The sequence below is a fragment of the Rhinopithecus roxellana genome, chromosome 20 (assembly GCF_007565055.1).
Source record: "Rhinopithecus roxellana isolate Shanxi Qingling chromosome 20, ASM756505v1, whole genome shotgun sequence".
Lineage (NCBI taxonomy): Eukaryota > Metazoa > Chordata > Mammalia > Primates > Cercopithecidae > Rhinopithecus > Rhinopithecus roxellana.
The window spans coordinates 67,956,175-68,021,115 of record NC_044568.1 but is presented as its reverse complement, the minus strand read 5'-3'; the positions used below and the strand labels follow the sequence as shown (position 1 = coordinate 68,021,115).

Here is a 64,941-nt window from a genome sequence, read left to right as displayed (position 1 = left end):
AAAACGTGGGGCGAGAATGAAGCTGTGGGCTTGTTGCGTGCTTGCATTGCCTGGCAATGGGGCTGAGAGTTCAGCTGCTGAGGGGTGAAGGGGTCTGAATAAACTCCAGCATAGAGGGGACAGGGCCAGCTTGCTGTTTCCTCCCGTTTCATGTGAACCAGCAGAGACAAAGGCAAACTGCCGCTGCTGTGTACCTGGGCTATGGCTTTGAGAACAAATGACTAAAGAGATGGAAACTCACCTAGCCAAACCCACTTCATGGGTTCTGAACAGGGTCTGTGTGATCTTCCTAGGTCACCCAGGCCAGGGTCCCAAACTGCCATTCGCAGATCAGACCCTCAAAGTGTGGGTGCCCAGACGGACAGGAACAGGTAGCCGCAGAAGCATTAGGCAGGGAAGAGCGTGGGAGCCCAGGAGAGCCGGCGAAGGAGCAGCTCCCTAGTCAACATCTTTGCCTCCTCCATGGAAGACACCACAGGAGTGGTTCTCTCACCTGCTGGCCTTTGCTGGAAAGGGATTGGGTGGCAAGTGGGCCTTTTCACTGAGGCCCCAGATGTTACTGTTCGGGGCTGTCTATTCCAGGGTGGCTGGTTTCTCTAGAGATGACTCCTCCGGTCTCCTGCCTGGGGAGGAGGACGTGCCTGAGACAGAGTGCACCTGTGTGTAGATTTCCTGGGAACAGACAGCAGGAAGGAACCGAGCTTTCAGAGCCCAGGCCCCCAGCCTTACCTTTTCTCCTGCTTTCCTCCCCTGCTCCTTCTCCCAGCCTGCAACTTTGACTCAGGTCTTCAGTCCTGGAGCTTGACTCCATCTCTCGTCTCCTGCAGCTGGGAGTGGGCAGGTAGCCAGGCTGTGTGGGGCTTGGAGAGGACCTGGGTGTCCCACCCTTTTGTAGAGAAACTTGTGGCTACCTCAGTTTTCAGCTCTCTACCTCACTCCTGCTTCCTGCTGCCCCCAAGTTCTCAGCCTCTTGCGAGCTCTGCAGGGCTTATCTCCCTCCCTCCCTCCCTCCCTTCCTCCCTCCCTCCCTCCCTTCCTTCCTTCTTTCTTTTCTTTTCTTTTCTTTTTTTTTTTTTTTTTTTTGAGACAGGGTATCACTCTGTCATCCAGGCTGGAGTGCAGTGGCACGATCATGGCTCACTGCAGCCTTGACATCCCGGGCTCAGGTGATCCTCCCATCTCAACCTACTGAGTGGTTGGGACTACCCAGCTAATTTTTAAATGTTTTGTAGAGACGGTTTTTTGCCATGTTGCCCAGGCTGGTCTCAAACTCCTGAGCTCAAGCAATCCTCCTGAGTTGGCTTCCCAAAGTTCTGGGATTACAGGTGCGAGACACCACACCTTGCCTTTTTTTTTGAGACAGGGTCTCCCTTATTTGCCCAGGCTGAGTGCAGTGGTGGTGCCATCACAGCTCACTGCAGCCTTGACCTTCTGGGCTCAAGCGACCTTCCTGCCTCAGCCTCCTGAGTAGCTGGGACCACAGGCACACCCCACCGTGCCTGGCTATTTTTTAAATTTTTTATAGAGACGAGGTCTCACTATGTTGCCCAGGCTGCTCTCAAACTCCTGGTCTCAAGTGATCTTCCTGCCTCAGCCTCCCAAAGTACTGGGATTGCAGGCATGAGCCACTGCACCTGGCCTGTTTGGTTGTTTTATTTATTTATTTATTTATTTTTAAAATTTTTAAATTATACTTTAAGTTCTAGGGTACAAAATAATTTTGGGCGGGATGCAGTGGCTCAAGCCTATAATCCCAGCACTTTGGGAGGCTGCCAGGCAGATCACGAGGTCAGGAGTTCAAGACTGGCCTGGCCAACATGGTGAAACCCCGTCCCTACTAAAAATACAAAAAATAGCCAGGTGTGGTGGCAGGCGCCTATAATCCCAGCTACTCAGGAGGCTGAGGCAGGATAATTGCTTGAACCCAGGAGGCGGAGGTTGCAGTGAGCCAAGATTATGCCACTGTACTCCAGCCTGGGTGACAGAGCAAGATTCTGTCTCAAAAATAAATAAATACACACTTTTGGGGCTCTAGTCAGAAGAGATGCTTGATCTGCTCTCTGGAAGCTTCCTCTCCTTTGATAGATGCGCCTGGGGACAGAAGAGGGACAGCTTGCAGATGGCAGCCTGTGCATAGAGGCCCTGAAGGGGCTTGTCTGCGTTTATTATACTGACTTTCAACTAACCTTGCTGCTGCTGCCTCTGCCTTTCTCAGTCCTGAGCCTTCCCGGGTTCTGCAGGGCTCACCAGAGCCCTCCTTGGCTAAGTGCTTTCTGCCTGAATTCTTGGCGAGGGCTCCCTCTGCCTGGCCACTCCTCCTGCCTGACACCTCCTAGAAATGTGTTGAACTCTCTGGTCCACCTCTCAGATGCTACTCCTCAGATTGGGTGCACTGGGTAGAGCAAAATGGGAAAATTTTAATGTTCCTTCACTGCCATTCTGAGGGGGTCTTGGGAGGAAGAAAACAGAAACACATTTTGGAATGCAGTTCTTGCTCATTAGCTGAGATGTTTATGTTTTTGTTTTTTTGAGACAGGGTCTCACTCTGTCACCCAGGCTGGAGTGCAGTGGCGTAATCTCAGCTCACTGCAATCTCCACCTCCCAGGTTCAAGCGATTCTCCTGCCTCCGCCTCCCGAGTAGCAGGGACTACAGACGCCCGCCACCATGCCCGGCTAATTTTTGTATTTTTAGTAGAGATGGGGTTTCACCTTTGTGTCCAGGCTGGTCTTGAACTCCTGACCTCAGGTGACCCGCCCATCTCGGCCTCCCAAAGTGCTGGGATGACAGGCTGACAGGCGTGAAACACCACACCCAGATCATCAGCCAAGATGAACCTCATTGCGCCCACTTCCCCAAGAGCACTGACTGGTTTCCTTATGCTGGGAGAGGTGGAAGGTGAAGGGCAGGGGATGGAGGTAGGTGGATGAAGTGGGGTGGGGGAAGGGGAGTAGGTGGGATGGTTTTGCTTTGCTTTCTTATCTCCAAAGCCAGTGGTGGCAATAGGTAGTCCTGTTTATAAACAAGAGGGTGGCCAGGCATGGGGGCTCATGCCTGTAATCCCAGCACTTTGGGAGGCAGAGGCAGGTGGATCACCTGAGGTCAGGAGTTTGAGACCAGCCTGGCCAACATGGTGAAACCCCGTCTCTACTAAAAATACAAAAAAATTGCCAGGCATGGTGGTGGACACCTGTAGTCCCAGCTACTCAGGAGGCTGAGGCAGGAGGATCACTTGAACCTAGGAGGCAGAGGTTGCAGTGAGCCGAGATTGTGCCACTGCACTACAGCCTGGGTGGCAGAGTGAGACCCTGTCAAAAAAAAAAAAAAAAAAAAAAAAAAGATATTTTACTTCTGCATTTTCCACTAACAGTATTCTCATTCTAAGACATTAATTAGGCACCAAATTCAGAAAACCCCACTGTATTCTATTCTTGATTACCCTAGTGAATTCTTGTTCCTATCTGTGTTAGTGTTTACCAGAAAGGGGGTTCTGATCCAGACTGCAAGAAAGGGTTCTCAGATCTCATGCAAGAAAGAATTCGAGGCGAGTCCACAGAGTAAAGTGAAAGCAAGTTTAGGAGAGAAGTAAAGAAACAAAAGAATGGTTTTCCACAGAGCAGTGCTGAGCGTTGCTGGTTGGCTATTTTTAGGGTCATTTCTTGATTAAATGCTAAATATGGGGTGGATTATTCATGAGTTTTCCAGGAAAGGGGTGGAAATTTCCCTTTTCTACCGTGTACGGTCACTTTTGGACATGGTTATGGCCTTTATAAGCTGTCACATGCTGGTAGAAGTGTCTTTTAGTATGCAAATGTAATACAGTTTGCGTATTATGAGCAGTGTGGATGACCAGAGGTTGCTTTGGTTGCCATCTTGGTTTTGGTGGGCTTGGGCTGGCTTCTTTACCGCACGCTGTTTTATCAGCTGGGTCTTTATGACCTGTATTTTGTGATACCAGTTTTGCTAACCTCTGTCCTGTGACTGAGAATGCCTAACCTCCTGGGAATGCAGCTCAGCAGATCTCATCCTCATTTTATCCAGCCCCTGTTCAAGATAGAGTCACTCTGGTTCGCACACCTTCTGACAGTAGGTGAACTTTTTTTTCTTTTTTTTTGAGACAGAGTTTTGCTCTTGTTACCCAGGCTAGAGTGCAATGGTGCAATCTCGGCTCACTGTAACTTTCACCTCCTGGGTTCAAGCGTGTCTCCTGCCTCAGTCTCCCAGGTAGCTGGGATTACAGGCACCCACCACCACGCCCAGCTGATTTTTGTATTTTTAGTAGAGACGGGGTTTCACCATGTTGGCCAGGCTGGTGTCAAACTCCTGACCTCTGGTGACCCACCTGCCTCGGCCTCCCAAAGTGCTGGGATTACAGCTGTGAGCTACCGCGCCTGGCCTAGTAGGTGGACTTCTTTTTTGTTGTTGTTCTTTTTTTTGAGACGGAGTCTCGCTCTGTCGCCCAGGCTGGAGTGCAGTGGCGCGATCTCCACTCACTGCAAGCTCTGCCTCCCGGGTTCACACCATTCTCCTGCCTCAGCCTCCCGTGTAGCTGGGGCTACAGGCGCCCACCACCATGCCCGACTAATTTTTGTATTTTTAGTAGAGACAGGGTTTCACCGTGTTAGGATGGTTTCGATCTCCTGACCTCGTGATCCGCCCATCTCGGCCTCCCAAAGTGCTGAGATTACAGGCGTGAGCCACCGTGCCCGGCCTGGACTTCTTAGGTGGCCTCCAGTGCTCCCCTCCTGGTATTCCCACCTTCATGGTGAAAACCCCTCCCCTTGAGAGTGGACTGCCCTAGTGACTTGCTTCTACCCAGTGGAACATGGCCCAGGTGATAGGATGTCACTTCTGTGATTCAGCTGCAGTCTGTCTCACTGACTGTCCCCTTGCCTGCTGACATGTGTGCTCTGATGGAGCAAGCTGCCGTGCTGGAGAGGCCCACGTGGCAAGGGACTGAAGGCAGCCTTATGTCAACAGCTAGAAAGGAACTGAGGCCCTTAGGCCCACAGCCCACGAGGAACTGAATCCTGCCAACAGCCATGTGAGCTTGAAGCCGGATCCTTCTGTTGCTGAGCTGGAGGTGACTACAGCCCAGCGGACACCCCGACTGCAGCCGGTGAGCAACTCAAAGCAGAGACCCAGGTGAGCCATGCCTGGAACCCTGAGCCACAGAAACTGTGAGATAACCAATGCGTGTTGTAAGCAGCTAACTGTTAGGGTAATTTTCTAGGCAGCCATAGGTAACCAGTACACCATCCTAGGTCAGATTAAATGTCCTCAGGTTAGCATCCCTTCCATTCCCTGGTTCCTGAATGTGGCCATGATTTTTAATACATGAAAGAGCCATGGCAGGGAGATTATCTGTAAATCAACAAAATCATACCAGGAACACAGGCCGATTGCCCGTCTTCCTCTTCTCGGGGAAAGAGAATACTGGGAAGTGGGAGTAATTTTAATCCCTCCCCGAGACCCCAGTTTCCAGCCTGACAACATTTGCCCGGCAGTGCCAGTGGTCCCGGGGCCCTCAGGTCTGGCCCAGTCTGTGACTGCGGCTCTCTGCCTTGAGATGTCGTTAGTTCTTGTCTGGGCCTCCAGCCAAACATAGTTGGCAAGAGTCATGTCCAGTCTCTCAAGGACAATTTTGGGGCCGTTTCCTGTGTAATTATAGGGTGAGCAGCAGGGTAGATGGTGCTATTACAGCAGCAAATTAGCCTGAAGGGCGGCCTCTGCAGCTCTAGGACTCCCACGGAGGCTGGCTCAAGGCAAAGCTCTTGCCTCCATGACGGCCTCCCATGAGTATCTGGGGCCTGGTGGGCTGTGCGTGCCGAAGCAGTGCTTCTTCTGGGAGGATATGGTTACATTTCACCCCCAAACCTTTGGATTTTATTTTGTGTTATTTATTTTTGAGACAGGGTCTTGCTCTATTGCCCAGGCTGGAGTGCAGTGGTGCGATCTAGGCTCACTGTAGCCTCAAACTCCTGGGCTCAAGCGATCCTCCCACCTCAGCCTCCCGAGTAGCTGGGACTAGAGGCACATGCCACCATGCCTGGCTCATTTTGTCTTGTTTTTTTGAGACAGTGTCTCACTTTGTCACCCAGGCTGCAGTGCACCTGGCTAATTACAAAAATTTTTTTTTGTGAAGACAGGGTCTCACTATGTTGCCCAGGTTGGTCTCAAACTCCTGGCCTCAAGGGATCCTCCTGCCTTGGCCTTCCAAAATGCTGGGATTACAGGTGTGAGCCACTGCGCCTGATCTAAATGTCTGGATTTTATAGTCAAGGTCTGCCAACTCTCTGTAATTGGTCCACACTGGTTAAAATCTGGAATGTCTGTGTGTGGGGTACATGAGAAGTAGCCTGAGTGGTAAATGTTGACTGTTATCCTGTCCCTGCACTCCATACGTGGTACTCACCCCTAAACATCAGCTTTCTGCCAAGGGGCACAGGATGCCTCTTGATAAATATTATATGGCAGAGAAGAGTGCAAGAGAAAGAGTCTACTTAGGTAGGATTTTAGGGAAAGCATCTCAAAAGAGGTGTTTCAGCCTAATGACCTGAAAGGTAAGAAGGAACCAGAAGGCCGGACACGGGGGCTCACGCCTGTCATCCCAGCACTTTGGGAGGCTAAGGCGGGTGGATCACCTGTGGTCAGGAGTTTGAGACCAGCCTGGCCAACGTGATGACACCTTGTCTCTACTAAAAATACAAAAATTAGCCAGGCACGGTGGTGGGTGCCTGTTATCCTAGCTGCTCGGGAGGCTGAGGCAGGAGAATCGCTTGAACCTGGGAGGTGGAGGTTGCAGTGAGCCAAGGTCGCGCCACTGCACTCTAGCCTGAGTGACAGAGTGAGACTGTCTCAAAAAATAAAATAAAATAATAATAATAAGGAGCCAGTCAAGTAAAGAGCTGGAGGAGGAATGTCCAGAGTTAGAAGCATCCAGTGCAGCCATCTGAGTGGGAAGGAGGCTAACCTGTTCTGAGAGGGGGCTGAGGCTGGGGTGACTGAGCAGGGGCAGCACAAGAGGAGACCCATAGGTTGGCACAGGTCCAGGTCATGCAGGGACCCATGAACCCTGATGAAGAGCTTTGGTTTTCATTCTAAGAGCAGTGGGAAGCCACTGGAGGCTCAGGCACAGGACAGGTGTGCCCCGAGGTACACCTGAGAAAGATCACCCCAAAGGCAGCATGGAGCATGGGTCCCCTGGAGCTGGAGGGGATGCAGGGAGGATGGTTAGGAAGTACCGTGGATATCCAGGAGAGGCAATGGCTGTGGGTTAGGTGTTGACTTCATATGGAGTAGAAAATGGAAAGACTCATGCTGTCTTTGGGGTGCAATTGACATGATTTTGCCAGTGGACTGGAAATGGTGCATGAGAGAAAGAGCGAAGTCAAGGATGACGTCTTCATTTTTGGCTTGAGAAACTGGGAAGAGGATGATACCATTTAATCTGATGCAAAAGACTAGAGCAGGGGAGCTGCAGGGGCCGGGGATGAATACTCTCTGGAGGAAACAAAGTTGAATTCCTATTTGCTACCATAAACAAGGTGAAAGTTTTATAAAAGTCTTAACCTACAAGGGCAAAGAGAACATAAGAGGACTTGGTGGCAGACGAGGACGGCTAACATAGTTTTACAAGGCAGACAGCAGGTGGAGGATTGTAATTGATCAAGCGGAGCAGGAAGTTGCACTGCAGGGGAGGCTGATGAGAAATGAGCCGCTCTGTCTAGTAGACCACTTGAGAGACTTACGGTTTGGGGGCTGCAAGAAGGCAAGGGTGATACTAGGGCCTAAAAACAACTGGAGTAGGCCGGGCGCAGTGGCTCATGCCTGTAATCCCAGCACTTTGGGAGGCTGAGGTGGGTGGATCATGAAGTCAGGAGTTTGAGACCAGCCTGGCCAACATGGTGAAACCCCATCTCTACTACAAATAATTAGCCGGGCATGGCGGTGTGCACCTGTAGTCCAAGCTACTCAGGAGGCTGAGGCAGGAGAATCACTTGAACCTGGGAGGGGGAGGTTGCAATGAGCAGAGATTGTGCCACTGTACCCCAGCCTGGGCAACAGAGCAAGACTCCATCTCAAAACAAAAACAAGTGGAGTAGTTAAGCATCCGTATACAGAGGAGTTGGACACCCACCTCCCCTCCCAGACCCCATGCAACTCAGCTACTGCCCGTTCCCCAACTGCTACAGACCAGAAGTGTATTCAGGCTCAAGGCTTGGGTGCTTGAGGGACAACAGAAGGCTGGGGAGGTGCAGAGCTGAAAATTGTCAGATAAATAGAAGTCTTGAAACTTGAAGTGGAGGCTGGGTGCGGTGGCTCACACCTGTAATCCTAGCACTTGGGAGTCTAAGGTGGGGAGACCAGCCCGGGCAACAGAGCAAGACACTCGTCTCTACAGAAAACTAGCTGGGTATGGTAGTGCACGCCTGTAGTTCCATCGACTTGGGAGTCTGAGGTGGGAGCGTCGCTTGAGCCCGGGAGGTCGAGCTGCAGGGAGCTATGATTGTACCACCACACCCTCAGCCTGGGTAACAGAGTGAGACCCTGTCAAAAAGTAAAAACAAAAAAGAAACTTGAAGTGAATGAAAAGATGTAATGTGAAAGGTGAAAATATAAAGCTAATGATGTGTAAGTATGAGAATAGATTTGGGACTTGAAGCTGGGGAAGGGCTTCTTAAGTGTAATTCACAAAGCACTAACCATAGGGGAGAATGGATTGATTTGTCTACATCAAAATAGAGGATTTCTGTTCCACAAAGCTCCCCAAAGATAAAGTAACAGACAGATGGGACTGACTGAAAAGAGCTGTCACAAAAAACCGAAACAGGAGTTGTTTCCTGAATATTCAAAGGATGTCTGAAAATCAACAAGAAAAAGAAAAGAAACTCAATAGAAAAAAAGATGAGCAAAAGACAGAAGTAGCAATTCACAGAAGGGACAACAGACATGACCATGGGGAGAAAGCTCTATCAGAATAACTTCAGAATACCATTGCACTCCTAAGATCTATAAAAATCGGGAAGTTGGATCATGTGCAGTTAGGTTGGCAAGCATATTAATAAGGACCGTCACAATCACACTGACACGGGATATACCGTGTGCAGGCTCTGCTCCAAGCCCCTTATAAGTAATATTTTTGTGTAATGTAATATTTTGTGTAAAAATTATTGTGTAATTTTCCTAACAAATCTATGAAGCAGGTAGTAATAAAACTATTCCCATTTTGCAGAGGAGAAAATGGAGATAGAGATTTGTCTTTTTTGCTCTGTCACCCAGGCTGGTGTGCTATGGTGCGATCTAGGCTCACTGCAACCTCTGCCTCCTGGGTTCAAGCGATTCTCCTGCCTCAGCCTTCCAAGTAGCTGGGACTACAAGCACGCATCCTGGCTAATTTTTTGTATTTTTAGTAGAGACGGGGTTTCACCATGTTGGCCAGTCTGGTCTCGAACTCCTAACCTCAGGTGATACCCCCGCCTCGGCCTCCTCCAGTGCTGGGATTACAGGTGTGAGCCACCACGCCCAGCCAAATAGCCTTAACAGCTAGTAGTTTATACATCTTGGATTCCAAGTCAAGCAATCTGACTTGAGCCCATACTTTAAGCTGCTAAAATACACTGTGGTTTCAGACATGGTAACCTCATGAACTGTGAATAGGAGCATAAAGGACTGCAGCCACTCTAGCGTGCAATCTGGCTGTACTTAGAGACATGAACTATGTTCCTGCAAACTCCTGGACATGGACTCCATAGAAATTCTTGCTCAGGTCCTTATGAGGACATGTAGTAGCTTTGTTTGTGGTGGCGGAGAGCTGGAAGTAATCCAGGTATCCATCACTAGGAGGTAGGTGAGTAAACCACAGTGGCTGATTACAATGGAGCCCCACCTTAGTGGACTAGCAGGGTAGGCAAAGTTACATCGCGATGACAAACAGCCCTCCAATCTCAGTGGCTGAACGCAAGTTTTATTTCCAGCTTACATCAAATCAAATGCAAGGCGCGTGTTTCTCTAGGACATCTCTTCTCTGTAAAGCGACTCAGCAGTCAGGCTGCACCCTATGTGACTTGCCATCTCAACATGTCCCTCCTCTATCGCCCAGGCAGGGGGTGAGAGAGACAGAAGGGACTTTTCACTTTCTCAGTCTCATTCTCTCATCAGGCTGGCGTGCGGTGGCATGATCTCGGCTCACTGCAACCTCCGACTCCCTGGTTCAAGTGATTCTCCTGCCTTAGCCTCCCAAGTAGCTGGGATTACAGGCACGCACCACCACTCCCAGATAATTTTTGTATTTTTAGTAGAGACGAGGTTTCACCATGTTGGCCTGGATGGTCTCGATCTCCTGGGTGGTGATCCGCCCCCAAGGGTTGGGGTGATCCACCCACCCTTGCCTCTCAGAGCGCTGGGATTATAGGCGTGAGGCACCACGCCCAGCCTGCTTATATTTTTTCATTGTCCAGGACTCATCTCATGGCCTTCTCTGGAGCAAAAGGGGTGGCAAGTGTAGTCTGCAGTATGTCCAGGAAAGAGGAATGTGGAACACGATTTGGGAACACATAGTATTGTTGCTGCCACAAGCAGTTACAAGCTATGAACTGAATGAATCTATACATACAGCCATAAAGACAGGTCTTTAAAACATAGTTTTAAGTTTTATAAAAAGGTAGGAAAGAATGCAATTAAAGGGAAACTTATAGAAATTAAAACACATGCACATAGTAAGTTACGGTGCACGGGCTAGGTGTGGTGGCTCATACCTGTAATCCCAGCACTTTGGGAGGCTGAGGTGGGCGGATCACATGAGGTCAGGAGTTCGAGAACATTACGCTGCATGTTCTTTGTGGATCCATCCATATCTAAGGACGTTTATTAAACACACTGAAGTGGCTATAGCTTATGTGTGTGGGAAGGATGGGTGGTTAGAATGATAGAGGAAATCAGGTAAAAAATATCAAAGAAAGGATACGTTTGATGATGATGTTGATGATGGCAGTCATGAACTGAGGATTAAGAGTCTTGCCACTCTCTACATTTGAGGTTCTTCCTCCAGCCATTTAACTCTGGCACTGGAATAGAATGAGGAAGAGGGGGAAGGTGAGAAAGTAGGCAGAAAGAGCTGTTGGGCAACTGTAGCAACAGAACAGAAAGGAGATGAACGTTTGCACATAGGCAGGGGCAGCAGGAATGCAGAGGGGCAGGTATCAGATAGGGTCCACGTGGTAGAACCCACAGGACCAGGTGGCTGAATGCAGAAGCTGAGGCTGAGCAGGGCGGCCAGTATGGCTCCTGTGTTCTGGTGGCATGTGGTGGCGTGACCAGCCAGGGTCTGGAAGAAAGAGGAGGAATGAGTATTGGAATCAGAGGCTTCAGATAACGATGCGGGATTCTTTAAAATATAAGACATAGGTTGAGTCAAATGAGGGTCTAGAGAAAATGGAGCCAAAGGGGCTCAGGAGGCTCTAAGAAGCAGGTAAGAGTACCATGATAGAAGTGCCAGGGATCAAGCCAGGGAGGTAAGGTAATACGGTCTGGCTGTGTCCCCATCCAAATCTCATCTTGAACTGTAGCTCCTGCAATTCCTACATGTCATTGGAGGGACCCAGTGGGAGGCAATTGAATCATGGGGACGGGTCTTTTCCTTTTTTTTTTTTTTTTTTTTTTTTTTTTTTGAGACGGAGTCTCGCTCTGCCGCCCAGGCTGGAGTGCAGTGGCCGGGTCTCAGCTCACTGCAAGCTCCGCCTCCTGGGTTTACGCCATTCTCCTGCCTCAGCCTCCCAAGCAGCTGGGACTACAGGCGCCCGCCACGTCGCCCGGCTAGTTTTTTGTATTTTTTAGTAGAGACGGGGTTTCACCATGTTAGCCAGGATGGTCTCGATCTCCTGACCTCGTGATCCGCCCGTCTCGGCCTCCCAAAGTGCTGGGATTACAGGCTTGAGCCACCGCGCCCGGCGGGGACGGGTCTTTTCCATGCTGTTCTCATGACAGTGAATAAGGTTCACAAGATCTGATGGTTTTATAAAGAGTTCCCATGCACAAGTTCTCTCTTGCCTTCTGCCATGATTGTGAGGCCTCCCCAGGCACTTGAACTGTGAGTCCATTAATCCTCTTTTTCTTTATAAATTACCCAGTCTTAAGTATGTCTTTATCAGCAGTGTGAAAACAGACTAATACATAAGGGTTCAGAAGGGCCAAGTGGATGGACAAAGAAGCCATTGGTGACTTTAGTGAGAGCTACTTTAGTGGAATGGTGGGGGGCAAAAGCCAGATTGCAGATGATTAAGGAAATACCTGGAAGACAAAGAAGAGAAGGCAGCAGACATAGATGAGCCATTTGCTGAAGGTTAACTGGGAAAAGAAGGATGGAGGAAGGCTACAGCAGGGGCTGCAGAGTGCAGGTGTGCGAGTGTAATATGGGAGGGAGCTGAGGGTTTATATGCCGAGGGGTAAGAGGTGGGGATGGAGTCAGGATTGAAAATGAGGAAGAGAGGCCAGGTGCAGTAGCTCATGCTTGTAATCTCAGCACTTTGGGGGGCCAAGGCGGGCGGATGACGAGGTCAGGAGTTTGAGACCAGCCTGACCAACACGGTGAAACCCCCATTTCTACTAAAAATACAAAAATTAGCAGTGTGTGTGGCACACACCTGTAATCCCAGCTACTCAGGAGGCTGAGGCAGGAGAATTGCTTGAACCTGGGAGGTGGAGGTTGCAGTGAGCCGAGATCGTGCCATTGCACTCCAGCCTGGGTGACAGAGCGAGACTCCATCTCAAAAAAAAAAAAAAAAAGAAAATAAAATGAGGAAGAGGCCAGGCACGGTGGCTCATGCCTGTAATCCCAGCACTTTGGGAGGCTGAGGTGGGCGGATGACCTAAAGTCAGGAGTTCAAGACCAGCCTGGCCCACATGGTGAAACCCCATCTCTACTAAAAATATAAAAATTAGCTGGGCATGGTGACGCATGCCTGTATTCCCAGCAACTTGGGAGGCAAAGGCAGGAGAATCTTGAGAACCTGGGAGGTGAAGGTTGCAGTGAGCCAAGATTGCACTCCAGCCTCGGCGACACAGAGAGACTCCGTCTCAAAAAAATGAGAAGGCAGCCAGAGAGTACCTGGGTTCAACTGAAGTGCCAGCCTGCTCCAGTCAGAGAAGCACAATCTGTGAGAACAGGGAAAAGGAACCCAAGCTTCTGGAACCTGATCCTCTTGAATTCATGGCTTTGTAGCTGTAAAAAAAAAAAAAAAAAAAAAAAAAAAGGCCGAGTATGGTGGCTCACACCTGTAATCCTGGCATTTTGAGAGGCCAAAACAGGAGGATTGCTTAAGCCCAGGAGTTCAAGACCAGCTTGGGCAACATAGGGAGACTCATCTCTATGAAAAATAAATAAATAAATGATTTTAAAACAGCACGAAAAAACAAAACAGACTGCCGGACTGTTAAAAAAAGTAATAAGATCTACATCAAAATAAATGTTCTCTGACTTTCATGTGGGCAGGAACCATATGGAGACCATCTTAAAAACACAGATCCCGAGATTCTAACACAGCAGGTCTGGGGTTGGGCCCAGAAACCTGAATTTTTATTATTTTTTTGAGATAGGGTTTTTGTCACCCAGGCTGGAGTACGGTGGTTCAATCTCAGCTCACTGCAACCTCTGCCTCCCGGGTTCAATAGATTCTCCTGGCCTCAGCCTCCTGAGTAGCTGGGACTATAGGCGCGTGTCACCATGTCTGGCAAAATTTTGTGTTTTTTGGTAGAGACTGGCTTTCACTGTATTGGCCAGGCTGGTTTTGAACTCCTGGCCTCAAGTGACCTGCCTGCCTTGGCCTCCCAAAGAGCTGGGATTACAGGCGTGAGCCACCGTACCTGGCCAGAAACCTGAATTTTTAACAAGCATCATAGTGAAATCTGCTGTCATTGGTTCTATGCTTTGAATAACTGCTAGAGAATAGCTAGCTGAGGTCCTAGTAAGTGGAAACGAATCACTCAACCAATCAGCACCACCCCCTTCTGGAAAAGTCCCAGGCATTTGACAAAGATTTGTCCCCTACAACTATCTGCCCCCGTGTGAAGAGGGCTACTTTGAATGAACCCCCAAGTCTTGGTTAGTTTTCTTGAAAAAAACAGAAACGGGTATAAAATGAGAACAACTGGGGATTAAATAACAGTTATGAAGGCAGTGATCATTTAAATAGGACTGGAAAGCGTGGGCTTGGAGCCAGGTTGCACAGGTTTGCAAAAGCCAATTGTTAAATTTTCAGAAATTTTGTGAGCTGGAGGCTAAACACAACCATTGTTAAAAATTAAATTGTATAAATTTATAATTAAATAGATTATATTAAGAAAATATTTTTCTTTCTTTTTTTTTCTTTTTTTTGACACCGAGTCCCATTCTGTTGCCCAGTGGCACGATCTTGGCTCACTGCAACTTCTGTTTCCTGGGTTCAAAAAATTCTCCTGCCTCAGCCTCCCAAGTAGCTGGGATTACAGGCCCATGCCACTATGCCTGGCTAATTTTTGTAGTTTTAGTAGAGACAAGGTTTCCCCATGTTTTGCCAGGCTGGTCTCAAATTCCTGACCTCAGGTGATCCGCCTGCCCTCGGCCTTCCAGAGTGCTGGGATTAGAGGCATGAGGCATCGCGCCCGGCCCTACTTTCTTTACTACATTTTACTGTCAGGTGTGCTCCTAAGGTTATTTTTGTCTATCTTACCTGTAAGGTAGAAATACTATATAGCACTATGCTCCTGCGCCTCTCCTCCCAACTCAGGTCGTTGTGAAATCAGCCACCGTGGAAGTATTTATACCAGGGAAATTGGGAAAGGCTTACAAACCAATGCCCCTCATCCCTTTTTTGGAGAACTGATTGTTACATGTTTACCAGCACACCACTGAGTAGGATCCTTCAAGTAATTAGGAGGCTGGACACGGGGGCTCATGCCTGTAATCCCAGCACTTTGGGAGGCCGAGGCAGGAGGATTGCTTGAGCCCAGGAGTTCAAGACCAGCCTGGGCAACCAGGTGAGAACCTGTCTCTACACAAAAGTTAAAAAATACCTGGGTGTGGTGGCTCGTGCCTGCCGTCTCAGCTACTCAGGAGGCTGAGGCAGGAGGATCGCTTGAGCCCAGGAGGTTGAGGCTGCAATGAGCTGTGATCGCATCACGGCACTCCAGCGTGAGCGACAGAGCAAGACCCAGTCTCAAAACAAAAACAAAAACAAAAACAAAAAAAAATTAGAAGAGTAATAACAGCAGTGAGGAAACTCGAAGCACGAACTATCTGCTTGTATTCATCCCCCAGCAGCAGTGCGTAAAAGGACGTAAGGGTGGAGGAGTGGAGGCTTAACCCAGTCTTTTTGCACCCATAGCCTCTTCAAATTCCTTCACAATTTTGCCTGGGTGGCTTCAGCCGAAAGCAGAAATGGCAGGAAGTAATTGGGGGAGATTCCCAAATCTATGCGCAATTGGGAATCAAATTTTTCTCAACAGGAGATGAGATGAGCTGAGTGAATCACGCCATCTAGTGTCGAAGAACAGATTGGCTCCAAAGAGCAACGATTAGCAAAAGATTCCTCTTGATTTGGGCGCTAGAAACACGACTTCCACAGTTTGTTCTTCCCTTCTTTTCACATATTTTCTTTTTTTTTTTTTTTTTTTTTTTTTTTTTTTTTTTTTTTTTTTTTTTTGAGACGGAGTCTCGCTCTGCCACCCAGGCTGGAGCGCAGTGGCCGGATCTCAGCTCACTGCAAGCTCCGCCTCCCGGGTTCCCGCCATTCTCCTGCCTCAGCCTCCCGAGTAGCTGGGACTACAGGCGCCCGCCACCTCGCCCGGCTAGTTTTTTTGTATTTTTTAGTAGAGACGGGGTTTCACCGTGTTAGCCAGGATGGTCTCGATCTCCTGACCTCATGATCCGCCCGTCTCGGCCTCCCAAAGTGCTGGGATTACAGGCTTGAGCCACCGCGCCCGGCCCTTTTCACATATTTTCTTTCCTCACTTCCATGTCTATACTGAGTCAATTCTTATTTACTCCCCCAATAAAAACAGACTTTACTTTTTGTTTTTTGAGACAGAGTCTTGCTCTTTCACCAGGCTGGAGAGCAGTGGCGCAACTCACTGCAACCTCTGCCTCCCGGGTTCAAGCAATTCTCCTGTCTCAGCCTCCCGAGTAGCTGGGATTACAGGCTCCCACCACCACACCCAGCTAAGTTTTGTACTTTTAGTAGAGATGGTGTTTCTTCACGGTGGCCGGGCTGGTCTTGAATTCCTGACCTCGTGATCTGCCCACCTCGGTCTCCCAAATACAGGCGTGAGCCACCGTGTCTGGCCAAAAAACAGGCTTTACTTTTTTTAAAAAAAGATCTCAATTTTGCACTGCTACCAGGCAAAAATCGGTAATGCCAAGAGTTGAACGGCATAGGAATGTGCACAGGTATTACGTGTAATAATTTGCAATACATTTGCTTAGGGAAGCTGTAAACATTTTCTCTTGTGGGCCATATAAATCAAATGTTTCTCTGCCTTCCCAGTCCTGTATCCACCCCATTTTTCCAGACAGGGCAGATGAAAGTGGTTTTGTTAGTGTGTTATATAGTCTGACAAACAATCCTAACTCATTCTCAAGTTTTATTTTGCTTAATGGAAAATGGTAGAAGAAAATGCCTTTGCATAGCTTCCCAGTGAATGGGAGATTTCATTCTTTTCCATAAGTTGAGGGCTATTTCCTGTTTTCTTTTTCATTTTTTTTTTTTTTTTGAGAAAACCAACACTTTATTGAGATATTTTAAAGTCAAATATCTAATATAAAAAGTTTGCAGTGCTTCAGCTTGTTTTCATTTAAACCTGTGGTTGTCCTTCATCTGCTTCTGGCATTTTTTTTCTTTTTTTTTTGAGACAGAGTCTCGCTGTGTTGCCCAGGCTGGAATGCAGTGGCACTCGGCTCACTGCAACTTCCGCATCCCCAGTTCAAGCAATTCTCCTGCCTCAGCCTCTCAAGTAGCTGGGATTACAGGTGCATGCCACCACGCCCAGCTAATTTTTGTATTTTTAGTAGAGATGGGGTTTTATCATGTTGGCCAGGCTGGTCTTGAACTCCTGACCTCAAGTAATGCACCTGCCTCGACCTCCCAGAGTGCTGGGATTACAGGTGTGAGCCACTACACCTGGCCTACTTCTGGCATTAAAGTGCTCTAGTTTTGGTAGAATCTTCTCCTTGACTTCAGGACCCTCTCCACATTTATCCCCAGTCTATAACTCACATATTTCATGTTTTCAAACAGAAAACCATAATTCAGGAGTAAACACCATCCTCTGTAAGATGTGTCACAGGAGCAGCCTGAAATCTATTAGACAGTCATTCTGAAGCTGTGGTGAAATGGAAGGGAAGCTAATGTTGCAGCGATGGAGATGAGATCCAGGCTCAGGATCACACTTTTTCCAGAATACTTTTTCAGTGTTTCCAAAACCAGCAAAAGCCATTTAGAAGTCTCATCTCCAGACTGCCAGACTACACAAAGGTAAGGCTTTATTTTAGGGGTGGGCCCTGGGTTTTGCAGTCAAGTCAGCTGCTGTTTGTATGAGCAAGACTTCATCGGTAGCTCTACTGGGCTCCCCCTCTTCTACATGATGGCAGCAATTTGGCCTTAGAAAGTGTGCCTAAGTGACTTCACAGGCTACAGGCTATTTTCTTCATAAGTAGGAATGGAAGATTCCTGTTAGGAAGGCAGAAGTCAGTTTTGTTCGTATGTGGGCCAAACTATTAAAAAATAATAAGGCCTGGGGATTCCCATGTTCTTAGATGCTCAAAGAACATTTCAGTTCATCAAACTATGACCAACTTAAAAGGCTGTGGCATTGTGCTAGTTCACTGGACCCTGGGAAAGTCTTTTAAATCCAAATGATACTTTTTTTTTTGTTTTTTAGAGGCAGGATTTGGCTTTGTTGCCCAGGCTGGAGTGCAGTGGCATGCGATCACAGCTCACTACAACCTTGAGCTCCTGGGCTCCAGTGTCCTTCTGCCTCAGCCTCTTGAGTAGCTAGGACTAAGGCACATCCCACCACACCCAGACAATTTTAAAACTTTTTGTAGATGGGTCGTACTATGTTGTCCAGGCTGGTCTCTTACTCCTGGGCTCAAGTGATCCTCCTGCCTCAACCTTCCAGTGTTGGGATTACAGACACCAGCCACTGCCCCCAACCCTTCCAGTGTTGGGATTACAGACACCAGCCACTGCCCCCAACCCTGCATTATATTCTTAAAGGCAGACCTGAATCCTGTGCAGTGTCAATTCAGGTGTGCACTTGCCCCCGAGCCGCACATACAGGACCCATTCCTTAGGATGACGCCGTGTTCCCTTGCTTAGAGCCTCAGCACCATGGCACCTGGCTCTCCTCCCGTGCCCGAGTCTTGTTCTTGCCCATTTCCTAGACAGGGTTTGTGGTCCAGGCTCCCTGTCACGTCAGTGTGTTCCAAACACGGCACCCAAATCTCAAAAGCTTCTTCAGCGCTCCTGTGGTTTGGGATACACCTCAAGTTTTAATCTATGTAGTTCAAGTTTCTTTTATTCAATTAGATACAACCATCTGACTTTTGGCTTCTGAAACAGAAAAGTCAATTTAGTTCTGTTTTCACTTTACCATGCCTTTTTATCTCAGAATCTTGATGAACTCTGAAATGAACCCCGATGGGGCATGCCTCTATTTATGCTGAATGATAGTCATTTTACATTTTACTACAGGTTGAGTGCCCCTAATCCAAAAATTTGAAATGCTCCAAAATCTGAAACTTTTGGAGCACTTACATGGTATTCAAAGGAAATGTGCATTGGTACATTTCAGATTAGGTACACTCAGCTGGTAAGTATAATGCAAATATTAAAAAAAAAAAAAAAAAAGATTTCCCAAATCCTTAACACTTCTGGTTCCAAGCATTTCAGATGAGGGATACTCAAGCTGTACCTATTTCCAAATTTCCACTAACTAGCTCTTTGGCAGGTCTACAGAATAAAAATCAATGCCTCTGATTACTTTAAGGCATTATAACCTCATGAAGTGGTTTCTGAGATGCAACTGAGTTTTTGTGCTATTTTATTGTATTCTTAAATCTTTCATGATGAATAATCCACGTAGTGCATTTGAGAGGTTCTACCTGTTCAAGAAAGGAAATTTAATATCCGTGACTATTATAAGTCAAATGATTTAGTGCCTTGTTTAATTAGTTCCTCTAGGAGTCCTCTGCACTTATCTTAGGGGAAACGTTGTTCCACTCTTAGTAACATGCCTGTTTGGCCTGTGGTCCGAGGTACTTACAGCTGCTACAGTGATAAATGTGTCCCTTTTGAAACACTGTTCTGGGGACTTCAGAGATGACTGACTGCAACCTACCACCTCACAAATGAGGGATCTGAGGTACAAACTAGAACCTGGGTCTTCTGGGCTCAGAGAACTCTCCTCACTACAGCAGACTGCCTGTTTCCATTTAGGGGAACGCGATGCTCTTTCATAAATGATACCAAGTCCAAGAGAACTCCTTAAGGCAGCTCCAATCGAAGGCTGTCTTGGCTGCTTCCGGAAACAACAGATCACTACTCCCAAAGTCAAAAACGACTAGAACACAGCCTTAAAAATCAAGTCATTTAATTGTGTCTTTGAAGGTAAACAATATATGGAGCTGGATCACAACCCCTGAGAATGCCAGAGCTGTGGGTCCAAAACATGGTGTGGTATTGTCAGCAGAGTTCAGAAGGGTCTGGACTCTACGTGTTACCAGGCAGAAAACATGATGGAATTCATGCATTCCATTTAGCAAGTGTGTAAAATTCCAGAAACAGATCCCAAGAATCTTTCAACATGGGGAAAATTCAACTTCTGGTTTTACAGAGAAACAAATGAAGAGTTACCAAAACGCTTTGTTGATTTCTCCTCATTTTTCTCACACAATCTGAAGCCTGAGCTGACTATCATATCCCCAGCTCCCAGCAGCTGAAGCTGCAGTTCAGGTTGGAGCTCAGTCTCCATACTCTTCCATGTAGCACCACAGCAAGAGTGGCCGGAGGCAGAGAGCTCTCGGCGGGCCAGCTTCCTAACAAGCACGCCAAGTGGAAAAGAACCCTCTGGCAGCAGACTGATTTAGTTTGTGAGATTTTAATTTACAAATTAAAAAAGCTATTTAATACATGTTTTACTTTTTCTCCTTTTTCTCCTCTTTCTTTACATCACTCTTTTCCTTATCTTTATCTTTCTCCTTGTCCTCTTTCCTATCCTTTTTGCTGTCTTCTTTCTCCTGCCCTTCTTTCTTCTCTGCATCGCGGTTGGCAATCTTGTTGTTGATGAGGTTGTGCAGGGCGACCACGGAACGGATCAGCGAGGCCAAGTACACTACCACCATCTGGTCGTTGGTCTTCAGGTAAAAGGCCTTGACAAACTCCTGCAGGCTGACGTCTGGCAGCAGGTTGAAGACGTCCTGCAGCTGGTAGATGATCTGGTGGTTGATAGGCAGCTTGCCTGTGGCGACTTTTTCCAGGTAGCTCCTGATATCCAGAAGCTTGGAGTTCAGTCCCTTCAAACCATGGACCTGGTTTGTGATCCGCTGGGACAGAGTGCCCACCGTCGTGTCTTTGATGTCTCTGTAATAACCCGCAGTTAGAAAGGGCAGGAAAAGGTATCGGGTACCATGTTATCACGCAAGTTCTTATATTCTAAGAAAATACCTAGCTTTGTTGGGTGCGGCAAGTTTTTAAAAGAAAAATGTCACTTTTCCATTTGATAAAGATTCAGTTATCAATTACGAAATTGTTATCATTCGGAGCCACATATTTTATCTTTCTCATCACAGGACATTTTTCAAAAAATAATTACAAAAGAGAACTAAAATAAGACCATTTTCACTTAAGAAAAAAAGATTGTTTAGGTGAACAGTTCAGATCTGCCAATAACTTTCTGGGTAGCCTTGTACTGAAGCTATCTCGGCTTTCCTGTTTTTAAAAGGATGGCATTTTCTCTACCAGCATCTCTAGAATATCGAGAAGCTTAAATTTAAGAGACGGTAATTTTTAGAACTGGAAGGAACCTCATTGACTGATAAAACTATGACCCCTTTCAAATAAGGATTATATAGATAAAGGATTTTAAAACAAAAGCTATCCCAAGATGAAGATTCTCTCCAGAAAATGGGCTACATTTGTTGAGAAGGACATCTAGTGGAGTGCAGGCCTGCATTCTCACACCTCTCTTCCCGTCACAGCCAACATTCTAGTTTCCAGACAAAGTATGCTATCCACAAAGTCATAAATTGTAACTCAAGACATTTACAGTTGATGTAGTTCAAACATTTCAATGTACAGACAAGAAAACAAAGGTCTGGAAAGAGACTGTGATTTGCTCAGAATGGCAGACTTGTTAGTGGATGGCCAGGACTGGAACCCAGGTCTCCATACTCTTGACATAAACCTCTTCCTTCCACTGTGTGGCCTCTTGGGCAGCGCATTATTTTGATGTGTACTAGGGTCTCACCGTAACAAGTGTTCAACTCCAACTTCCTCAGCTTCCTCTGCTCCAATTTCACTGGTCACGTGTTCAAATGTTTTCGAGGTTGGGGTTCCATCCTGGGAGAGGAAGCCTAACTATAATTATTTATTTTCCAGAAACAAACTGATATGTGTTCCTTTTCGCACCTTGAGACTTTTGCTTTACGTCAGCTCATGTGATGGGTGCATGACTGAGAATTTTCTATGGCAAGGGTGGGTAAGGCTTGCTTTGAAAGTTTAGCCTTCAAAGCTGACATCACTGTGGTGCTGCTCAGTGATGCAGTCTGCTGGGGCACTGTGAGTTGAGAAAATCTGGAAATTCCCTCAAGCCCACACTTGGGATGGACACACAGGGAAGTCTCAGGTTGATTCTTATAAGTGTATTGTTCTGGCTGGGCATGGTGGCTCACACCTGTAATCTCAGCACTTTGGAATGAAGAGAATTCGAGACCAGCCTGGGCAACATGGCCGAAAACCCTCTACAAAAAACACCTAGCCAGGTGTGGTGGTGGGCGCCTATAATTCCAGCTACTCTGGAGGCTGAGGAATGAGAATCACTTGAACCTGGGAGGTGGAGGGTGCAGTGAGCTGAGATCACACCACTGCACTCCAGCCAGAGCAACAGAGCGAGATTATCTTAAAAAAAAAAAAAAAAAAAGTATATAGTTCTTTCTAGAATGGACAATATACAGAGTATCTGTACTGAAGCAAGTTCATGCCAGAAAATGTAACTTTTAGCCCTTTTTTGTCTCTTGGATCAAACGATTCCAGAGTGCCCAAACCAATGCAATCAGAATAGCTGGCTTTCTGGCGGTCTGAATTAATCAAAGGATCCACTGGGGACATGGTTACTGGTGGGCACCCAGTGACATCCTGAAGGGACTCGGAAGATACTTTTCTCAGACTTTGTGCCAGAAGAGGCTGTACGTCTCCTGCAAAAGGCTGTAAACTGTGTGCAAGGGAGGACAGCACAGTGGTAAGAGCACAGGCTCCACAGCCAGGCTAGCTGGATTCAAATCTGGCGCCGCCATGTATGTAATAAGGGAGCTCCGAGACCTTGGGCAAGTCACTCCACTCACACTAAGTGCTATAGAAGTGAGCCGTGATTATTTTATTCAGGATAGGGTTAATCCTGCAAGGGGCATTCTCTTTGCTTTGCATGCCAAGATGGTCAGAACCTTTAACAGTCTTGTGGGATTTCTTGGTAACCTTTATAGGCATTAATTCTTCTTGAGTTTCATCTGGTAACATGACCCGTATATCCCCTTTATCCCCTACTAAAAAAAAAAATCTTGCTTCATTGGGGTGCGTATGAGCAACCTCAATTCCTTTTCTAAAGAGGCAGGAGAAAAATTCACTAAAAACAACGGGGTCAAAACAGGGATGAAAGCCCTACTGCAACTAGGTGATACATTGGATCTAAGTTCCCTGGTAGCCAGGCAAAGAGAAAAGCTCCAGGAAGACAGAGCTCGATGCAAGGAACATTTGCACAGAGCTATCCTAAAATATCCTTTTCCAAATCTTAAAACTGAAAGTAAGGATAAATACTGCAAATCTAAACCCAAAAGGAGACCGTAATTCATCCCTTAAAGTTTTCATTTATAAAAGGGGAATCTGGATTTCTGTTTTGTTTTTTTGGGGGACAGGGTCTCACTGTCGCACAGGTTGGAATGCAGTGGCGTGATCATAGCTCACTGTAAGCTTGAACTCCTGGGCTCAGACAATCCTCCCATCTCAACCTCCTGAGTAGCTTGGAATACAGGCATGGACAATCATGCCTGGCTAATGTTTTTATTTTTGTAGGGGTCTTGCTATATTGCCCAGGCCGGTCCTCAACTCCTAGGCTTAGGCAATCCTCCTACCTCTGCCTCTCAAAGCACTGGGTGAGCCACTGTGCCTGGATGGAATTTAGATTTCTGTGTTCCTCTCCATTTCCAAAATGTGGTGATTAAAAAAGTCAAAGGGGAAAAAACTTAACTACCTTCTTTTGTTATAAAGACAAAGGATTTGTTGACCTGAAAATTGGAAGAAAAAAAAAAAAAAAAAAAGCCAATCACCCAATAAGCGGCAAGTCGAACCCCCCAGGTTCATGGCAAGATGACTCACATCATGGACTTCTTCCACTGAAATGTACGCTTCTGTGGGCAGCCCTAGGTCCTTCGGCTTCACATCAATGATGACCAATACCTGGCCGAGAAACACATCTTAGCAAATCATCTCACGCCCAGCACAAAAGGGGTAATTTCAGGCATTCCTCTCACAATTACTAAAGCTATTTCTTCTATTCAATTAGAAAGGAACCAGAATTTTCAGCAAAAATGCATTTATATTTCAAATGATCTCATCATTTTTTCTGCTTTTCGATCCCCTTCATTAACAAGCTGAGGGGCAGTACAGTGCCTAGCACAAGGACATTAGTCAATACAGCCAAAATTTCAATCCCAGTCCCACCCCTTACCAGACCTTCCTAACCATTCTAAACCTCAGTTTTCTCATTCCTAAAGAGGATATACAGTTACTGGGAGGATTACATAACTCATACACCTGGTACGTAGCAGGTGTAACCTGTTACTTATCAAACGTATTAGGTTACATACTTCACAGAGCACTACAAATTAACAGAAGTTTATGGAGATAAAGCAGTAAGCAGATTTGCTACTCAAATTCTTCCCTGGATGCTCTTACTTGAGCTGGCTGGCAAAAAATCATTCAAGAGTTTTAAAAATAGAGAGCACTTACGGAATTAGGACAGTATCTTTTCATGAGTTCGTTGATGGCAATGTCATTCTTGTGTAGTTTAGGGCCTGTGTGGTACCAGCCAACTATTCTTTCTCTGGCTAGGAAGGAAAAAAATTAGTGGGCTTTAACTATTTCATGAAGCTCGATACAACTCCCTCAAAAAGGATAAGAAGTTGTGTCCTTTACCTCTTTGAAAATTCCAGACATATTGACCCTGGTGGTACTAAAACTCTAATGGAAGACTGATTTTACTGGACGGTTCTTGGCTGCAGTTAGAGCGTTATTTCCCCTCTTACCCAAACCCAGGGGGCCTATTTGGCCTTAAATTGCTACTCTAGTTTTTCATTTATTCTACCTTACTCTTCTACTCCCACTAGTCTTACTAAGTGTAGCCAACTGAAAGGGCCTTGATGTTAAAGAAAAGCAAACAGAAGACTCCCACACACACAGATCAATTCTATGCTGTAACACCTTAGAACATCAAGACGTACCATTGACTTTCTTAAACATTCCATACATGTTTTCCAAATAATCATGGTCTAAAAACCACACAGAATCGTCTTTGTCATCTTCATCAAAAGGAACTAAAGAGGAAAAAAAAAGTTAGTTTAGGGTGCTTGGTAGAAACCTAGAACAAAAGTCACAAGTAAAGACCCTCAGGCCAGTTCTGATTCACTTATGTGTTTCACTTGCCCAACACAATATTAAAATTTTTTTTTTTGAGCTGTCCTCAAAAACTGGGAGAGTTCACAGAAAAATCCAGACCTCCAGCTTCTCTTAAAAAACTGGAATACCGCCGGGCGCGGTGGCTCACGCCTGTAATCCCAGCTCTCAGGGAGGCAGAGGCGGGAGGATAGCTTGAGCCCAGGAGTTCGAGACCTGCCTGGGTAATACAGCGAGACCCCGTTCTCCACAAAAAGGAAAAAAAAAAAAAAAGACAAAAAAAAAAAAAAAACTGGAATACCTGGCAACTACCAGCTACAGCCAGGTAGAGGTTGTAGCTCTTTAAAAAAGACACATGCTTTTCAGTTTTTTAGAAGCCCAGTAATTTCCTGGTATTTTCCATTTGGCAAATGACATTATTAGCTGGTCGTTTTAGACACCAGAGTTAGTGACCTCTAGTCCAGAGGTCATCCAGCATGTTCTTTATTGTTGTTGCTTTAATCATCCAAGTAATACATGGATACGTTCTTGTGAGGATTCACACGGGTAAAGTTTCCCATCTCTCCCCTTACTCTACCTATAAGAAGCATGGTTGAACAGTTTGTGGGGGTTGACAAACTGCCAGCTGCCTGTTTTTATAAAGGGTTGCTGCAATACTGCCACTCTCATCGTTTGTTTACATGTTGTCTATAGCAGCTCTTGCACTACAACAGCAGAGAGGAGCAGGTGCAGTGGAGACCACATGGCCTGCAAGTTTAAAGTATTTACTGCCTGGTCTAGTGTGCAATCTTCAGGTTCTCTTTTCTATACTTCAGCAATTTTGAGACAATCTGTGGGTTGTAGTCAAAAGTGGTAACAAAAGTTTATTTTCTTAAAAAGTCAACTGACATTTTAATCATGCTCAGAAAAACACAAAATTTGTCTTTTACCTGCAAAACTGTTCGATACATCAAGTACTTTCTTTTGCCATGACCCCAAAAGCACACCAACAACGCGCTTCTGATTTCCAACCTTGCCGATTCTGAATGAGAAAACAGGTGGTCAGTGTGGATAGGTTAGCACAGAAACATGGATCCAACAATAAGATACTCAATGGGAAGTATCAATGGCACAGATACAATTTAGTTTACCTAGGAACTAATCTCTCTAAACCAATGTAATAGGGTTAGGTTGATATTAACTAAAAGGGGCAATTCACAAACTTGGTGCTGACACACACTGGCAGTTTGTACTTGACTGTGAAGTAATACATGCTTGGGAAAATTTCAGACTTCACAGAAATTTAAAATGAAGAAAATGAAAACTTCCCAGATCTTAGTCTGAAAACTCATTTAAGCCACGCTACCGCATTTAACTTTTTCTTTGCAGCTTTCTTTCTCCTTTAAACTTTTCCCATCCTGAAATCTTTTTTGGAATAAAGATGCTAGAGCAGGCCAGGCACAGTGGCTCACGCCTGTAATCCCAGCACTTTGGGAGGCCGAGGTGGACAGATCACCTGAGCTCAGGAGTTTGAGACCAGCATGAGCAGCGTGGGCAATGTGGCAAAAACCTGTCTACAAAAAATACAAAACTTAGCTGGGCACAGTGGGGGTGTGCCTGTAGTCTCAGCTACTTGGGGTTGGGGGGGCTGAGATGGGGGGATTGCTTGAGCCCAGAAGGTCGAGTTTGAGGCTAGCTACAGTGAGCCGAGATTGTGTCACTGCATCCCAGCCTGGGCAGACCCTGTCTCAAAATAAATGAATAAATAGGGGAGGGCTGAAAAAGATTTTACTTGAGAATTTTTATCTCCATTTCAAGCCTCCTCAGTCATTTTCTCCTAAGGAGTTACAAGTGCTTCACTTACATACACTCGTTTCCTTGGTCTTCAGGAAGCATTCTTTAACCACTAGCAAATGTGTAACACAGAAACACAACTCTATGCTTAGGAAAGACAAAAGCCACTGTTAATTACATTTTCTTAACAGCTGCTAGTTTCACATTGGTTTAATTGTAGTATTTTTCTTAGCATATAGTTGGCAAATCTATAAATGGTTACTAGGTTTGGGTTTGAATCAAACAAAGTTAATGATTCTGTATTTCTGGTGCCTCTAATTTTTAGGGGCGGGGGGCGGTAAGGGGGAAATTGAGTTTCCAACTTCAAGGGAAACTTCCATACTCATGGGCTTTTGTTTTGGTCTACCAAAGTCCATTTGTGTTTTTAAAACCCTACACTTACTTGATAGAGAAGCTAGTGCTCTTCTTTGTTTTTGAGACAAGGTCTCACTCTGTTGCCCAGGCTGGAATCCAGTGGCACAATCTTGGCTCACTGCAGCCTCTACTTCTCAGATTCAAGTGATCCTCCCGCTTCAGCCTCCCGAGTCGCTGAGACTACAGGCACATACCACCACACCTGGGTAATTTTTTTTTTTTTTTTTTTTTTTTTTTTTTTTGTAGAGAAGGGATTTTCACCATGTGGCCCAGGCTGGTCTTGAACTCCTAAGCTCAAGCAATCCACCCACCTTGGTCTCCAAAAGTGCTAGGATTTAGAGGCATGTGCCACCAGGCCAGTCTAAATGCTAGTGCTCTTAACAAGTGCTTGAATAGAACTGAAATGGTGCCTGCCCCTAGTATCCCATGGGAGAAAAATAGTAATTCCTCTACTGTAGAAAAGCCAACATATCCTAGGCTGAGGGTCCTTTTACGGCTCCAGCTGAATTAGTTGCACAGAGCAAGTCGTAGGAGAATGGACACTGCAACAATGGCTTTATAGCAGATGCTCTGAACTGGGTCTTTACATTTGCCAATTCAACTAACAATCTTGTAAAACTTAGAAACATGTGCAACAGGTCTAGCAGGATGAACCGCTCCAAAACCAAGGGGTGGTGGATGTACACCCTCAAACAGTGAGCTTACTAGATGACCTCTGAGATGTTTCCTTACCTTATTCATTACAGTCCAAATCTCCAACTGGTCTCTCTCTCTCTTTTTTTTTTTTTTGGAGACAAGGTCTCACTCTCACCCAGGCTGGAGTGCAGTGGCATGATCTGAGCTCACGACAGCTTCGAACTCCTGGGCTCAAGTGATCCTCCCGTCTCAGCCTCCCAAAGTGCTGGGATTACAGGCGTGAGCCGCCATGCCCAGCCTCATGTTTTTGTTTTTGTTTTTTTTTTTTTAAAAACGGAAACCTCATCTATCTATCTAATACATATACATCTGTATATAATCCATATATACTATATATATTATATATACATATGTACTTTTTTTTGAGACGGAGTCTAATCAGATTCCCATTTAAAAATGTTAATGGGTTAAAATCACAGCTGTTCCAGGAAGCCCTTCCCGGTGCAAAGCATCATCCAGATTTCGATAACAGGAATTCGGTAAAGTGAAGACAAACATAGATACGAACCTGGGGGCGGCGGTCAGGGACAAATTGAAGCTAGCCCCCCCTGCCCCACTCCAGCATCATCCAAGCATCATTCACATTTCGGTGAAATCAACTTGGTTAAACGAGGATAAACATAAATACGACCCTGGGGCGGGGGTCGGGGCCAAATGAAGGTAGCCCCCCTGCGCCCCACTCCGGCATCATCCATATTTCGGTGAAACTAACTCGGTCAAACGAGATAAACATAGATAGCCTGGGGGCGGGGCTAAATGAAGCTAGCCCCCTCCGCCCCACCCGTGCATCATCCAGACATCATTCACATTTCAGTGAAACCAACTGGGACAAACGAAGATACGACCCTGGGGGACAGGGGTCAGAGCCAAATGAAGCTAGCCTGCCTCCGCCCCACCCTGGCTTCACCCAGATTTCGGCAAAACGAAGTGACAGACACGAGCTTGGGGGCGGGGGTCAGGGCCAAGTAAAGCTAGCTGCATCCCCCGACCCCCGGCATCATCCAGATTTCGGTAAAACGAGCTTCGGCAAAACGAACTCGGAAAGGGAACTCTGCAAAACACACTGGGTAAACGTAACAGGCAGCCCAGGTCCCGGAGTGGCGGCGGCTGGAGCAGGGGCAGGAGGCTGGATGACTCCGGCATCGTGAGTCGAGGCTGGTCTGCGCTCCTGAACAAGTAAGGGTCACCAGCCGCCCTGTCTGCGTCCCCAGGTCGCCCGCGGCCGCCGCGCCATCCCCAGCGTGCCCGTGACTCAGCACCGGCTGCGCCGCCGGCTCCGCTATAGGCCGCTCGCTCACCGGTTGAAATGATCCACCACACTGAGCAACACCAGGGGGTGGACCACCACCTTCTGCACCGCCAGCTCCGGCATCGCGACACACCCCGCTCGCCAGGCCTGGTTCCCTGCCACCCGCAAACACCGGCAGCTATAGCGATTACTGGGGCGCTTTCAGGCCCAGCGCCTTTTCTTCCGGTTCGCCAGCCTTCGCGCGGCCGTCTTCTTCCGCTCCCAGAGTGCATCGCGCGGCGGGCCCGGATCTTCGCCACCGCCGCCATTTGTGGGCGGGAAAAGGGCTCGAGAGAGGCGGGGGTGGCCCCTGGTCCCTTGCCTTGCGTTTCTCTGGACTTATGGGCGGAAGGGGTACTGGTGACTTGACCTCCTGGTATTGGCCTGCACCGTCACCTGCAGAGGCATTTCGCCTCAGTTCCTTCCCAGCACCCACCTCCCACCACCACTAAAGTAAATAGTTAACAGTTGACTTTTCCACCACCCGGAAAAAGCTCAGTTTTGCTTCAAGTCAAAATCCTCCGGGATTTCTGAGAGGAACTTTAAATCTCTAAGATTAGAGCACGCTTTTAATGTAATCTGGTAATTTATCTCATTCTCATTTTCTTTTTATTTTTTTTTTTTGAGACGGAGTCTCGCTCTGTCGCCCAGGCTGGAGTGCAGTGGCCGGATCTCAGCTCACGGCAAGCTCCGCCTCCCGGGTTTACGCCATTCTCCTGCCTCAGCCTCCCGAGTAGCTGGGACTACAGGCGCCAGCCACCTCGCCCGGCTAGCTTTTTTTTGTATTTTTTAGTAGAGACGGGGTTTCACCGTGTTAGCCAGGATGGTCTCGAACTCCTGACCTCGTGATCCGCCCGTCTCGGCCTCCCAAAGTGCTGGGATTACAGGCTTGAGCCACCGCGCCCGGCCTCATTCTCATTTTCATTGCCGGGGGGAAATTCTCCTTTATCTTTACTGTGGACACTGCAATGAACGTGGCAACCTGCAGGTTTCCACGGGTCCTTATATTACTGTGTAACTAGGGCTAGAAGAAAGCAATTGTGCCTTTGCTTTTGAAATCAGAATTTACATAAGCGTTGAAGAAAAGATGGAAGGCAGTAAGGAAGTATGTTGTGATATTTAGCTGGGAAAGAGAAGAGGACGGCGACCTGGGAGACTAAAGGAGACAAAGACTTAAGCTTATTTGCAGGAGGCAAATTATAAGAAAAATCGTATAGGTTTATATCGTCTCAAGTTGCTGTTTTTGTAAACGAAAGCAATACTTCAGCAACCCTGAATTATTTACTTATTTTTTGTTCTGTCTTTAAACAATTTTTGCTTTCCCTTTATCACCAGAGGATTTTCCCAACATTTTGGCCTCTTGTTTTTTAAGGTAGACTTCCTTATCTCCAAATGTCAAGGGACACACTTAGTCTCTCTTATTTGTGGGTGGTGAAAAACATTAGCAAAGATTATACTGAAATTTGGCCACCAAGGAGAGACTTTAATGTAGTCAGGAGTTTTAATTTGTCTGCGTGTGAATTTGTCTTCTGCCTGCAACTTGGCTTTATTTTCAGATTTTCCGCTAGATCCACAAGGAAGTAAATGGCAGGATATGCTTAGTATTCATAATTAATTGAAGAGACTCTCAATGCTATTTTTATTTTTTAATTTTTTTTTTTTTTGTACAGTTGGTGTCTCACTGTGTTATCCAAGCTGGTCTCAAACTCCCAGCGTCAAGCAATCCTCCCACCTCAGTCTCCCAAAGTGCTGGGATTACAGGCATGAGCTACCGTGCCAGGCCGTTTATTCTTAATTATAACTAGAAAGATATAAGGGTTATGTTAATGGGGAAAGAAAACTAAGAGTTATTGAATCTATTGAGTGCCTTATAATATGCCAGCCCTGGTTCAGACACAAATATTTAATTCTTTTATTTAATATTTCTCAAACTTTGATATGCTTACAAATCACCTGGGGACCTTGTTAAAATACAGATTCTGATTCTGTAGGTCTGAGATGGGACCTGAGATTCTGCGCTTCTAACAAGCTTTCAGGTGAGGCCTATGCTGTGTTAACAAGGCTTGTAAAACCTTACAAAGTTGGTATTTTCTCATAACAAATGAAAATTGTTGCTCAGATGTTGCTCTCGACGTGGGCTTTTTCTGACACTTTGAAAAAATTTCATCTTTCTCCCCGTACTTACGTGTTTCTGCTTTAGTTTTCTCTATAGTTTTTACCACTTGTGAGTAGTTTGTAGAATTTACTTATTCTGTTCATTGTCTTTGTCTCTCATTAGAATGTAAGCTCATATTTAGTTCGTAAACTCCTGTTTACCTTTTTTTTTTTTTTTGTAAATGAGACAGAGTCTCGCTCTGTCGCCCAGCCTGGAATGCAGTGGCACAATCTTGGCTTACTGCAACCTTCACCTCCTGGGTTCAGGCGATTCTCATGCCTCAGCCTCCCGAGTAGCTGGGACTACAGGTGAGGTGCCACTATGCCCTGCTAATTTTTCTATTTTTATTAGAGATGGAGTTTCATTATGTTGGCAAGGCTGGTCTGGAACTCCTGAACTCAAGTGATCTGCCTGCCTTGGCTTCCCAAAGTGCTGGGATTACAGGTGTGAGCCACCGCACCTGGCCCCTAGTTTACTTTTATAGTTTCAGTGTCTTGAAAAGTGCCTGGCACATAGGAGACACTCAGTAATTACTATATAAATAAATAATTAGTTATGGTAATGAAATGGAAGATGACAATAAGGCTCAGACATTGGGAGGGATCGTTCCAAGATCACATTGCTGGTCAGGATCAAGCCAGGTTTCTGTGACCCCAGTTCCTAATTGGGTGGTGCGCCTGCTTGCAGCAGTCTTAGGCAAAATAATTGCATTAATTTTATTAAGATACTAAATTTCCAACTTTAGAAACTGATGTGTTTTATTTCACACTGAGTTCACTTTGTAGTTGTACAGACTAAGTAAGCTGTTTCGAAGCTTATTGGGTGTCACCAATCCTGACTCACTGAAGCAGTGTGGAATTGACTGAACTTAAAAAATTATTCTAGTTACACATGATAATTGTGGAAAAATGACACTGTTCAGATAAATAAAAATGAATATAGAGCTGGGCATGGTGGCCTGTTCCTTTAATCCTAGATACTTGGAAGGCTGAGGTTGGAGGATCACTTGAGCCCAGGAGTTCATGACCCTTCTGAACAGTAGGACCTTGTCACAAATACATTAATTAATTGAAATAAATTACAATCACCTGAAATCTTACCACATACAGAAAACTTAGATTAACCCTGGCCCAAAGTGCTATTTTTTTTTTTTTTTTTTTGAGATGGAGTCCTACTCTGTCGCCAGGCTGGAGTGCAGTGGCGCAATCTCGGCTCCCTGCAACCTCTGCCTCCCAGGTTCAAGTGATTCTCCTGCCTCAGCCTCCCAAGCAGCTGGGACTGTAGGCGCATGCCATCACACCCAGCTAATTTTTTTATATTTTTAGTAGAGACGGGGTTTCACCATGTTGGCCAGGATGGTCTTGATTTCGTGATCTGCCTGCCTCGGCTTCCCAAAGTGCCGGGATTATAGGTGTGAACCACCATGCCCAGCCTAAAGTGTTATATTTCTTAAGGGACTTCAGCATTAGCTTCCTAGTTTGTCTTTTTGCCTTCCAGTTTTGACCTTCTCCCATCTCCATCCTCCACTCTGCAGCCAGACTTATTTTATTGATTGATTGATTGATTGATTGAGACTGAGTTTCACTCTTGTTGCCCAGATCTTGGCTCGCTGCAACCTACACCTCCCGGTTTCGAGTGATTCTCCCACCTCAGCCTCCTGAGTAGCTGGGATTACAGGTGCCCGCCACCATGCCTGGCTAATTTTTGTATTTTTAGTAGAGACAGGGTTTCATCATGTTGGCCAGGCTGGTCTCGAACTCCTGACCTCCGGTGGTTCACCTGCCTTGGCCTCCCAAAGTCCTGGGATTACAGACATGAGCCACCATGCCCAGCCTTATGTTAACATTTTTAATTTATTATTTTTTTCAAGAGATAGGGTCTCTGTCACCAAGGTTGGAGTGTAGTGGCACAATCATTAGCTCACTGAAGCCTTGAACTCCTGGTCTCAAATGATCCTCCTGCTTTGGCCTCCCCAAGTGTTAGGATTATAGGCGTGAGCCATGGTGCCCAGGCCCAGACATATTTTTAAAACACCCTTTTTAATGGAAAATCCCTAGCCTGTGCAAGAGTGGGGAGAATAGTATAATAAAGCCCATGATCCTATTACTGAGCTTCAAGTCTCCCTCACTTTTCTTACCTGAACCCTAGTTCCTCCCTTAAAAGGTAGTCACTGGTTACTAGTTTTTGGCAAATCTTTCAGAAAGTTTTTTAAAGATGTACCTTTTGGCATCTATATGCAGAGCTTTCAAAATATGCAAATAGACCGGGCGCCATGGCTCACACCTGTAATCCCAGTCCTTTGGGAGGCGAAGGCGGGTGAATCACAAGGTCAGGAGTTCGAGACCAGCTTCGCCAACATGGTGAAATCCTGTCTCTACTAAAAATACAAAAAAAATTAGCCATGCGTGAAGGTGGGCACTTGTAATCCCAGCTACTCGGGAGGCTGAGGCAGGAGAATCGCTTGAACCTGGGAGGTGGAGGTTGCAGTGAGCCAAGATCCTGCCACTGCACTCCAGCCTGGGTGACAGAGCGAGACTTTGTCTCAAAAAAAAAAAAAAAGCAAATGGAATTTAACTGTATATAAAGTTCTGACATTTGCCCTTTTGAGCTAATAATGTGTCATTAATACACTTTCTTATAGCAAATCTAGGTCTACGTCATCATTGATAGCTGCATAGAATGGATTTGATTTCTTCATAATAGACGTCTTCATCTACTCAGAGGGCCAGCTACAACATCATTCTCCATCAGCCTCTGTAGGCCTGGAAAGGGCAAAAGCTGTGCCAGTGATGTTTCTAGAATCTTTAATTTTTCCACTGAGATAATGACTCTTTTGCACTTAGACTTTGGCAGTCTTCTATAACCAGTATCTCTGATGTTTTTCTCAATACTCATTTAACAATTTGTTGGGCACTAACTCTGTGCCACTGTTCTAAATACTGTTTATATAGGAATAAGCAAAACAAAGCTCTTGCCCTCTTTGAACTTGCAGTCTTGTTAGGAGAGATAGACTATAAGCAAATAATAAATATAAATCCCGTATAATATCCCATATGGTATCAGAAAGTGTGCTCAGCCTGTCACACCTGCTCGCCTTGATCAAATGTGGCAGGCCACCATGAATCATGCATCTTGGCGTTCATGCCCTGGTGTTGTCTCCAAAATTGACTATGAGCTTGGGCATGTGACTTGCTCCGGCACGTGAGATATTAGCAAGTGTAATACAAACAGAGACTTGAGTAACACTCATGTTGCAGCTTGTTCTCTTGGAATGCCAGCTCTTGGAACCCTGAGTCGTGTAGAGAAATCTGGCTACTTTGCAGGAGAGACCGTATGGAATAGAAGATGAATGCTTGGCCCTTCCCCAGTTATTCTAGCCATTCCAGATGGGGTCCCAAGAAATGAGAGTGAAAAAACCATTGTGGATATTCCAGCCATAGTAGATAGCATGTGAAACAGAAGAACTGCCCAGCTGAGCCCAGCCTAGGTTATATAAAATTCTGTGAAATAATAAGTCATCGTTGCTGTTTTAAGTCACTAAGTTTTGGGTGGTGTGTTGTGCAGCAACAGATAACAGAAAACTAGGCAATTAGTGAATTCTTTGTGAACGTAAGGTCCTTGGTAAATCAATTATCTGTCACTCAGTGCTAAGTTATGTAGCTACTCCCTAAATGTTAGCTCTGTCGCTTACTTTCTCGGTGTCATTTGCTGCGTTTACTCTTTCATTTGAGGGTTATTTAGGGCTGTCATGGAATATCACTCAGCTCAAGTGATATGATTAGAGTCTGAAGAAGTTCCTAAAGCTAGGCAGCATTTTGGAAGCATCCCAGCAGGACTGAGTTTGAGAGTGTGGAGAAACTGGAGCATGGTAGAGGATAAATTCTTAATGCCTCTGGCACCCTTCCCTGTAAGCTTTCTCCCTTTCATCTCCTACTGTGAAGGTAATAGAGAAGAGCATGGGCTGTGAGTCAGATCTATATTTGAATTTTGCCTTTCCTATTCACTGGCTAGGATATTTTAAATGGGTCACTTAATCTCTCTACGCCTCAATTTCCTGTATGTAAAAGAGGGATGATAGTAGTGCCTGACTCAGGTGAGGGGAGCCAGGGATGGGAGATGACTGGGCTGCCCTGAGCAGAGACGTATTTAAGAGAGTAGTGAGAAATAAGTTTACATTGGTTGGGTAGGACCGGGTTATAAAGGGCACAGGATTTTTATTGTAAGTCAGAAAGTGATATGAAAGAAGTGACATTTTTAGAAGGTTAATCTGGTAGTAGTCTGTGAAGTATAGATTAACAGGAAGAGAGCTAATGCTGGACGTGGTGGTGGCACCTGTAGTCCCAGCTACTTGGGAGGTTGAAGTGGAGTTCAAGACCAACCTGAGCAACATAGTTAGACCTTGTCTCTGAAAAAAGAAAGGAAAATTTTTTTTTTTTTTTTTTAAGAGAACTAGGAATCAGGGAAGCCCTGTTAGGAGGATTTTAAATAATTCTGTATGAGGTGACAAATACCCGGAGTGGCAGAGGGAACAGAAAAAGAAACAGGGAGATGCATTTCAGAGAAGAATGGACAAAAAATGGGTGATTGATTGCCTGTGAAATATGAAGGAATGGATGAATAAAAAATTACTTCAGAGTTCCCTGGCTGGGTGGCATGGCTCAAGGCCAAGGTGGGAGGATTGCTTAACGCCAGGAATTTGAGACCAGCCTGGGCAACATACCGAGACTTTGTCTCTCAAAAAAAAAAAAAAAAAAAAAAAAAAAAGGCTGAGCATGGTGGCATTCACCTATAGACCTATAGTCCCAGCTACTACTTGGGAGGCTGAGGTGAGAGGATTGCTTGAGCCCAGGAGTATGATGTTATAGTGAGCTGTGATTTTGCCACTGCACTCCAGCCTGGGTGACGGAGTGAGACTGTCTCTTAAATAAATAAAAATGAAAACTCTTGCTGGCTCATAATTTTTTTTTTAATTTTTGAAAATGTTAATATACTTACCAAAAAGATCTAAAAGCATGCTTTTTCTGTTCCTAAGAGTAATGCACACTCATTGTTAGAACTTCAAGCAGTACAGAAATATAAAGCATATAAAGTAAAAATCTCCCATAATCCCACCACCCACATATAATCACCTTTAACAGTTTGGTGTGTGTTCTTCTAGACGAAATGTTTGTTTGAAAGTTTTGAAGAACCTGCTTTCAGAGTGTAGTAGTAGTTTTTGTTTTGGGGTTACTCGATAACACGTCTCGTTTTTAATTTTTATCCCCTAAGCTCATAACTAATTATAGGTGTAATTAGTTACACATTTTGTGGTTGAGTCCCACAATTGCTCAGGAGCCCTCAGCTCTGCATATTTGACAAATGACCAGGAGACTTTTGCTCTGAGTCTTAGCCTTCTTCCAATGTAATCAGGGAACTTTTTTTTTAGAGACGGAGTCTTGCTCTGTCGCCTAGGCTGGAGTGCAGTGGCGCGATCTTGGCTCACTGCAAGCTCTGCCTTGTAATCAGGGAGCTTTTGATGTTCTGAGCCCTATCAATCCCTTTCATTTCATGTACTCTTTTTACTTTTGGGAACATTGCTTTGGGTTTTCTTTCTTTTAATATTTTTGATTTGACTATCAGATGACTGCTCCTACATTCTAAGATAACAAAACTTTTAGGTTAAGAATATCTTATGATGTCATGTGTTAAATAAAGCCTGCTTGCTGGTGTTTAGTGTCTGATTCAAAGTAGAGGTTATTTCATCTCTTACATGATGCTATTCGACACGGGGTAGACGTGTCTATTATGAGAAGCGTGTGAAGAAGATTCCCTTCTAATTTGTAATTAAGGATTTAATGGCTATCAGATGATCAAAGATTGGTTTTGATTTTTCTTATGTGTCAAATAAGGTTTAAGAATTGGAGTCCCGCCGGGCGCAGTCGCTCACACCTGTAATCCCAGCACTTTGAGAGGCTGAGGCGGGTGGATCACAAGGTCAGGAGATGGAGACCATCCTGGCTAACATGGTGAAACCCCGTCTCTACTAAAAATACAAAAAAATTAGCTGGGCGTGGTGGTGGGCGCCTGTAGTCCCAGCTGCTGGGGAGGCTGAGGCAGGAGAACGGCATGAACCTGGGAGGTGGAGCTTGCAGTGAGCCAAGATGGTGCCACTGCACTGTACTCTAGCCTGGGTGACGGAGCAAGATTCTGTCTGAGAAAAGAAAAAAAAAAAGAATTGGAGTCTGACAGAAACATCATTTTGTCTAAATGCATAGAGTGTAAAGAAGACCACTGGAAATCATAAAGAAGGCATTTTCCACATTGCCACTCCCCTTTTAAAAATAGAACTGACTTATAAAATCATCTCTGATATTGTAGCCACTAATGGGGACTGAATTTATTCAGAGGAATGCCGAAGGGAGGTATAAGAAATCCATTTTCTTTTGTTCATTGAATTTTGGACTTAACTTTGAGGGAACCTGATGAGAGTCTAAGGATAATACATTTTCCTCTCCTTTGATCATTTTTATCTTTCAGTTTAGGGAGTTAGCCCCCACAGACTACAGCATCTTAAAAGAGTTGTTAGTTTTGCTAATTCCAGAACGAGGAATAACGGTCTTACCAGCATTTCAGCAATACCTTGAACTTTGCAACCTCTATTTATCATCTTAAGAGATTTTGAAGAAAAAAGAATACATAGCAGAGATACCACCTTTAGCCTAGGCTGTATGTGTTTGTTGGGTTCAGACATCCTTGGGAATGTCTGGCAAACTGAGGTAGGCCCGCTGGATCTCTCATTGTATGAATCGCTGAGAGACCTGCAGTGGCATTCATCTTAAGAGAAGAGTCAGATACACTGGTTTGGCCCAGAAACACACCCTTAGTTTTTGGAAGGAAAATGATGATTCATGGTATAGTATGAATCTACCACTCAGAGTTGGCTCTCAGTTCAGCCCCTTATATCTGAGTCCAGAAAGCCACGTTGGTAAGCTTTATATAAAGAGTTGTTTCATAAAAGCTCTGTGAAACATTTGGGCACAAGTAGTAGCACTGCTCATGTTATTTCTCTAACAGAGTGTGATCCAGAATGTGGAGAGTGGCTGGGTGTGGTGGCTCACGCCTGTAATCCTAGCACTCTGGGAGGCCAAGGTGGGTGGATCACCTGACATCAGGAGTTTGAGACCAGCCTGGCCAACATGGTGAAACCCTGTCTCTATTAAAAATACAAAAATTAGCTGGTCATGGTGGCACAGTTGATAGCCCAATTAAGGCTATGGAATGGGGCTTTTACATTTGGTTGCCTGAGCCACCATTGGTTCTGCTATGACATGGACAGGACCACAAGTGGCAGCAGGAGGAGGCTGTAATGGTGGGGGAACTTCTGCTCTGTGTTGAATTCCATAGCACAGGATGCCTGAGTAGGCCTGAACTGGAGTCACAGGTACACCTCAGAGGCACTGAGGTGGGACTGGTTGTCCTGAGAGCAACCTGGAACAGCCTAGCCCCAGGAAAGGGTCTCAAGTGCACCAGCCCTGAACAGACTTGGGAGGCCGGCAAGGCCCCCAGCGACCAGGCCATAAGAGACATTGCATAGAGACTATTAGACATCAGCCATGGCATACCAAGGATGAGTGTGGGGACAGGCCCCTTTCCTTCATGGCCACTGAGTCATGTAAACCCCATCCCTCTCACCCCATGTGCCTGTACTCCTTAGGGAGAAAAGAGAGGGAAAGGAGGATGCCACTAAGAGATGGAAACTTTTTTTTTTCTTTTTTTTTTGAGACAGAGTTTCACTGTTGTTGCCCAGGCTGAGTGCAATGGTGCGATCTCAGCTCACTGCAACCTCCGCCTCCCAGGTTCAAACAATACTCCTGTTTCAGCCTCCTGAGGAGCTGGGATTACAGGCATGCACCCACCATGCCTGGCTAATTTTGTATTTTTTGAATAGAGACGGGGTATCTCCATGTTGGTCAGGCTGGTCATGAACTCCTGACCTCAGGTGATCTGCCTGCCTCGGCTTCCCAAACTGCTAGGGTTACAGGCGTGAGCCACCACACCTGACTGAAACTTCTTTTTTCAGATGGAGTCTCGCTTTGTTGCCCAGACTGGAATGCAGTGGTGTAATCTTGGTTCACTGCAACCTCAGCCTCCTGGGTTCAAGTGATTCTCCTGCCTCAGCCTCTTGAGTGGGTGGAACTACAGGAGTGTGCCACCATGCTCAGCTAATTTTTATATTTTTAGTAGAGACGAGATTTTGCCATGTTGGCCAGCCTGGTCTTGAACTCCTTGCCTCAAGTGATCCTCCTGCCTTGGCCTCCCAAAGTGCTGGGATTACAGGTGTGAGCCACCACACCTGGGCGAGATGGAAAATTTTCTTTCTTTCTTTCTTTTTTTTTTTTTTTTGAGACGGAGTCTCACTCTGTCGCCCAGGCTGGAGTGCAGTGGCTGGATCTCAGCTCACTGCAAGCTCTGCCTTCTGGGTTTATGCCATTCTCCTGCCTCAGCCTCCCGAGTAGCTGGGACTACAGGCGTCCACCACCTCGCCCGGCTAGTTTTTTGTATTTTTTGGTAGAGACGGGGTTTCATGGGGTTAGCCAGGATGGTCTTGATCTCCTGACCTTGTGATCCTCCCGTCTTGGCCTCCCAAAGTGCTGGGATTACAGGCTTGAGCCACCGCGCCCGGCGAGGGATGGAAACTTTTCTAAAGAGATTGCTTGCTTTAAACCAATTTGGGTATTTAATTTGATTTTGTTTTTGTAGAGATGGTGGTCTTGCTATGTTGCCCAGTCTGGTCTCAAACTCCAGCCTCAGGCAGTCCTCCTGCCTAATTTTTAAGAAGTTATTTTTTCCTATGTAATCAGCATGTGGGGGCTTGTGAAGGAAGGTTAGTTATGGACAAAAATAAGGGAGCACAGGTTCCCTGCCCATTTGAATGTCAGGTTAACTGTGAGTTAGTTTGTGTTCTATGTCGGTAGGTACTGTGATCCCAAACTCTGCACTTTCTTTTTTTCTTTTCTTTGAGACAGGGACTTGCTTTGTTACCCAGGGTGGAGTGCAGTGGCACGATCTCGGCTCATTGCAACCTCTGCCTCCTGGGTTCAAGTGATTCTCCTGCCTCAGCCTCCCAAGTAGCTGGGATTACGGGTGCCCGGCACCACAGCCGGCTAATTTTTGCATTTTTAGTTTCACCATGTTGACAAGGCTGGTGTTGAACTCTTGACCTCAGGTGATTCGCCTGCCTCAGCCTCCCAAAGTACTGGGATCACAGGCGCAAGCCACTGTGCCCAGCCACTGCACTTTCTTTTCCTTGGGGAACACTGTATGAGGAAACTAGGTATAGTATACCTTGGGTCAGAGGAAGAGAACTCTTTATTTTTTTATTTTATTTATTTATTTTTGAGACAGAGTTTTGCACTGTTACCTAGGCTGGAGTGCAGTGGCACAATCTTGGCTCATTGCAACCTCCGCCTCCCGGGTTCAAGCGATTCTTCTGCCTCAGCTTCCCAAGTAGCTGGGATTACAGGCACCTGTCATCATGCCTGGCTAATTTTTGTATTGTTGTAGAGGTGGGGTTTCACCATGTTGGCCAGGCTTGTCTTGAACTCCTGACCTCAAGTGATCCACCCGCCTCGGCCTCCCAAAGTGCTAGGATTACAGGTGTGAGTCAGCCACCATACCCACCGGAGAACTCTAATTTCTGTAGGAAATTTAGGCAAGACACCCTGAGTTGCTAAGAATCTTTTATGCATTTTCTGTGGTTGTGCCTAATCTGGATGATGCTAATAGTCAGTTCATTATCTTTTTTTTTTTTTTTTTTCGATACAGGGTCTTGCTGTTTCAACCAGGCTGGTGTGCAGTGGTGTGATCATAGCTCACTGCAGCCTTAAACTCCTGGGCCCAAGCAATCCTCTCACTTCAGCCTCCTGAGTAGCTGGGACTACAAGCCATGTGCCACCATGCCTGGCTAATTGTTTTATTTTTTATTCTTTCGTAGAGACGGAGTGTCACTGTGTTTCCCTGGCTGGTCTTGAACTCCTGGACTCAAGCGATTCTCCTACCTTGGCCTCTATTAAAATGTCTTAAGCCTAAAACTCTTTCCTGAATTCCAATCTGGATAGGCTTCTGCCTACAGGATCTCCCCACCCAGATTTCTATGTGCCATAAGCATTTCAAGTTGACCAGAACAGTTGAACTTGCCTTTTTCCCTCCCAGACTTGTTCCTTCTTATGTATTCCTGAGCTTAGCAGATACTCCCACCATTGAAGGGACCTAGTCAAGCACGTCGATGTCATTCTAGAAAGTCCACTCCTTTTCCAAAGAAATCTGATTGGTCAGTGAGCACCTGCTCCTGCAAGTGGCTTAAGAGGCTTGTCACTTTCTGGACCCTGACTGTTCTTCTAGCTTCGTTACCTGCCACCTAAATGCCAGCCATGGGGATGATTTCCCTGCTGTGTTCACTTGCTCCTGTCCTGGTCCTTTTGCATATGTTTTCTCTCGGCCTGCAGGGTCCTTCCCTTTGTTGTCTGCTTGAAGAACCCCTCACCCATTCTTTAGTCTCAGCTCAGGAGTCTTTGTGAAGACCCTGGCCCCCAGGACAGTTAGACTCAAGCATTTTGCACATGGATTCTTCTTGTACTTACTGTGTCCCTGTTTGTTCTCAGGCTCCCATGGTACAATGAGGGGCCCTGGAGGGTGGAGATTTTGGGCTATTCATTTCGTATCTCAAGGCAGGCCGGTGCTAGGCACATAATAGCTCTCATTATAATTGCTTATTGAATGAATGAAATTCTCAAAGCCATGTTTTTAAAAACTTCTAATAATTGTATGATTGTTATAGTTTACTTTTGATTCTTTCCAGGAATGTAGGTAAGTGAACATTTGTATTGCTAAGAGGTCTTGTGTACACGGTGCTCACCTTTCAGTTGGTTCTGAATATTTTAAATTTTTTCGTACTTCTGAGCAAGCCTCAGTGACTGCACACATGGCCCTCAATCTGTCTTCTTCAGTTTAATCTCCTTAAAGGTGGTACTTATGTTTTGCGATACATAGTATAGTGATATGGGAATCCTAATACGTGTAAGAAATACGAAGTACCAGTTTGATATAGTTTGGATATTTGTCCCTACCCAAATCTCATGTTGAATCATGATATGGCTTGGCTTTGTATCCCCACCCAGTTCTCATGTCATGTTGTAGTTCTCAGTGTTGGAAGGGTGGCCTGATGGGAAGTGATTGGGTCATGGGGGCAGATCTCCCCCCGGTTGTCATTCTTATGATAGAGTCCTCATGGGATCTGGTTGTTTAGAAGTGTGTAGCACCTCCCCAGTCTCTCTCTTCCTCTTGCGCCTGGTCACTTGAGGTGCCAGCTCTCCCTTTGCCTTCCGCTATGATTGTAAGTTTCCTGAGGCCTCCTAAGAAGTCAAGTGGGCCGGGCGCGGTGGCTCAAGCCTGTAATCCCAGCACTTTGGGAGGCCGAGACGGGCGGATCACGAGATCAGGAGGTCGAGACCATCCTGGCTAACACGGTGAAACCCCGTCTCTACTAAAAAAAATACAAAAAACTAGCCGGGCGAGGTGGCGGGCGCCTGTAGTCCCAGCTACTCGGGAGGCTGAGGCAGGAGAATGGCGTAAACCCCAGAGGTGGAGCTTGCAGTGAGCTGAGATCCGGCCACTGCACTCCAGCCTGGGCGACAGAACGAGACTCCGTCTCAAAAAAAAAAAAAAAAAAAGAAGTCAAGTGGATGCCACCCTCATGCTTCCTGTATAGCCTGCAAAGCCATGAGCCAATTAAACCTCATTTCTTTATAAATGGGGATGGATTCCTCATGACTTTGTGCAGTCTTTGTGATAGTGAATGAGTTCTCGTGAGATCTGGTCATTTAAAAGTGTGTCACACCTTCCTGGCCCCACTCTCTTTCTTGCTCTTGCTTTTGCCATAGGAGTGCCTACTCCTGCTTTACCTTCTGCTGTGAGTAAAAGCTTTTTTTGCCTCCCCAGATCAGATGCTGGCATCATGCCTTCTGTACAGCCTGCAGAACTGTGAGCCAATTAAACCTCTTTTCATATAAATTACCCAGTCTCAGGTATTTTTTATAGCAAGACAAGAATGACCTAATATAGAATTTTTAAAAAGTACTCTGAATACTCAACTGTTAATGTGATGTAATACTAGAGTAATGCTTCAGAAAAAAGCCTGTAAGGAAAGACAACAAATTGTTAACAGTGGTTGTCTTTGAGTAATGACAATGAGTAGAGTATATTTCACTTTTTTGCTGTTCTATGTTTTTCAGTTTTTTTCTGTAGTTTATTATTACCATTATTGTTTTTTAGTGGAAATCACTGAAGAATAGGTTATCCTATTAGCAGTGCAGTAGAGCATAGTGTAGTCTCTACAAGCAGACAGACTTGTACATTTTCACATCCTTAGTTTCCTCATCTATAAAAGGAGACAATAATATAAAGGGTAAGTATTCTAGATCACTCTTGATTGCTAGAGGTGGAATCCTACTTTAACCAGCTGAAGCAGAAAGGGAAATGTATTATCTCATGTTACAGGCAATTCAGAGGGCCCTGAGGGTTCCAGGATTTGAAATGGTGTTTCTCTCTCCACCTTCCAGCATCGTTTTGTGTTTTGGCTCCATTTTCAGACCGGTGTCCTGCCAGTGACTGGGAAACAGATGGCTAGACAGTCCTAGGTTTACATCTTTAAAGAAAAGTATACCTTGAACTCAAAATCCTTGTTTAGGAAACTTGTTTGGCTTTGCAGGACCCAGGTTGTCAACTTAAAAATCACAAGATCTATAAATTTGGAAAGGAGGACTTTATTTATTATAAAGGGTTACAACTTACAACTGGCTGTCTTGCAGGCTGGGAAACGTAGCCTCTGGAAGAAACCAAAAGCCGGCACTTTGAGGGAGGGAAGGGTGGAATGAATTTATGCCAAATGGGTTGGTTAAATGTCCATATTCAACAGATCCTAGGAGGAGCTATGAATATTCACGAAGTGGGGGATGCATGCATGCATAGTAAGCAGACATGCGTTACATATGTCCCATGTACACTTTGGGTGGAGAATTAATGTTTATTTTATTTTTTGAGATGGGGTCTCATTGTGTTACTCTGGCTGGTCTTGAACTTCCAGGTTCAAGCACTTCTCCTGCCTCAGCTTCCCAAAGTGCTGCAATTGTAGGCATGAGCCACTGTGCCCAACTGAGAGTTAGCATTTAAATGCATTAAAATTAGGCTGTCTGTGTCAAAGGGTGAAATGGAGGACCCAGAGCCATCCCGTGTCCAGCCAGAAACAGTCCATGATTGGTGGCCTCTTATCAGGAAGGAATGTGGGTTAATTGTGTTGGAACTGCAGAAAGGAAGGGAGTCCAGTGAAATCCATGGAGCAAGTGTTTTGAAAGGGCTGGTTTCTGTTTAACCCTTAGGAAAGAAAGTCTAATGACAGTTAACGAGGTAGCAGGTCTAATGAGGGGTGTCTGAGCTACCATCCCATCATGAGTGGCTTAGGTTTTAAGGTTTCTCTCTGGGGTCCCCTTGGCTAAGAAGGGGTTCATTAATTCAGTTCAGTGGCCTAGGATTTTATTTTTATTTCTCTGCGGCCATCCCTGAACTAACCACTGTGCCTAGGAGAATGGAGTTCTCTGTGTCTAGTTTGGGATCAGCCTGGGAATGGGGAAACTTGTCATGAATTAGCTCACCAGGATCACCTGAAATAGGGAAGGACAAAGGGGGTGCTGTCACCAAAAGGGGAATGGGTGCTGGGCAGGCCAAAACAAGTATCCTGTGATATGAAGAACTTAGCACAATTGCTGGAACATAGTAAGAACCTAACAGCTGTTAGACATGGTTGTCATTATATCGTAGGGTTATCATCATTATATTTTATAACAGGTTATAAGGATTTCGTACTTTTGTCTGGGCATGGCGGCTCATGCCTGTAATCCTAGCACTTTGGGAAGCCTATCTGGGAGATTTGCTTGAGCGCAGGAGTTCAAGACCAGCCTGGGCAACATAGTGAGACTTCATCTCTACTTAAAAAAAAAAAAAATCATACTTTTATTTCCTGGTATTTGTATTTATGTAACCCAGCAGAATAAGAGTTGAAATTCACTTTTGTATGTACAATTTCTTTATCCTTGTCTTTTGCCTTGGGTGTTTTTGTTTATGAAAATTGTGTTTTTTGGCTGGGCATGGTGGCTCATGCCTGTAATTCCAGCACTTTGGGAGGCTGAGGTGGGTGAATCACCTGAGGTCAGGAGTTTGAGACCAGCCTCATGTCTACTAAAATACACAATTAGCCGGGCATGGTAGTGCATGCCTGTAATCCCAGCTACATGGGAGGCTGAGGCAGAAGAATTGCTTGAACCTGGGAGGCAGAGGTTGCAGTGAGCCGAGATTGTGCCACCGCACTCCAGCCTGGGTTACAGAGAGAGGCTCCATCTCAAAAAAAAAAAAAAAAAAAAAAAAAAAAAAAAGAAAATTGTGTTTTTTTAAAAAAACTCCTGTTTCTAAAATGTATTTATGATCATTTTCATTTTTCTCATGGCTAATTGTTACAGAAAGACCTGGTTTGTTTAAAGAGGTTTTCCTTGTTTTATGCTTGACACAAGTGATGACCCTATGTGTTGGCCTTGGATATCTACCTGTTTGTTATTCCTCTTGTTGTCATATTTCATTTAGCTGCAAATTAAAAAGAACTGAAAAAATTACAGCAATTTCTAGTTCATATCCAGGAAATGGAACTCTCTATAGGAACCTTTGCATGGTACAAATATGTTAAAAAATCACTTTCCATTGTGCTTTGAGAGCCTGTGAGGCTGTCACAATGGAGCACAGTTCACCTATCTTGGATGAAGCCCAGAGAGACCGTGGTGTGTAGACGACAGGAAACCTCCCATCTGAAGAGTTAATTTTCTTTCAGAATCTGTGTTAGAGGCTGCTGAGATTAAAACACGACACTTTAAGATTGGTACAGGAACAGTTATAACTGTTGACCATAAAAAGAAAACCCAGGAGGTCAGATTCAGCCTTGGGAATTACTTTGGTTTGAGCCTCATAAGACCTTTATTTTGAATTTTCCTCTTCTTTGATTATGCATGCTTTCTGCTTTAATAAAAACAATTCATTAAATTAACATAAATAAGCAAACAACTAGTTTAGTCTCTTGAATATTTTAAGATGTCTTGAGGCTACTTTTGTTTTCGTGGCTGTTGGGGATCAGAAAAAGTATGGTGCTTTTGGCCTGCTGAGAGCTTTGAACTAAAGGAGAGCCAAGGTCTCTCTGACCTTCTCCCACCCCCAGTCTCTTGCCCCTCTTTCCCTCTTTAAGTTGTGGGAGTGGCTTTTTCTGAAGTTTCCTTATCTGACTAAGGGAAAGTTCCTCCAGGAGGAATGTAATTGTCATGAGCCCTCTGCCTATAATCTCATCAAACAGCAAAGACTGACTCACAGGAAAGGACACTAAAAAGGTCAGTACCTGAGAGACTTTATCTGCATAACAAGGCAGCCTTTGTTCCTCATGTGTTTCCTCTCCTCAACCTCCTGTAGCCTTTGCCATCATCACCCCCTAGAAACCCCAACCTCCATTTCTTTCTTTCTTTCTTCCCTCCCCCCTTTCCTTTCCTTTCCTTTCCTTTCCTTTCCTTTCCTTTCCTTTCCTTTCCTTTCCTTTCCTTTCCTTTCCTTTCCTTTCCTTTCCCCTTTCCTTTCCCCTTTCCTTTCCCCTGTCCTTTCCCCTGTCCTTTCCCCTGTCCTTTCCCCTGTCCTTTCCCCTGTCCTTTCCCCTGTCCTGTCCTTCTGATGGAGTCTCACTCTGTTGCCCAGGCTGGAGTACAGTGACATGACCTTGGCTCACTGCAACCTCTGCCTCAGAGGTTCATCGATTCTTGTGCTTCATCCTCCCCAGTAGCTGGGACTACAGGCATGTGCCACCATGTACAGCTAATTTTTTTTATTTTAGTAGAGATGGGGTTTCACCGTGTTGCCCAGGCTGGTCTCGGAACCCCTAAGCTCAGGCAATCCATCTGCCTTGGCTTCCTAAAGTGCTCGAATTACAGGTGTGAGCCACCATGCTCAGCCCCAACCCACTATTTCTTTCTGTAGCTCAGGATACTATGTAAACTTCCACCATCTGGACTTGAATCCACCTTTGCAAAAATTATGTCAGTGAGAAAATTTTGGCAGTGAGGAGATCTGATCTGGCCAATGCCCCCTCTTGCCATTAGCTTTCAGTCTGCCTTAATTATTCCTTGGCTTAGGCTGAGCTAACTTTGGAATATGTTTAGGTTATAGTTTAAATGATAGTAGCCCTTCCCTAAAACTCAACCACTGCTAATAGAGACTACCAGGCTAGCGGGAGGAGAGGAGCCTGAATTCTGCTAAGGTGTAGGCTGGTTGCAAGATATGCAGCTTCCCCAATTGTGCCGGCAGATAACATCACTGTGGTCGATTGGCTCTTTGAGATATCTTTTCAGTTTTTTTTTGCATGTCTGACACCCATGGCTCCCACTGGACCTGATGGCTCTGTTACAGGAAAGGGATCCCAATCCAGACCCCAAGAGAGGGTTCTTGGTTCTCGTGCAAGAAAGAACTCAGGGCGAGTATGCAGTACAAAGTAAAAGCAAGTTTATTAAGAAAGTAAAGTAGTGAAAGAACAGCTACTCCATAGACAGAGTACGACGTGCCCAAAAGTAAGAGGAGGAATGCATCCACCCTGGGTAAGATAGTCATATATATGGGGAGATGTGCTCTGCTACAAGGGTTTGTGATAAAAGGTTAATTTTCTTAATTACTGTATTTTGCAAGAATCGATATTATTATCTTTAAAGCAAAATTAGGAATGCCCTCATTCTCCAGATATTGGGATATCTGGATACTCCTAAGTCTGGGTCTGTTTGGTAAACATTATTAATTCGTTCCCTTAACCATAAACATCTAGAGGTTAGGAATACCTAACTTTCTGGGAATGCAACCCAGCAAGTCTTAGCCTCATTTTCCCAGCCCTCACTCAAAATGGAGTCACTCTGGTTCGAACACCTCTGACAGCTCCACCTGGACCGTCAAACCACTCCTGTGGCCCCACACAGGAGCAACTCAGCTCAAGAGGACAGCTTCTGGCCAGGTGAGGTGGCTCACACCTGTAATCCCAGCACTTTGGTAGGCCAAGGCAGGCAGATCACCTGAGGTCGGGAGTTTGAGACCAGCCTGATCAACATGGAGAAACCCTGTCTCCACTAAAAATACAAAATTAGTTGGGTGTGGTGGTGCATGCCTATAATCCCAGACACTCAGGAGGCTGAGGCAGGAGAATCACTTGAACCCAGGAGGTGGAGATTGTGGTGAGCTGAGATAGCACCATTGCACTCCAGCCTGGGCAACAAGAGTGAAACTCTGTCTCAAAAAAAAAAAGAGGACAGTTTGGTTTCCACCCACTATGATTTTATCTCTAGCCCAACCAATCAGCAGTGAGCACCCATTTCCTACCCACTTCCATCCCTTCCCCCAAAACTGCCTTTGAAAAACCCCTAACCTACCAGCCTTTGAGATTGATTTGAGTAACAGCTCTGTCTCCCTCGTGGCGTGGCCGGCCTCGTGTCAGTTAAACTCTTTCTTTACTGCAATGCCGTGGTCTTTATTTGTGCAGCAGGCAGGAAGAGGCTGTCAGGTGGTTGTAGATGTTCTCCAAGTCTCATACTCTGTGGGACCCTCATGCATGTGCATGTAATACATTTGTAAGCCTTTTCTCCTGTTAATCTGTCTATGGCCAATTTGTTCCAGAGACTCAACTTATTGCAACTCCAGAGGGTGGAAGGAAAGTTCCCTTCACCCTTACCTTGCCATTCTGATTCTCTTCAGAGCCATGCTTCATGGTTGTGTAAAAATGAAACTTTTTTTTCTTCTCTGTTTTACTTGACTTTTGGATGTAGATTGATGGATATAGCATAAAAACAAGAACAATGTTTGAAAACAGTTGAAGCTCTTTACTTTTTTTTTTTTTTTTTTAACAGAGTCTCACTGTTCCTAGCTGGAGGGCAGTGGCATGATCATGGCTGTCTGCAGCCTCGATCTCCCAGGCTCAAGTGATCCTCCCACCTCAGCCTCCTGAATAGCTAGGACCACAGATGCATGCCATCACGCCTGGCTAATTTTTTGCATTTTTTATAGAGATAGGGTTTCGCCATGTTGCTCAAGCTGGTCTCGAACTTCTAGGCTCAAGCAGTCCACCCACTTTGGCCTCCCAAATTCCTGGGATTACAGGTGTGAGCCATTGCACTTGGCTGAAGCTCCTTTTTTTTTTTTTTCTTTTTTTTTTGAGATGGGGTTGCACTCTGTAACCCAGGCATGAGTACAGTGGTGTAATCTCAGCTCACAGCTGTCTCTGCCTCCTGGGGTCAAGTGATCCTGTCATCTCCCAGCCTCCCGAGTAGCTGGGACTACAGGCGTGCGCTACCACGCCCAGCTAATTTTTTGTATTTTTGGTAGAGGTGGGATTTCATCATGTTGCCCAGGCTGGTCTTGAACTCCTGAGCTCAAGCAATCTTCCTGCCTCGGCCTCCTGAAGTGCTGGAATTACAGGTGTGAGCTACTGCACCCCACCAAAGCTCTTTATCTTTTTAAAGACAGAGATGTTTTTTCCTTTCCTTGTTTTTTTCAAGACATTAAATCAAAGAAGCATTTCTTTTTAATTTAAAAAGCGGAAGCAACAATATTCAATAACAGTTGTTAGAAGAAAATAAAATCAGCCATAATCCTGTCTCAGATGTGGCCACTGGTTTCAGTTTTGTATGTCCCTTCCATATCGGCACAGGCACACATACTTGATCTGGTTGAAGTTGTGTTTTCTAAATGTCTGTAGTTTGTTCCTTATCTCGGTAGTCCTCTGCTATGCCTTCTACTGGCTCCCAGCAAGATTATTGCAGGTATCTCTTGGCTGCTTCCAGCCAGAACCTTCAAGCGATCTTCCACATCGCTGGTATTCTTTCCTCCCACAAAGTGTGGTGCTGATGTGATCTGACAGATCAAAATAGATGTCCCTTTATCAACTAAGATGGACCCTAAGGTTAAGGAAACAAAAAGTTACTTGCCGGGCATAGTGGCTCTCACTTGTAATCTCAGCACTATGGGAGGCCAAGGCAGTCAGATTGCTTGAGCCCAGGATTTTGAGACCAGCCTGGGCAACATGGTGAAACCCTGTCTCTGCAAAAAATGCAAAAATTAGCCAATCCTGATGGCGTGTACCTGTAGTCCCAGCTACTTGGGAGGCTGAGGTGGGAGGATCACCTGAGCCTAAGATGTTGAGGCTGCAGTGAACTGTGATTGTGCTTCTGCGCTCCAGCCTGGGCAACTGAGTGAGACCATTTCTCAAAAAACAAAACAAAACAAAACAAAACCTATGGGTTGAGCATTCAGGTCCCAGCTGGCATGGCAAATTTCTAAATTCTTATGACTGCAAGAAAACCACACTTGCTAAACTCCCTAACAATGGGAGCTATGAGACCCTTCCTAAGTCTGATTTACAACCCAGACCCCTACAACTCTGGACAGAAGACTGGCCTTACGAACATGCTTTTCTGATAAGCAATTGTAGGCCTTAAGCCAGTTTCAGCCGGCTTATAGAGGAGGCTACGCACCTTTGTGTCCTGTAGTTCACTTTTTGATGTAAAAGCTAAATTCCACCTCATTTTAATGCTAAAACCTTTCTCCAAGGTGAAGACGGGACGTATGTTACATACATGTTTGCCCATTGTGCAGGCACTCAGCTTCCCTCATAAATATGTATAGCTTTCCACAAACCTGCTGAATATGTATGACTCTATTGTGTGTTGCAGGCCCTGTAGGGCATAAAACCCAACTTCTTCCCCTCTTTGAAGAGACAGCACCTTTGGCACATGCTGGAGACTGTCCATCCTTTCCCGGTTTGCAAACTGCTACTGCCAATAAAGCTCTCCTTTCTACTATTTAGCCATCCTGGTGGTCTTTTGGTTGACACTGATATTACTTCCTTAAAAGCCTTCAGAACCTTTCCATTGCCACAGGATAAAATCTGAACTTTAGGAAGGTATCCAGGACTTCCCAACTTGACCTCAGCCAACCTTTATGAAACTTATTTCCTACTGGTCCCACCCGCTGCCAGACCTACCTGAAATCCCAATGAGTTCAGCATTTCAACAATTTGCTTTTCTCTGTGCTAATTTAGTTGGAACTCCTTATACACCAGGAGCATTCCTAGGTCTTTCTCAAGGACTCATTCAGAAGGTCATCTTTTCTGTAGAAGCTTTCTCCTTGCCTTCTCCAGGCGGAGTTGGTTCTTCTGTGCGCTGGGTCCTCACAACATTTTATGCATCTTTCTTTTTTTAAAAAAAAAATTTGAGATGGTGTCTTGCTATGTTGCCCAGGCTGGTCTTGAACTCCTGGGCTCCAGTAGTCCTCCTGTCTCAGCCTTCTGATTGGCTGGGATTACAGACGTGCATATTTCTATTACAGTACTCATCATGTTTGATCGTAATGGTTTGTTTGATGTGTATCTCTTTTGTACTGGGGTATGTGTGAAGGCCAGAACCACAGCTTAGTCATCTTTTTAACATTCGCATCTAGCAAGAGTCAGACATTGGTCAACTGTATTGTGGAACCTGGGCACGAGGTTACACAGTATATCCATAATGCCTTGCCAATGATGTTTCAGTATGCAAAAAAATAACGTTATTCTGTGTAGTTTCCTCTTTCATCCCGCATAAAGACAAAACAACCCCAAAACAAAGCCAAACTCATATAGAATGAGCAAAGTTCTTTGATTAAAAAATTCTGTCAGAGCATGTAACTTTACATGTGCTCATTGTTTTGAATATAAATGAAATGTGTGGAAATATGACTGCAAAAATATATGGGTTACTGTTGATGAAACCATTTACAACCAAAATTGTTTGTTCTGGGTAGCTGTAATTTTTCGAACGGTACTATGTACAGTTTCAGGTGTGTGTCAGATACCTCTGCACCCTCATTTCTCTCTTAATATCTTTTATCGTAATTTCAGAAGCTCCCTTTTGTAGTTAAGAGTTAAAAGTCCTGAGGCGAGCTCTTCAGAACTCTAACACCTGCTTAGGGCTCAACTGGCAGGGGGAGAAGTTGAACAGCGGTGAAGAGTCTTTTCAGCAAAGTACTTAGCATTTTAAATAGTAGATGTTTGGAAGGAAAAAAAAAGGTAACAATAGTGTTAGAAACTCTTATACCACCCCACGCAGGGAGAGGCGTGTGAAGCTGTTTTGTGGATTCATACATTGAGTTCTGAAAAACCTTTATTTACAGAGATAGTTCCAACTTGATTTTGATCAAATTAAACATCTGAGAAAGTAGACTTTTCCTTGAGCATAGATTTATACTTTCTCCTTTAGAATTCAAACCCCCTTTCTTTTGACATCAAAGAGAGAGGACTCAAGACTTTTAGAATCTTATTTCTAATAATATATCCCCCCAAACCCCTAGGATAATGTTTAGAAAATTAGGAAAAGAGTTTTGAAGTAATTAAATGCTGGTTCTCATCTGCTATTTGATACTGGATATAAATGCCACATTCCAGGTTAATGGCAAAGTTTTTGGAAACTGTGTGTGTTTTTAATCCTTAATGATTTCATATTATTGTCATGAATTTCTGGAGATTTTTAAGATTAAGAAGTCTCTTGTGGACTTTTTGAGGTTACAGCTTGTAATTTTTTATCTTTTTGTTTCATAACTGGAAGAAATGGTTTAATTTTTTTTTATTCCAGTAGAGGGAGACATCTGACCGTGGACACAGCATTGCTACTTGCCAGTATTCTGTAAGCCCATTTTATCAATATACATAAAAAACTCAATGTTCAAATTAACTAGTTCAATAAGTAATTTAGCTCATTGATTTTTGGGCATATCCTAAGTGCCATTACAAGCTACGGATATTTTAAATGCCATTACCTAATAGAAGGAATGTTTTAAGCACCTTTTATTGATTTTATTACTGCTTTATTTTGCTGTCTTGGTTTAAAATCATTTTAACCACTCCGTAATCAAGAAGAAATATATCGTTGGTGAAATACAGTCAATTTCCTAAAAACCTTTGACATCGTTAAATAAGGAATTACAGTTGTTAAATCATGTCAGGCAATAACTGAGGGACAGAAGAGATATAAAATTTGGAGCAGTGGGGGCAGCTTACCAGTAAGCTGTGCTGACCTCCAGCATTCAGAATCTGCACATGTCAGTCACACTCCAGGTTTGCTTATGGTTTTTACATCAGCAAGAAAGATTTAAAATCTCAGGTAGCAGAGAAGGTGGAAGAATGCTAGCAAAATGTGATCTCGGGACAATTACAGTGCTTTTTAAATGACCTCTTGTGACTTTCTGTTAAAATGATTCTCTAAGCAATTTTGTAATTTCATTTGCTTTTCTTGCGAGACTATAGTATATTGATATTCGGCCTAAGAGGGGACCAAGGTGCTCACAGGGGTCTTTTACCGCTTCCTTCTCCCGCTCATTTGATTTCGTATTAGCAGTGGGACTGAGCTGGTCAGCTGGTTAGACGGAGGGACCATGGTCTATACACTGTTTAATCAAAGAGTCGCAAAAGTGGGTGGTGAGTACTGAAGCTCGATAGGAGCCCGCTAATGAGTTGATTGCATTGACATCTGATGTAATTTAACTGTAGAGTGGCAAATATCAATACCTGTATATGATTTGGCAGATGGTTGTTGAACTGTGATTAGAAGTTTAGAATAATTCCCGGTAAAAGAGCACCTGGCAGTAACCCAAGACTGGAGAACTAAGTTTTCCCCATTAAATGGAATAGGTCCAGAAAGTCAAGTATTTTGATCATTAATAGAATCTTTCCTTTTCTTTTAGCAAATGTTAGCTTCAAGAGGAAATTGATAATTATGCATAGGTCTGTTAAATGATCTTAGGGAGAGCTCTTTTCATTCCTTCAAATGAGCTCATATCTACAGTTGTGGCAGTTATTCACCGGCAAGGAAAGACAACTAGCTGAAAATACTGATAGGCAGCATTTCAAATGTATTGGTGATGCTGGAAGCACCTGGATAGCATTGATCTATTTGAGGTTGAAAACCAGATTCAGTTGTAACATTAATGATTATTCTATCTTATTTTATAATTTCAGGAGATATCTTAAGAAACAATGTAAGCTGTCCTGAGCATCTATTATATGCAAGACACCGTTGTGCAGGTGTTTCAAATATAAAGAACACCAAGATGATGTCTTCCTTTCCCTCGGAAAGAGGGACACGTACAGTGTGCATCCCATGGGACAGTGATCAGGCGCTGTGGCCACATAGTTGTGAACAGTGGGCTCCTCTGTGGGAAGAGGACATGTCAGGGAAAGCCTCACCGGGGTGTCACTTGAAATATATCTTGAACAGTTAGAGATGGGCATGCAGAAGTAGACTGGCAATACTAAAGCATAATCTGCTTTTGAAAAATTGTGAGTGAGTTTTTTAAAAATAAAGATCTTGGTGGGGTGCAGTGGCTCACTCCTGAAATCTCGGCAGTTTGGGAGGCCAAGCAGGGTGGATTGCTTGAGGTCAAGAGTTTGAGACCAGCCTGGCTAACATGGCAAAACCCGGTCTCTACTGAAAATACAAAAATTAGCCAGGTGTGGTGGCATGCGCCTGTGGTCCCAGCTACTCGGGAGGCTGAGGTAGGAGAATCACTTGAGCTTGGGAGGTAGAGGTTGCAGTGAGCTGAGATTATACCACTGCACTTCAGCCTGGTGACAGAGCGAGACTCTGTCTCAAAAAAAAAAAAAAAAAAAAAAAAAAAACCTTGTTTGTTGTTTCCTTTTTTTTCCCGTTTTGATTATGTAATTTTAATATACAATTATACATGTGTATAAGAACAATAAAACAAATACTTTGCCTCCCAACCGAGATACAGAATATTGCTAGTATCTTGAAGCCTTGGTGGGCTCTTGGCTAACCGTGCCCTTCTGCCCTGCCAATACTTGAAATTATTTAATAATATTCTTTTTTTTTTTTTTTTAGAGTCTCACTCTGTCACCAGGCTGGAGTGCAGTGGTGCCATCTTGGCTCACTGCAACCTCCGCCTCCTGGGTTCAAGCAATTCTCCTGCCTCAGCTTCCCAAGTAGCTGGGACTACAGGCATGTGCCACCATACCCAGCTAAGTTTTGTATTTTTAGCAGAGACGGGGTTTCACCATGTTGGCCAGGATGGTCCTGATCTCTTGACCTCGTGATCTGCCCGCCTCAGCCTCCCAAAGTGCTGGGATTAGAGGTATGAGCCACCGCGACTGGCCGACATTATATAATATTGTTATATCCAGTTGCAAAGCACATGAGCACCTGAATCTTTCAAGACCCACAACCCTTTTATTCATTGGTTAGATCCATGCAAGATGAAGTAAAGGAATGGGTGGATGTGTGTCTGGTGAATTCAGACAATGTGGAAAGCTCTTGTTTTGGTGGGGAGGAAGAGGAGTCCCAGATAACCTAAGTTACTGTCAATCTAATTTGAATAAATCAGAAAGTAGTCTGACTTCTTCAAATTATAGCTCCTGCTTCACTTTGAGCTTTGTTATTGTTGTTGTTATTGTTGAGACAGGCTCTCACTCTGTTGCCCAGGCTGGAGTGCAGTGGTGCGATCATGGGTCACTGCAGCCTCAAGTGATTCTCCTGCTTCAGTCTCCCAAGTAGCTAGGACTACATGTGCACACCACCATGCCTGGCTAAGTTTTACGGTTTTTGGTAGAGATAGCGTCTCACTATGTTGCCTAGGTTAGTCTTGAACTCTTGGCTTCAAGCAATCCTCCTGCCTTGTGCTCCCAAATTGTTGGGATTACAGGCATGAACCACTGTACCTGGCCCACTTTGAGCTTTATAGCTCTTTGTCCAGTCTATCCAGATTGAATGACTAAACTAATAACTAATCCCAGTGTGTTGTGGTAGAGCCACATATGGTGCTATGGAGACTCTGGGACTATTTTCATGCATATAGACTTCCATATCAGCATGGAATAGTCATCTTTAAGCTTGGCAACAAGTATTTTCAGACTTACTTTTTAATTTGGCTGATGGCCATGCTCTCCTCCATCCACCCCCATTTTCATTTTCCAGGTTTCATAGGATCAATAGGTGAATATATATATATATATATATGTATTTGAAACAGAGTCTTGCTCTGTCACGCAGGCTGGAATACGGTGGTGTGATCATAGCTCACTGCAGCCTCAACCTCCTGGGCTCAAGTGTTCCTCCCACCTCAGCCCTCCAAGTAGCTGGGACTACAGGTGAATATCTTTTATATTATCGGGAACGATTTCTTGAAAGAGTGGAACTCTACAGTATATAAACAAGCTATTCTCTCCCTTCCCGTCAAATCTACTCTGTAGGCCAGTTTTTCCCTGTCTCTAGGCGAAATATCAGATGCATATCTTAGCTTTTACAGCCTCTTTTAGACTTAAGAAAATACACCCTGGTTGTTTGTAGCCATAGAATGATCCAATTTGTGTAATAAAAAAATGACCAGTCCAGGGTCATATTCCGACCTTCATTCAGGGTTCAAGCCACCCTTCTTCCCAAGCTGGGTATTACTTCAGGCTGCTAAGCCTATAGTAGGGGATGGGGAGGGGTTGAATTCTCCATTTCCCCTCTTGGTGCTTCCCCTCTCCACCATCCCACCACAGGCTTGGAGCTTCAAGGGGCAAGAGAGGAGGGGAGAGGGATAGGAAAGGCTTCCTTGGCAGATCCTATCCTGATTGGCTGATTGTGTTCTCTGAGCTTGGCACATGCTCAGTTCTGACTCTCTAGAGGCACTTTTGGATTCCCTTCTGGGAACGGCTGACTGCAGGCCACATGTTTCTACTCTGGCTGCATTCCAGGGTCCATTTCCTCTTTCTGCAGAGGTGCCCTGACTCTTCTGGATTGGGATCTCTTTTATTTATTTATTAGGGGTATCTCTTTTAAAGTGTCCTCCCGATTGCCCTCCTGTTACATAAGGGCCAATCATACAATTGTGAAGATGAAATAAAATAATACATGTAAAGCACTCTTCCTGGCACGTATTTGTTGAATTAATTAATGAATGGTTTGTTGGGTACCTTCTCTGTGAGGCAGTTTGCAAGTGCGTTATAAACCTCATTATACACCAAATATATGAATTTAAAGGAACTCAGACACATAAAGTTATTGTAAAGTCACAAAGCTAGAAAGTGGTTAAGATTTGTATCCAACTGTATCCAATGATAGAGTCTCTGGTCCTTTAGACATGGGACTTACTGTTCTAAACCCCAGAAAACCTGGTGAATACCCATGGATCCTAGTGTCTGTTCTATCTTGTCAGTCTCTTTTTTTTTTTGAGGTGGAGTCTTGCTCTGTCGCCCAGGCTGGAGTGCAGTGGTGTGATCTCAGCTCACTGCAACCTCCACCTCCTGGGTTCAAGTGATTCTCCTACCTCAGCCTCCTGAGTAACTGGGACTACAGGCGTGCACCACCACGCCCAGCTAATTTTTGTATTTTTAGTAGGGATGGGGTTTCACCATGTTGGCTGGGCTGTTCTTGAACTCCTGATCTCAGGTGATCCACCCGCCTCGGCCTCCCAAAGTGCTGGGATTACAGATGTGAGCCACCGCGCCTGGTCAGTCTCTTGAGTGTCAAGTGTGCTGTCAGTCCGCAGGGAAGCTCTTTTGGGCACTTTGACTTGACCACACCTACATGACTTCTGGACAGACTTGACTTCCTCGACATGAGTCCTTCACCTCCAGGGACCTTGGCCAGATTTCTACTGGTGAACCCAGTTAGATTCAAGGAAATTCATCCTAAGAATCCAGATAGATCCTGGGTTTTCCTGCCAGTGTATTATGCTTCAGTATTTCATAGGAGTTCATGTCACATGTGAAATCCTGGGACTCAGGGAACAATCTCAGGATGGAGAGAGATGACAGTGGGGAGATAACCACACATCTGTCTCTTGCCTCCATTGGTTCAAGAAAAGGCACCAAGGTTTACCCACTAAAGTTCTGTGATGCCGACTGCCACAGAGGACTCCCAGGGCGACCTGTTCAGATTGGCCATCTCAGCAGAGGGGCCTGGAAGAATACAGATTCTTGTTCATTCTAATTTACGTGGAATGGTGGGTTAAGAAAATCTGCTTTGGAAAGAATTGGCCAGAAATAGACTAGGATAAGGCAAACCATGGAAAGGAAACAAAACCACCGGAACATTAGTCTTAATTTGTTTCAGTAAAGTGTTGTTTAATGAAATCCTAATGTTCAAGCTTGGCCCTACATATACTGCTAGGATATGTAGACTTAATCAGAATGCTGTAAAAATCTACATTAAAATTAGCTAGCGTCTTGCCCCTTTAACTTTATGCCTGCCAAGCAGCAGACTGCCACAAGTAGATAATTTGAAAGCCTGACTTTTATTTGCTCTTGCTGCTTGGGGCAAAATGAAGTTGAACCCCAGATTGTAAACTAGCCAATTTCTGGTGTACAGACAGTTATTCAGCCAATTTATGTGGATTACTAACCCTTCTTCACTCTGCTGTGGCGATATTGTCGGGAAAATGCATTCAAAATTCTTACTTCGTGAACTGTAAAATGAGTGGGGTCTTGTGAGAAGAATACTGAGTCTAGTCCTGTTTTTGACTCTGTGGAGGATTTAGCAATAATCAGAAAAAGACATTCCTTACTTTTTGTGTCTCAGCTTCATCCCCCAAGAAAGTACAAATAATAAGACCTGTCCTTTAGGATTTCGTAAGGCTGTTATGGCAAAGTATTTTGAACTCCTTGGAGAAAAAGGCTATTCAGTAAGATAGCATTGTTAGTCCTGTTAACGTCAATTATATTCTGAAATATGATTTCAGAATTTCAGGATCCTGGGACCTGAGATTGAACCGGCAGCTGATCAATTCTGTGGAATTTAGAGTTCTTGTTCTCGGCACTGAACCAGAATTTTCTTTGGCAAAAGAGAGAAAGCATACAATTATGGTCAGAAACATAATAATAAATCTACTGTAACAACCTTCTTTCCACCACATATCTTTGCTGGTATTTATCTAAATATCCAGCTTATAAAAACAAGAAGAAGGTGTCATTTCAACAGCACCAGCAACTCTGTAAGTACACAAAGCCGTTTAAGCTATGATCTGTTTTTATTTTTCCAATGTGCATGTCTGAAAGGTTTTTCTTTCTTTTTGTTTTGAAAATTAAAGAAAGGAAACAAACAGTTAAAAGTATGGAAGGTCTACCCGTGCTGCTTTTTCTACACCTTGAGGACTAGCAAAATCTTTAATATGAGACTTTATTTGTACAAAGCAAAACTTCAAAACCACTCAAAAGCTTTTCTTATTAACTGCTGTCAGTCCTGTGATTTACAGAGGCAATAAAGAACTAGAGGGGGCACATTTATCATGGAGTTCTGCACACCAGGAGCCATTTTCTCCAGCGGTAAAGGCAAGTGATAAAACGAATTCTTTTGTTCTATAACCAAGACACATTCCCTGTTCCCTGTTCTCTAAACTTGGGCACACTAGGCTGCTCTAGTGGCAGCCTGGCACTGCCCCATACATACTGAATGATAAATTGTTAGCACAAAAACATTGATGGAACACCTGGAACACCTGGCTGTGAACAGTGCGATGCGCTTACCTTCAACGCACAATAGTTAGCCGCCAACATATTTGTACTATGATTTCCCAGTTTACTTTGGATAACACATTGCGTATGGGCTTTTTTTCATATTGGAAGAGAAGGGAAGGGAATGTTAAATAATGTGAAGAGGTTTGTTTTGTTTAGTAAAGATCATAACATTTAAATTTTGAATCCCGATTTTCTTGTGGTAGCAAAGAATGCCTCATCTGAATTTCAATATGGGAAAGCAAAACCAGTTCTGGTATACATTTTTTCAGTTCACTTTGTATTTGATTTTGAGTTTGTATTTTGTGTTTTAGGCAGGCAGGTGTGATGCACAGAGACGCTTTTAAGCTGTCTCTGAGCTTTCATTACACATTGGTGGGTTTTTGAAATGAATTAGGCAGGCTTTGAGCTAAGCTGGACATAAAAGCCACAACAGTTTTGCTGCTTGGGAGACTTTAAAAATGGAGCATTTTAAAATATTCTATAATTGTGTACATCCATCATCCAATCGTATTTATTAAGTACTCACCTGCGCATGACAACATGTCAGGCACAAAGATTACTGTAAAAAATGCCGATTATTTGGAAACAGACAATGGTAGTGTTTACACTTATGGGAAAATGAACACAAATGTTAAATTGTGATTGTTATTCCAAATGGGGCAAATTATGTAGTTAATTTAGTCTCTGAAAGAGACAGTGTGGTCAAGTAAAATCTCTTGACATGTCCCAATTATACAATAATTAACTCTGCTCCTTCTTGGTGTCTTAATGAAAAATAATATGTTCCAAAGAGAGTAGTAAGGCAGAAGCTATAAAAAATCCAGGAAACAAAAATTCAGATTGGGTACTTTTGTGACTTCTTGGCCATTCTTACAAACTTTTGGCTGGGGAGGAATTTGGAACAGTGTATGTGGGAGTTTCACTTATCCATCCATTCTTTGCAATGTATAATTTAGTGGTTAAACTTACTCTCTTTCTTCTGTCACTATCAGTTTCTTTTCACAGGAAGGGAAATAGGTCCTTCTGTCAGTAATTTGGCGAAAGTGCTGAAAAGCCCATTATCCCTGTTGGAGAGAAAGCAAACCACCCCTGGTATGTGAGGACCTGGCAGGCTTCATAGAGAGAGATGAGTCCAAGCAGGCAGCTTCTAGTGAGAGATGGGGTTTTATTCTCCAAGAGACACTGAGCATCAGATAGTCTTGTTTTTTACAGACAGGGTCTCACTGTATCACCCAGGCTGGAGTGCAGTGGTGTGATCATAGCTCACAACAGCCTTCAGCTTCTGGACCCAAGTGGTCCTCCCACTGAAGCCTCTCAAGTAGCTAGGACTACAGGCACATGCCACCATGCCTGGCTAATTTATTTTTATTTATTTATATTTTTGTAGAGACAGGGTCTCACTATGTTGCCCAGGCTGGTCTCCAACTCCTGGGCTCAAGCAATCCTCCCATCTCGACCTCCCAAAGCACTGGGATTATATGCATGAGCCCCTGTGCCTGACCTAGACATTCTTCTTCAACCTGCTAACATTTTCTCAGAGCAGAGTTGTCCTCCACCTCCGCCCCTGCCTTTAAAACAAATTTGTTGCTACAGAAGACACAGAATGGAGAAGGAAAAAAAGCCCAATCATTTGAATAAAGAAGTCGTAGTTTATGGATTTTGTGTTGTGGACTCTGTACATTGGGAAGGGAATGAATGCATAAAGGATGGGGAATTGAATGTTTTGTTTCATGGTGCACTTTTTTTTTTTTTTTTTTTTTTTTTTTTTTTTTTTTTTTTTTTTTTTTGAGATGGAGTCTCAATCTGTTGCCCAGGCTGGAGTGCAGTGGCGCAGTCTTGGCTCACTGAAACCTCCACCTCCTGTGTTCAAGTGATTCTCCTGCCTCAGCCTCCTCAGTAGCTGTGATGACAGGCATGCACCACCACGCCTGGCTAATTTTTGTATTTTTAGTAGAGACAGGGTTTCACCATGTTGGCCAGGCTGGTCTCAAACTCCTGGCCTCAAGTGATCCACTTGTCTTGGCCTCTCAAATTGCTGGGATTACAGTGCACCTGGTCCATGGTGCACTTCTTACAGTACTTCCTTAACCTAAGGGAGCCACTGCGGGTCAGAGGGAAGCGTCGTTACTAACCTCAGCATATGCAAGCCTAAAGTTCTGGCTAACTTGGATGTCTGGGCACCATTGCAGAAAGACCATCATAACCATTTGCTATGATTTTAGGTTCATACTTCACTGTTGGAAGGAAGGAAAAACTTTTTACAGAGGCTTACTTTTTTTATATGGCTTTGAAGGGAATTGCATTTTATTTCTGACACTTATTGTATTGTAAAATCTCTAGTCTCTGATATTTAAAGGTGGAAACTTTTAACTTTCTCTCTTTTAAAAAAAACAACAGAACTCTAGGGGCTTTTTAGTACTATAGCCTCTCGAATAACCCTAAAGCTTTGAAAAATGAAATACTTTATTTTATGAAGGAGTTTTGGGGTCAATTTTTTTCCCCTAAAACGTATGCTTTCATGTTGGGTAGTTTAAAGACCAGCTGTTAACTGAAACCAACCGTCAATGAAGTTGCATAAAGTTGTGTTTCTTATTAGTCTTGTATCTTTCCTATTAGTCATTTATGAAAGGATACAGGAACATCTAACAGAACTCCAAACAAAAATTGAAAAAACAGATGTTGAAACCATATTGGCTTGATGGTTTGCTATTTTTTTTAAGTAAAAAAGGTTAGTAATTATTAGTGGATTATGAAATAAGGCTTGTTTTGCTTGCTTACCACAAAATTGTTAGTAGTAACTTGCAGTTGAAAATTGATGTTTTACTTACCGGAATTTCAGAGGATAAAAAAAAAAAATAAAAGAGTTGAAGTTTATGCCTGGGAGCGCCATGGAGGAGGAACTATGACATTTTCAATAGTTGGGCGTGTATGAGCCTCTAAAGGTGTGTTTATTATGTTGTCATGGTGAGCAGTGAATTAAAAAAATAACAAGACTGCTCCTTGGGTAGTTGTGACTTATTGGTAGTTATCTTTACAAGAGTTTCATGCTGACTTAAGTAAAGATCTTCAGGGGGAAAGAAAAAAACAAACTTTATTTTTCAAATAAATTCTGCTAAGAGCCTACAGGCTTCCATGACACTGCACTGAATTGTTATTAATGCGCACTGCTGTGAGAGTAACGTGTGCTGCTGTTTAACAATAACCCCTTCCTCTGGAATTTCAGAAAAGTGGTAAGAAAATGAGAGGCAGATTTCAGTACCGGTGCTGCAGTGCGTGTGCTGGTTGATGGGCCAACATTTTTATCATTGCTTGTGCAAGACAGTGTAGAAAGAGGCTGTTATTTGGGGTCAGGTCACATATGGGACTGGTGAAGTTGTTGGAGAGACATTTTTGGTGAGCAAAGCCATTGCTCCTGGCTGGGAAAAGATTTGTTTAACCTCCAGCCTTTACTTTGGGTGCTTCATTTCCGTCTTTCTCCTGAAGGTTATGTGTGGTATTTTTTTTTTTTTCTTTGTGAGACGGAATCTCATTCCGTCGCCCAGGTTGGAGTGCAGTGGTGCGATCTCAGCTCACTGCAGCCTCTGCCTCCTGTGTTCAAATGGTTCTCCTGCCTTAGCCTCCCAGGTAGCTGGGATTACAGGTGTGTACTACCATGCCTAGGTAATTTTTGTATTTTTACATTTTGTATTTTGTATTTTTAGTAGAGACAGGGTTTCACCATGTTGGCCAGGCTGGTCTCAAACTCCTGGCCTCGAGTGATCCACTCGCCTCGGCCTCCTAAAGTGCTGGGATTACAGGCGTGAGCCACTGTGCCCGGCCTATATGTATGGTATTTTTGAAGGCAGGGATGTGATCTTTCAAGGGTCTTCCTTCTTGACCTTAAAAATCTGTTGTTAAAACCAAATACTTAGCACATATCATTGTTCTTTTTAAGGGCCATGATTAGCAGACTTGCTTTTGAAGTTCATTATTATGATTATAGATACTTTTTCAATTGGAATTACCTTTAAGGTTTCCTCCAGCTTGCATTTCCAGATTTCATCCAGTAATCTTTCCTCCCCTCTCCTTCTTCTCCCCCACTGCACCTTCTGGCCATGATGGACTGTTTGCTCTTGTCCAAATGTGCCCTTTAGCACTTTGCCTCTGTGCCGTTGCTTGGGCTGTCTTATGGAGTATGCCAACTCCTATCATTCTGTAAGGACCAGATCATATTGTATTGCTTCGGAGAATGTTTCCCAAATCCCTGCACACACTTCATGGAATAAAATAGAGATTCTCCTTCCTGGGCCTCCCACAGTGCTGGGATTACAGGTGTGAACCACTGTGCATGCTCTATTTGTTACCATGTATTCTTTATTAACTTATTTAGGAACTTGCCTTCTGTCTTTCCAGGAATAGTGGGCCCTGCAAGTTAGAGGCAGTGTGATTCTTTATTATTATTATTTTTTCTGAGACAGAGTCTCACTCGGTCACCCAGGTTGGAGTGCAGTAGCAAGATCTCAGCTCACTGCAGCCTCTGCCTCCTGGGTTCAAGCGATTCTCCTGTCTCAGCCTCCCGACTAGCTGGGATTATAGGCGCCTGCCACCATGCCCAGGTAGGTTTTATAGTTTTAGTAGAGACGGGGTTTCACCATGTTGGCCAGGCTGGTCTCAAACTCCTGACCTCAAGTGATCCACCCATCTTGGCCTCCCAAAGTTTAGGGATTACAGGCGTGAGCCACCGCACCTGGCCAGGCAATGTGAATCTTATCTTTGTTTCCTGCCTCTGATCTAGTATAGCACCTATACTGTAGAAGACCTGGAAATATTTACTTGGATGAAATTCTTTCTCTTTTCTCCTTGGGAGATCATAGTCTCTCTGGTGATCATCTCCAACCAGTGTAGGGCTACACCAGGAGCCTCCAGAGGAAAGCCTGGAGATGCCTAACAGGCAGCAGAAAGTGTGGCTTTGGAATTCAGGAAAGAAGTTGAGAGTAAAGGTATAGATTTGAGTAGGTATAGCAGAAACCAGAGGTGTGGAGGAGATTCCATTGGAAGGATGTTCAGAATGAAAAGAAAAAAAAAAAGGGATTGGCACAGAT

General features: G+C 44.6%; 1 protein-coding gene and 1 long non-coding RNA gene across 2 annotated transcripts; one reads left to right on the top strand and one right to left on the bottom strand.

The window, feature by feature from the left end:
- The first annotated feature begins 4,711 nt into the window (after window positions 1-4,711).
- Window positions 4,712-20,772, top strand: LOC115895228. Its single transcript, XR_004055424.1, has 3 exons — window positions 4,712-5,144; window positions 17,267-17,503; window positions 19,469-20,772. It is a non-coding gene; the product is annotated as an uncharacterized LOC115895228 (long non-coding RNA).
- On the bottom strand, window positions 19,606-29,300 carry PSMD7 (proteasome 26S subunit, non-ATPase 7). Its single transcript, XM_010355427.2, has 7 exons — window positions 29,095-29,300; window positions 25,843-25,934; window positions 24,742-24,834; window positions 24,251-24,348; window positions 23,618-23,698; window positions 21,498-21,589; window positions 19,606-20,611 (listed from the first exon to the last, which is right to left on the bottom strand). The coding sequence occupies exons 1-7, from the start codon at window positions 29,166-29,168 to the stop codon at window positions 20,167-20,169; spliced, it is 975 nt and encodes a 324-aa protein (XP_010353729.1). The 5' UTR covers window positions 29,169-29,300; the 3' UTR covers window positions 19,606-20,166.
- Between the last annotated feature and the right edge of the window lie 35,641 nt (window positions 29,301-64,941).

Bases quoted from the DNA above. Each gene is read 5' to 3' on its own strand.
- PSMD7 (XM_010355427.2), bottom strand. From the start codon at position 29,168: ATGCCGGAGCTGGCGGTGCAGAAGGTGGTGGTCCACCCCCTGGTGTTG. The intron at 24,835-25,842 runs GTAAAAGACAAA...TTTCCTCTTTAG, and splicing joins TGTATCGAACAGTTTTGCAG to TTCCTTTTGATGAAGATGAC. The intron at 21,590-23,617 runs GTGAGTCATCTT...TTCCTCTCCCAG, and splicing joins CAGTGGAAGAAGTCCATGAT to GATGGAACCCCAACCTCGAA.